Source organism: Polypterus senegalus, chromosome 9, assembly GCF_016835505.1.
Source record: "Polypterus senegalus isolate Bchr_013 chromosome 9, ASM1683550v1, whole genome shotgun sequence".
Lineage (NCBI taxonomy): Eukaryota > Metazoa > Chordata > Cladistia > Polypteriformes > Polypteridae > Polypterus > Polypterus senegalus.
In genome coordinates, this window is record NC_053162.1 from 37,354,863 (window position 1) to 37,426,951 (window position 72,089).

Genomic DNA, 72,089 nt, shown 5'->3' on the forward strand with positions numbered 1-72,089 from the left:
ATGCCAGCTCTCTTCACTCCTTTCTATCATCAGGATCCCAAGTAGACCTGTTTTGGCACAGCCAGAGTTGTTGCCCTGGCTTGAGTTTCCTTTTATATATGTTCTTTTATACTATGCTATTAATTTTGGTTGGTCTTGGTGCTTTTGTAATATCACAGCATTGCACCATTGCTTGCCTGTACCAAGTGCCAATAAATTCGTAAGCCCTATTTGGACAGATTTAGCATTACACTATTAGTTGGGGTAAAGTAGTTATGACTAGGAGGACTGTTGTAATTTTTAAGCCCTATTCAGAAGAGATTAGTTTCACACCAGGAGGTGAGTAAAGTAAGTGCTTGAAGTGAGCCATTACATACTAGTGCTCTGGGCTAGCATTGCCTTATGAGTACCAGTAGTTAATGTAAGAGTATCAGTGCATACGGTCAATTCAGACCACATAGCTACCCTTATTTATAAGAACAATATATCTGTTCACACTTCCACACCCAGGCCCTCACGTTTCTGTATAAAATGTGCATATCAACACGCTCTTAGCCATATGAGAGGATGCCCTTTTTCCCACTATTTTGCACCCACAACAAGGAGTACCAGCAATTCTCTTTTTCCACTTTAAGCGTTGGGTGAAGCAATTATTATGGGAGGACCTCTATAATTTTAGTCTCGTCTGAATCCCTCAAATGATTTTTTTACTGACATGTCAATTTGCATGGAACTAGTGCAACCTGAGATTATTCTTTACTTACTTTTTTACTTACTTTTTTACAGTGGCAGATTTAGGTATGGGCAACATGGGCAGCATAAAATAGATAATCGTGATTTCAGCCTGAGTTGGTCAATCCATTAGGGGTACGGTTTATAAAAGTTAAAGAGTACACACTCCGGACACCAAGTGGCTCCATAATGTCCACGTTATATACACAGAGGGGCGCACCCTTTGGACACAGAGAGGGGGACCAATTGTGTTGCCCTCGCCCCTCAGCTGTTTAAGTCTAGGAATATAGTTCAAGGGGTGCCACAAAAGATAGGAACACAGTGAGGCACTGTTTATGCAACTGAAGAGCCGTTTGCTTTGAACACAGAGGGGGGACACTCCCTTGGTCATTGGAGTCTATTACTTACTACTTGCTATGGACACTGAGGACTATCGCCAGCCCTCACCTAGGGCTCCAAACGTGCTTTGACTGACACTCCATAATCTTTACCAAGATGTGAATGTGCAGTCAGTAAAGAGTTACTGACATGACAAATTTGAAAGAGACTAAAATGATCATATTTCTCTGCTAATATTTATTACCTGTAAAGATAAGGCTTTGCTCTTTACATTGCTCTTTTAGGTAGCTCATTGTCTTTGCAGGTACCATTCATTGTTGCTGCACTAGTTGGAATTCAATATTACTTTGGCAGGCTTGCCATTTTTATTGGCTCTGAAGATACTCATTTGCATGATGGAATGCAATCTCATTCTGTTGGTGACCCATCCCCAGGCTAATTCTCAGCCCAGTTACAATTTTATCATTTTATGTAATATTGCGTTTACTTTTCCACTTTGTATCTTGTTTTAAGTTTCTATGTAGTTTTTTTTTTGTTATTTGCTCTGTATAGAGCCTAGTAGCCTAGAGCCTTCAAGTTGAGCTTAAGAAGGTAGGGCCCCTGAAGATGATACTGCAAGTCTACCTCTGTAAGTTTTTAAAAAGAAGCTAATGTTCTCACCCCTGATTTGTCATTGCTTCATTTTAATTACTTCATTTCATTTGGGATTTTTGATTATTGGATTTTTCCATTGACTCTTGGATATGGTACTGTTTTTGTATTTTGTCTGGATTTGTTCACCTTGCTCTGTTGTCCTGCTTTTTCTGTCTTGAAACTGTGCTATTTTTTGACTAATACATTTTTAGTTTTTTGCATTTGTAGTTTCACGATTTTCCTTTACTCTGTTCTTGTCAACAATTGGACTTTTAACAGCCTCAGCCTTATTCTTAGCCTGCCTTTTGAGTAAGGGGTAGGCTTCCAAGTGGCCCCTGGCAAATTGATAAGTAGCTGGTCCTACCAATTCTGTAAGTGCTCAGTGTGCCAGCCTTTTGCATTGACCTTTGTAGGTTGCTGGTCCCATTTAACCTGCAAGTGCTTGGGTATGTCAGTTGCTACAATATGTATAAAACAAGTCTCATTCGAAAGTCACTTTGGATTACTGCATCCCATATAAATCTTGCTGTCCATTCATAGCTGTTGAAATCATTTATTATTTCCAAACCATGCTGTAGCAATACATTTGTCAAATAAGTATTTCCTTAGGTATGTGTATTCAAGTGATTGTATCAAGTTGAAGATATCAACTTCGGAAATTTAAATTTGAAAGTTCATTTTTCAATGCCTGGTCAGTCATTTTAGGTTTTGGTGCAACCATTGCTTTTTACAGTGCTCAGATTTGCAAAACTCTTTATAATTGTGTTTCATTCTCACACTCTTTACTAAACTCACTGCCATAAATGCAAGCTTTACTCTTTCAGTCTCAGCAGAATAAACGCACTGCTGATCCAAAAGGATATAAAAAAAGAACGCAAATAGCCAACAATGTCCCATGTGGCTCTTGAGTCCAAATGTTTAAGATACTCTGCATTTCCGTTCTCCTCCAAAGTACCAGCCTGAACTTATCTGTCACCATGTCATCCAAAATCACCCTCTCAGCAACTCCATGATTAAACACCATTACCAGCCCCTTCCCCCTTCACAACATTACAGTGGACAATCAATAGAAGCTTACATTTTATGAGACAAGGAGTTAACTTGTTCAATTACACCACAGACAGCTCTGTTCTTTTGTAACAAGTAATCCGGGTAGTGAAATCGATCCTGACAAGCCCAATGCACGCCAGCTAATTTTATATTACCTGCAGCCAATGGGAAGGCTCCCAGTAATAGAGTTGCTGCTACAGTTCATTATGATGGAAGGCAGTGGGGGGTGTGGGGAGGAATCAATATTGGTACAATAAAAGTGCTGGCTGCATAAGTAACCCTGAAGAGAAGGAGGCTCCCCAGCGCCACAGGCAACTCTGATTTACATATCCTCTCAAAACAAAATGCTTTAAAGGTCTCGCCTTCCTGACCTACAATTAAAGATGAAAATAGCAGAGGAATGAAAGCTCTGCAAAACAAATCCGGCTCTCCTGATAGCGCTTCAAACGCTCAGGGCTGAAGGTCAAGGAAATTTTAATGAAATGATTTTTGCACTCAGTGCAGTGTAAACAAAAAAAAAGAGAAAGGCAGCGCCAGAGCCCCAGAGCGAACTGATCTTCTATGTATCGTATTCAAAAGAGGCAAAAATATCTCAAAGCCCACACTTACTCTGGTTTCCTGTAGCTGACAAGGCAGCAAATAAACAGAGATAAACGCATCAACTGGTTGATATGTGACTAAAGAATGGGTTTTCTAATGCACCCATGTGCACAATCGACGAGGGCCTACAATCAACCAGTCATTGTCTGCATCCTAAGCAGCGCATAAAGGAGGAGCATGGGGACTGCAAACAGCAAATAATTCTTTTGCCTTGTTTTATTTAACTTACAGTCAAATTATCATTGTATTATTGTTTTTAATTATCTGTTTTGGGGGTTCAAGTGTTTAAAACATGATCTGTTACAATTAAAATGGAACCACGTTAAATAATGGAGATTGAGCCAATGGGGGATCATTTTACTTCGACATTAGATATTTTCTTTGTTTAAACTGAATTTAAAAACATTCATAGGTGGGTATGACTGTGGCATTATAATGTTAATATGCCAGGATGAAATATTTGACACTTAGAATATGGTTCAAATGATGGTCTGATCTTGCAAAGGGTGAGGCTGGCAACATTGAAAATATGGGTCTCTGAATGATTGGGATGTCTTAAAAGGGGCATGGCTAAACCTGATGTGGTGCTTTCAAAAAGAATGGAGCTTTAAAAAATTATTATTGAGGAAGGAGATTAAACAGAGTCAGAGTAGGCTGGCACTACAACAGGTAACTTCATGAGAATGAAAGTTAAGCAGATTGGGCATTAGCAGTGAAAGCACATTCTCAAAATGTAAGCAATAGCACATTCTCAAAATGTGTGAAGTAAAAAATAAAATATTTTCAAGAACATCCAAAGACCTAAAAAACAGGTTTTCTTAAAGTAGGAGGGGCTTAGGAAAAGTAGACATATTCTCAACAGCTGAAGCAGAAACATACAAAGTGCAGCCAAAGGGTGAGGTTAAGCAAGACTGGACATTTGCATAAAAGGCAAGCTAAAAACAAGGCTTTTTGGGGATGGGCTAAGTAAAAATTAATTTTTTAAAGGGTATGAAGCTGTAAAATGTATTCTTCAAATGGGCAAAACCAGAAATGACTGGATATTTTAAAAAGGATGACAGCTATGTTAATCTACATAAAAAATGTTAGGTCTGAATACACAATAGGAGGTCTGAAAATTGAAAGTACACTTTATGAGAAGGATTTAGGAATCATAGTGGACTCTAAGCTATCGACTTCCCAACAGTGTTCAGAAGCCATTAAGAAGGGTAACAGAATGTTAGGATATATAGCACCTTGATGTGTGGATTACAAGTCCATGGAGGTCATGCTGAAGCTTTATAACACACTGGTAAAGCCTCATCTGGAGTACCGGGGCCGTTTTGGTCTCCAGGCTACAGAAGGTACATAGCAGCACTAGAAAAAGTCTAGAGAAGAGCGACCAGGCTGATTCTGGGACTACAGGGGATGAATTATGAAGAAAGATTAAAAGAGCTGAGCCTTTTCAAGTTAAACAAAAGAAGATTAAGAGAAGACCTGACTAAAGTATTTAAAATAATGAAGGGAATTAGTACAGTGGATCGAGACTGTGACTTTAACATAAATTCATCAAGAACACGGGGACACAGTTGGAAACTTGTTTTAGGGTAAGTTCTGCATAAACATTAGGGAGTTTTTCACAGAGAACCATAGACACTTGGAATAAGTTATCAATTAGTGTGGCAGACAGGAGAACCTTAGGGCCTTTCAAAACTCAACCTAATGTTATTTTGGAAAAGTTAAGTGGATAGGACTGGTGAGCTTTGTTGTCTTGAGTGGCCTGTTTTCATCTATATTGTTCTATAACATACACAAAAACCTCAGAAGTAGTGGTGCTGAGCAAGGCTAGACATTTTCTTCAATATCTTAACTAATGATAATGTATAATGTAAAATATACAGTGAAGTTTATTTCCCAGAAGGGGCATAGCAAGACTGAAAATGGTCAGGAAGAGTTGGTCCAGCATGTGCTGCAGAATTGTTGATAATCTTTAATTAAGAGGCTGTAGTGATCAGTGCTTTAAATTGCTTTACAATGTAATAACGAGACAAACAGAAATTATAAATCTTTGAGGCACCACTAAGTGCAGACCCGTATATTCAAAAAAAATGTGTGGTATAAAATGTTAGGAAAGAAAAAAAAAATGCAGATCTCCATAAGACTGATTCAAGATGGCATTGCTTCTGGAGATAAAGGTCATGGGCAGAAAGAGGCAGGTCCAGGCAGGGGGAAACCAGAAGTGATGTCAGAGGTGTTATGGTTGTCAGTTTTCTGGTCTGCAGAGAGACGAAGAGAAAAGTCGATAGCACCCTCTGGCTTTATGTAGGAAAAGTATGATTATATGAGCCCTTGTGACAACAGATATAACAAATCTTACGCAAATATCTCCTCTGCAATAATTTTACTTTAAAAATATTTTTTGTGCCATTGCTTTTGGTAAAAAAAAATCATTGGAAGTAAAAAAATTAAATGTTATTTTTGGGAATAATTTTATAAATTAAAAAAAAACATTTTTTAATTTTTGAAGTCCTGTTTTGCCATAATTACAGCTTTGGAGGTTGGTATGTGACCCAACATTTGTGCGATAGACATATGAACGCCGACAAAATAGACCTGATTAAAACGCGGCGTCAAAATTGCGCAGACAAAATCGCACCGACATAATCGTGAAAGTTTCATTAAATAGTGTGAACGCTGGCCCCGGCACAGACAGACGGACAACATTTTTGCACCCAACACACTGTTTATTTAGACTATATACAAATATAAAAGTCCAGTGCACACTCACAAACCCCAGTGCCTCTTGCACCGATTTCCGCAAAGTCCAGGGCCCACAGTCTTTGTGCCTTCCTGGCCACCTCCCGTCCTCTCTCTCCAGTTCAGTCCTGCTACCTCCCGACATCCACCGCTGACTGGAGGGAGGCGGCCCCTTTTATGGGGAGCCGGATGGTCTCCGGCTGTTTCCGGGCACTTAACGGTGGCCTCACCCCTGTGTGGCGGAGGTGCCGGCTGCGCACCCGGAAGCCGTCCGTGTCTCCCGGTCGTCTTCCCCGGCACTTCCTGGTGTGGCGGAAGTGCCGGGCTCCCGGGACAATTAGGCACTGGGGCGCCGCCTGGCGGTGGCCACGGGTCCCTACAGGGCTGGGCTTCCAAGCCCTCTACCCGAGGCCCCCAACAGAACCAGGACGGACGCCCCCTCACGGTCTGGAGGAGGCACAAGCCCTCCTCACGTCCTCCTGGGCGTCACGGCCAGGCTCCAGCCCCGGCCGGGGACCACAATAGGAATTACTAGTTTAAATCATATATAATAATGTTTATTTTAGAAGTCAATATTATGAGACGCCGCATGCCATCAGCACGGCACGCAGATAGTCCATAAGATCACGCCCTGCATACTGTATGTAGGAAGAATTGCAGCAAAACGTCTTGATAGTTGAGCGTATTTAGACTTGCTGGCTGCCTGACTGCTGGTAATTCCGCTTTGTGTACGACGCGTTATGCCAACCCTCGACTGAGTTATTTGTTCGCGGCATGCCATCAGCAGTTATAACCTAGCACATCATGTGTACATAATGCACACGTACTCGTCCCTCTCTCTTGGCCTCTCTCGCGATTTTGTCGTGGTGATTTTGTTGGCGCGCATTTGGCGAAAACCAGTTAGCAGCTTTGTCTGCGCTCATATGTCTATCGCGCTTTTGTCGGTGAACCGGTTGGTATGTATATGACGCACCAGCATAAGAATAACAAAAAGGCTTTTCACTTACATACTACTAGCAATTATATGTTGATTCCTTTATCCAAAGAGAGTTTCAATATTTGAGGCACAACTGATCACATTTCTTTATTTTTTTTCAAATACGGTGACTTGCTCATGGTGACACAGCATCAGTAATGTGAAACATCTGAAATATTGTGAAGGTATCTCAAATCGAGCTGAACATGGAAATGGAGGTCAGGAAATTAGTATAAAAAATTTTTAAAAAGTATTTTTGACTTTACAAATTTGGGTTAGAGTAAAGATGTCTCGAAATGTGTCTTTACATATCTTCATTATATTTTCATATACTGTATCTTAAAATATCAATCAGACATTTTTGAGAAACCTCAAATGCTTTTCCAGACATCTTAAATAACTTGCAGTGCATTATAAGATACAATGCATCACTTATGTTTTGAAATATCTTGAAATAACTTTCTGTGTGTTTTGAAATATCTAAAACACATTTTAAATTATCTTTAAAATAACTTGCAGCGCATTTTCAGATACCATATTTCATATATATTTTGAGATATTATAAACTAACTTTCTGCTGGATTTTGTAATATGTGAAATATATTTTAAGACATATTTGAAATACCTTGCTCTGGGTTTTGAGATAAAATATCTCATGTACATTTTGAGATACTATTAACTCATTTTCTGTGGATTTTGTAATATATGAAATACTTTTTATACCTTGCTGAGCATTTTTAGACACAGTATATCACATCATTTTGTGATACTGTAAAGTAACTTTTTGTGGATTTTGTAATACATGAAATGCATTTTAAGATATCTTTAAAATTACTTACTGAGCATTTTGAGACAAAGTATATCATTTACATTTTTAAATATCTTAAAAAAACTTTCTGTTGGTTTTGAAATATTTAAAATTTATTTTATGATATCTTTAAAATATCTTGCAGCACATTTTGAGAAACAGTATCTCACATACATTTTGAGATACCATAAAATAACTTTCTGTGGGTTTTGTAACATCAGAAATGTATTTTAAGATATCATTAAAATACTGTAATTCAGAGTGCATTTTAGACACATCGAAAACAATTCAATATATCTTATCATTCGCTGAAATTCGATACATCTCAAATGCATTTCAGTGTAAGACATTTGGCAGAATGTCATTTTGAGATATGTCAGAATGCACAGGGGGCAGTTCAAGATAGCAGAACTGCATTTGTGATATCTCAAAATGGAAATGAAATTGTTTCAAGATATCTCAAAATGCTCTTGTACTAAATGCTTTTGAGATAGAGTATCTTGAAATGCATTTCAGATATTTCAAAGTGACCAGGATTATTTTAAAAAGCACATATACTAATTCTTTAATTGATTTAAAGATATCTAAAAATTAATTTTGAGATAGCTGTAAATGTTAATTTAGCTTTCCATACTATAGCAAATCCAAATATTATTTAGAGATGTCTCAAAATGGATTTCAAGTATCCTAAAAAAGACTTCAGAGTAACTGTTACCTGAAACAGCATAAAATCCTAAGATATCTGCAGTACATTTTGCAATACCGCAAATTCCTTTAAAGGTATCTCAAAATAACCTCTTCTGTACATGAAAATGGGGTGGTAGTGTATTACGGGGTATGTACCCAAAAAAGATATAAATCGTTTGCAACGAGTGCAGAATGCAGCTGCTAGAATCCTAACTAGGAAAAGAAAATCCGAACACATTTCTCCAGTTTTAATGTCACTACACTGGTTACCTGTGTCATTCAGGATTGACTTTAAAATTCTGCTTATGGTTTATAAAGCCTTAAATAATCTCGCCCCATCTTATATATCGGAGTGTCTGACACCTTATATTCCAAATCGTAATCTCAGATCCTCAAATGAGTGTCTCCTTAGAATTCCAAGAACAAAACTTAAAAGAAGTGGTGAGGCGGCCTTCTGCTGCTATGCACCTAAAATCTGGAATAGCCTGCCAATAGGAATTCGCCAGGCTGATACAGTGGAGTACTTTAAAACACTGCTGAAAACACATTACTTTAACATGGCCTTTTTATAACTTTATTTTAATCTTAATTTAACTTAATCCTGATACTCTGTATGTTCAATCTCCTCAAAATAACTATTCATGGTGGCTCTAAAATCGGTACTGACCCCTACTCTCTTTTCTGTTTCTTTTTCTGGTTTCTACTCAAAGCTTCATGATGCTCCAACAATGATGGATGGATTAAAAGGCAGAAGTCTACGTGACCATCATCATCAAGCCCTTCCGTGAGAATCCTAAATCCAAAGAGGACTGTTTCATTTATATTAGGTAGAATGCCCAGAGGGGACTGGGCGGTCTCATGGTCTGGAATCCCTACAGATTTTATTTTTTCTCCAGCCGTCTGGAGTTTTTTTTGTTTTTTCTGTCCCCCCTGGCCATTGAACCTTACTCTTATTCGATGTTAATGTTGATTTATTTTGTTTTATAATTGTGTCTTTCATTTTTCTATTCTTTAATATGTAAAACACTTTGAGCTACTGTTTGTATGAAAATGTGCTATATAAATAAATGTTGTTGTTGTTGTTGTTGTTGATGAGGTCATTCCATCCTGGTGAAGTCTGGGCAGTGCAAATAAAATATCTGAGGGGAAAGAGGGGTTGGGAGCTGGCAGAGGAGCTCTCAGACAAGCAGGAGCGGAATGGGTAAAGGTTTCTTCTGAACTAAAACAGCAGACAAACTAAATTCTAATTCGTGCATGACCCTGAACATGTTACTTAACCTGACAGAGAAATGAGAGAATAATCGTTTTATGCTGTACTGTTGAAAAGTCTTGTCTTCCTTGTAAAATGATTGCAGGACAGAGCAATGATGGAGTGGTCAGTACTACCTCTTTACAGCTCTTTGGACTTCAGTCCATTTCCCTGTGGAGTCGAGTCCTACATGTAGTTTTCACAAAGGTAAGATTAACTGGGAAATCTACAATTGTCTTGTATGAAGGCACAGAAGAAAATACAATGGTTTGTGGTCACCTTCTTGTGATTCTGTAATGAAAAATGTGGAGACAGTGTGGTAGAATTCAACATCTTAATTAAAGAAAGAAACTTATCCTCTAACAAATCTGATTTAAATAAAAACCCATTTGAGTCAGTAATCAGGCAGGAGAAAAGCTGCGCATTGTGCCATTTATTCTCTTGCAGCACCATGCTGAAGATGAAGCGTCCTTCCGACAAGTCTGTTAGAGAAAGATCACAGAATAAAACCAGGAGCTCATAGTTATGGATACCTGAATTCACATAACAGTGTTGATTAATACTTACATATCATACTCTGATTGGTTAAAAGACACGAGGAGTTCAGCATAGAGCACAGCCAACCTAAATAAACATCTTTCTCCATTATGTCCTTGTTCTTCAATATCTCTTAGCTTAGATATTACACTTGAAATCTCCATGTATGTGACAACTGTCCAGTTTTATTGTTTACAGGCCATTTTCTGATCTCCTAATCATACATTTGGTGTATTACATCAGCCTGTTCCTGATACATTCTTGTCTGTTTTGTTCACTTGACCTTTATCTGTTTTCCTGATGTTCCTGAAAAGGTTTCCAACAGTTATTAACCCTTTTACACTCCTAAGATGGATGCTATATTTTAATATGGAAAGCATATCAAAACACTTCATCCTAAATGACTATGTTATCCCAAACTCTAATTTTTCTTCAACAATAGAAAATGAATGGATTGATTAAATATTGTAGAGAAACAAGGCAACACACTGAGGATACAAAAGTGTAAGGGAGAGAAACAGACAAAGACAGACAGACCACTTGGCCCTGTTGATATGCAGTTCACATCATCAGCATTGGTTGTCAGTCATAATAGAAAAAGTTGTGACCTTAGATGGTCCAGGGGCAGGAGTGGATTTTCTTGTTTGAGCAAACAAGAAAAAGACCAGCAAAGGACAGTAGCATAAGCTTTGATACCGCAGCTTTTTCATCACATAACTTGCAAAATAAAAATAGATCCATTAGCCAAAATAATTAAAAACCTGTAAACGTCCCAAGAATAATCAAAGCGAATAAACAAAGAACTGTAATTAAATCCAATGCAGTATATTACACTTCATAATAGTTCATTCTCAAATTCAGACTTATTGTACTCATTAATATTATTTAGTCATCATATAGACCTATTTTGGCTGCAATAACATTTCTTAAGGCATGCTGTATCAAGACGACTGGCAATTCATAAAAAATAAATCATTTTGTGCTCAAAGCAAGGGCAATTACAGCTGAAAATGAGTTTCGCCGTATATCATTACCAAGAGGATCTTCTCCAAGTTCACGTCGTCTGCACTCTCAGGCGAGCCTGGGCTCCTCTGCTTTCTACAGTGCCAGGGGCTTTCATATTCTTCCTGACTGTCCGCTGTGATGACAAAGAAACAAGCTGCTTTGACCAGGTGGGACTTGTATTTGAGACAAAATGGAATAATAGATTATCACTGAAGTACAGCTCATGAGATAATTACATGTTCTATGCAGCCATCTGGTAAAAGATGAGCACTGAGTGCTAAGGCATACATGCATAAGCTTTCACCGAATATTCAAATACAAAACATTTTTGCTTTTTTTTTAACTTCAATAATTGAAGACTATGCACGTGTACTCTTAGATATCCTATTCACCAAGAAACACTAACAGGTCTTTAGAGCTATTATTTTCCTATCCGTTTGAGCTCATATGATTCAAGGTTAGGGTGTCACCCAGGATAAGGTTATTTAAAATGTGTGTCTTTTGTAGGCCTTATTTTTATTAAATCTTTAAAATATTTTTTCAGTATGACGTTTTGTACTTTACAGTCCCATCTAGATTAAATGTTGGGAGTGCATTTCTTATGCTGGTTCCTTGGTCATATAAACCTCATCACTTTAAATAAGCTGAGCCAATTAAAGGCCACCAGCATCATTTCTATAAATATATAAAATGAAATGCCTGTCTGTCTGTATGTCTGTCCGCTTTTCATGAGAGAATTACTTAACAGATTTAGATCGGGTTTTTGCGACTTCTCTCATTGCACTAAGTATCATAGTTCACTTGCAGTACCGATTTATTTGCATGAATACGAGAGAGAGGCAGCAGGCTGAGGGGCCTTCCTCACTCATGCTCCAGCCTTGGGATGTATCTTAGCTAGCGAATGAGACAACTAATTAACGGATTTAGATTGGGTTTTTTTCAAGAATTTGTTTGAACATTACGGTCGATTTTGCTACTTCTCTCATCGCACTAAGAATCATAGTTTGCATGCAGGAGTGATATATTCCCGCTAATCTGAGACAGAGGCTGCGGACCAAGGGGTGGGAGACTGTACCTTCCTCACTCATGCTCCAACCTTGGGATGTATCTTAGCTAGCGAATGAGAGAACTACTTAACGGATTTATATTGGGTTTTTTTTCTAGAATTTGCTTGAACATTCTAGTCGATTTTGCTACTTCTCTCACCAGGCTAAGAATCATAGTTCGCATGCAAGAGCAATATATTTGCGCTAATCCGAGGCAGAGACTGCGGGCCGAGGGGAGTGGGAAGCGTGATGTCAGGAGTGGGGAGTCGGTGTACCTCTGCATTTTGGAATGTAACTTGCCTCCGCTTAGCTAGTGATACCTTTTTGTTTACTGATTTTTTAAAGTTTGTCCTGTTTCACTATTACGTGGGTGGAGCCGAGGGGAACGGCTAATACTAAATATTACATATAGTGGTATAGAAGTGCTGTCATTTACTGTGTTTATGTGCATGTGCCTTACGATAGGCTGATCTTGTGTCTAAGGCTGGGTTTAACCTTTAACTCAGCACTGTCAGGATAAGCTTAAGCTTTAAGTGAACCTAAACAGGATAACTCAGGTTTGGAAAATAGATGGCTGGATGATTCATCCGTTGTAGTAGACATCAAACCTATAGTAATTCATTGTCAATTGTTTATCACTCTTTCACAAATACTGTATATGAATAGAAATTTCACTCCAGTCCACACACCCAACAATTTAGGAGATTACACAGGAGAGACTAATGACAAGGTGCTCTGCATTACTGGTCCAGGCTCAACCTTGCCACACATATTAGATCTATTATAGGGATTCTGTAAGATCTCTGGCTTCAGAATTGACATGAAGAAGAGCTTAGTTTCCCAAAATATTCACCCCCTCTGTGTTTGTCCTGTTTTGTCATTTTACAACCTGGAATTGAAATGAATATTTGTGGGATTAGCACCATTTGATTTACACAATATACCTATCACTTTGAAGGTGCAAAATATCTGTTATTGTGACACACACAATCATTAAGACAAAAAAAATCAGAAATCATGAGTGTGCATAGGTATTCACCTCACTTCAAAGTCAATACTTTTTACAGTCGCCTTTTGATGCAATTCTAGCTACAATTCTCTTTAAGAGTGTCTCTATTACCTTAGCAGATCTCACCACTCCATTCCTTAAGGCAAAACTGCTCCAGCCCCTTCAAGTTTGATGGGTTGCATTGGTGTACAGCTATCTTCAAGTCATGCCACAGATTCTCATTTGGATTGATTTCTGGGCTTTGATTAGGCCATTCCAAGACATTTAAATGTTTCTCTTCAAACCACTCCAGTGTAGCTTAAGCAGTAAGGTTTAGGGTCATTGTCCTGCTGGAATGTGAACCCTCATGCCAGCCTTAAGTCTCTAGTAGACTGAAACAGGTCTTCCTCAAGAATTGGTCTGTATTTAGTGCCATTCATCATTCCTTAAATTCTGACCAGTTTTCCTGTCACTGCTGATGAAAAACATCCCCACAGCATGATGTTGCCACCACCATGCTTAACTGCAGGAATGGTGTTCTCAACACCATTGGATGGAAGGTGATGGGTTTGTGCCACACATGGTGTTCCCCATGATAGCCAGAAAGTTCAATTTTAGTCTCATCTGACCAAAGAACCTTCTTCCATGTTTTTGGGGAGTCCACTACATGATGTTGGGCAAACTCCAAGCATGTCTTCCATAAAGCCCTGCTTTGTGGAGTGTACGGCTTAAAGTGGTCCTGTGGACAGACGCTACCATCTCTACTGTGGATCTCTGGAGCTCCTTCAGTGTTATCCTTGGCATCTTTATTGCATCACTGGTCAATGCCCTCCTTGCTGGGTCTATGAGTTTTTCTGAGCAGTCTTCTCTTGTCAGGTTTATAGTGGTGCCACATTTTTTCATTTTGTTATAACTGCTTTATATATACTAAGGGGAGCAAGCCCCCCGACGCTTTCAGCACCCAACCCCCAGTTGTGGACAGAATATTAGTAAAATCTGTAAATGTACAAAAGAAAAATGATTATTTATATGGGGTTCGCCCCCTGCTCACTTTGCATGCCAGCCACTTCATGTCTCTGCTGCTCACATTGTGAAGAGGGGGGCTGAACACACCCCATGGAGATACGGTCGCTCCTCCGAAACCCCCTCTTAAACAGTGATACAATGGGAAACAAATACAGTTTTTTTTTTACCTCCTCTTGGCTTGATCAGCTGCTGGCTTGCTGCTGCTGCTACTAATGCTGCCGTGCTGTGTGATCTGCATCTAAAGTGGCGTTTCGAAAATTTAAAAGCCTGTACAGCAGGTGTCTTTGTCATCTACACTTTGTCTTTTATTTCTGGTCCCGGGCATGGTTAAATCTCTTGGCACAAAGTCTCGTCTCGCAGGATGTGAGTTCTTGATATTCTTTAGTTTATAATTTAAAAATGGAATAAGAATCTGAAAATCTAACAACATCACATTAAAGTTCGATAAAGAATGATACCAAACATATATATGTAGGTGTTAAAATAAGCCCGATTTAAAGCGTGACAAAAAAGTCACATAAAATCGTTGCACAAAATCGTTGTACTTTTAGGCTTAGGATTTTATATATTGTGAGCTGGAGGGCTGATCGCACCCCAAATAGAGACAGAATGCTGGTGTTGGTTGATTATGCGACACGTTATCCAGAAATGATCGCGCTTAAAAAAGGCCAACTCTTCGGCTGTAGCAAAAGCACTATGTGAAACTTTTACTCGTATTGGTATCCCTAGAGAAATCTTAACTGATCAGGGCACACCTTTCACTTCTCGCGTGATGAAACAATTGTGTGACAGCTTTGCTATTAAGAAATTGAGTACTACTGTTTACCATCCTCAAACGAATGGTTTAACCGAGCGATTTAACAAAACATTGAAACAGATGATCAGGCGAGTTGCTCATAATGATCCCACAACATGGAACACTGTCCTACCGTTTGTTTTGTACGCGGTGCGAGAATCACCACAGGCGTCCACTGGCTTGAGTCCCTTCGAGTTGTTATTCGGCAGGCGGCCGCGAGGCATCCTGGATGTGGTACGTGAGGAATGGATAGGAAACGAGAGAGCAGCTAAGGGTCCAAGCTTTGCAGATCGACTAATTTCGTTGCAAGACAGAATTTCTATGCTTTCCTCTATTGCTGTGGAACACCAACAACGAGAACAGGAAACTCAGAAGCGTCTTTACGATAGGCGCAGCAAGCTCCGTGAGTTCAAACCTGGCGATCGTGTTTTGGTACTGGTTCCCTCGGATCCACACAAATTCTTAGCTAAATGGCAGGGCCCCGCCATTATTGAGGAGCGTATGAGTCCAGTAAATTACAAGGTTAGAATACCCGGCCGGCGCAAACCATTCCAGATTTTACACATTAACCTCTTGAAGGAATGGCACGACCGACAAGAGGTTAACACTTCCTTGGCTGCTGTTTCTCAGTCCGATGTTACCATTGGTAACGATCTTACTGACACGCAAAAGACAGAACTGTTATCTTTGATAGAACGGAACACTGATGTCTTTTCAGATTTACCAGGCAAGACTAACATTACAAAACATAAAATTACCACTGCACCTGATGTTCGCGTACAGATGCGGCCGTTCGGATACGGAAGCGCGAAATATTGTCTTGAAGAGGTAAAAAAGATGCTGACACTGGGTGTAATTCGTGAAAGTAAAAGTGACTGGTGCAGCCCAGTCGTATTAGTCCCAAAGCAAGACGGTTCGGTTCGGTTCTGTATCGATTTCAGATGCTTGAATAAGGTCTCTAAATTCGATGCTTATCCCATGCCCGTGTCGATGAACTGTTGGAAAAACTGGGTCAGGCGAGCTATATCTCCACGCTAGATCTCACGAAAGGCTATTGGCAGGTGCCTTTAGAGGCTAGCAGTTGTGAGAAAACGGCATTTGCGACTCCTGACGGACTCTATGAATTTACAAGACTCCCGTTTGGTCTTCACGGGGCACCTCTAACTTTTCAGCGTATGATGGATCAGATCCTACGTCCTCACTCTGAATATGCTGGGGCATACCTTGACGATGTCGTGATTTTTAGCAATGATTGGAAAACACACTTAGAGCGGCTTCAAGCCGTTCTTGAAAGCTTGAGACAGGCTGGCCTTACTGCTAACCCTAAGAAATGTAAACTAGGCATGTCCGAGACTCATTACTTAGGCTATTCTATGGGCAAGGGTTTACTTAGGCCACAATTAAGGAAAATAGAAGAAATGCTTGTTTACCGAGACCTGAGACACAGAAACAAGTACGCCTTTCTGGGACTCGCTGGTTACTACAGAAAATTCATTCCAAATTTTGCACATAGAGCTGCTCCTCTTACAGAACTTACTAGAGGCAGAAAAAACCGACCTGTCCTGTGGACAGAAAATTGCGAACGTTCTTTCAACGATTTAAAAAAAGCATTGTCTTCTTACCCGGTTCTAAGGAACCCGGATTTCACAAAAGATTTTATCTTGCAAACAGGCGCAAGTGCATTTGGTGTGGGCGCAGTCCTGTCACAAATTTTTGATGGAGAAGAACATCCAATCACATATTTGAGTAGGAAATTACTTCCTAGGGAACGCAATTATTCTACAATTGAGAAAGAATGCTTGGCAATTAAGTGGGCTGTGGAAGCGCTTCGCTATTACTTGTGGGGACGAAACTTCACTTTGGTAACTGATCATGCTCCACTCCAGTGGTTGTACCGACAGAAAGATACAAACTCTCGTCTAATGAGATGGTTTCTGGGTTTACAACCTTACAGTTTCACAGTAAAGCACCGACCAGGTTCTGAACACGTCAACGCAGATGTATTATCACGACTAAATGAACCTAGTACAGAGAGTCGCTTGATTCACAGGAATGTGAATAAAGCTGAGGGGGAGGGTGTGAGCTGGAGGGCTGATCGCACCCCAAATAGAGACAGACGCCCCTGGGAAAACCACAAACCCTGAAACACTGACTACACATTGCTCCTTATCCTTGCACTATAACGCGTAATACAAGCCTCGCGGTACTCCGCCGACTTATAAGCCTTGCGCAGCGCCTGTCGGTTTGGGAATTGATTGTTTGCTTTTATCTCTCTCTGCTCCTAGCGGAACTGTTATATCTGACTTGTCATGGAGCACGTTTAAGCTCATGTGTTTGCGGTGTCTGAATAAAAATCCTTCTTTTTTTCTACGACCTTCTGTGTCTCTGTGCAAATCTGTGACCCAAGCGTGACAAGATATATATATATATATATATATACTGTGGCGAGTGGCTGGGGGTAGTACCCAGCCGGGACACCCAGGAGGACCAGAGGAGGTCTTACACCTCCTCCAGACCATGAGGGGGCGACCGCCCTGGTGGCTTTGTGGACCACTGGAACAGAGCTTAGAAGCTCAACCCTATAAGGGCTCGTGGTCACTACCAGGGGGTACCCCAATGCCAATTGAGCCCTGGCCATCAGCACTTTCACCACACCCAGAAGTGGTGGGGGAAAGAAGACCAGGGACACCCAGAGTGCTTCCGTGTGTGCAGCCGGTACTTCCGTTGCACCAGGAAGGGGTGGAGGAAGCTCATAGGGAGACACCTGGAGCACGTCCGGGTGTGTATAAAAGGGACCGCCTCCCTCCATTCAACGGCTGGAGTCGGGAGGAAGAAGGCAAGAGCTCGGTGGAGAGGAGTGGAGGCGGCGGCGCAAAGAGAGGCATTATGTAAAGAGGCCTGGACTTTCTGGGTGAAGTGGGTTGTGTGTGCACTTTGTAAATAGTCATGTAAATAAATGTTGTGGTGCTTAAAACGATGTTTGCCTGTCTGTGTCCGGGCTGCTTCCCACAATATATATATTTATTTTATTTATATCAGGGCAACATGCTGGCACATTGGTAGTGCTTCTGTTTTGCAGTAAGGAGACTCCAGGTCCTCCCTGTGTAGTCTGCATGTTCTCCCCATGTCTGTGGGTTTCTTGCGGGTGCTCTGGTTTTCTCCCACTTTTCAAAGACATCCATGTTATGCAATTTGGCCATGCTAAATTAGTCTGTGTGTGTTTGTTCACCTGGAATGATGGAGTGGTGTCCTGTCCAGAGTTTGTTCCTGCCTTGTGCCCTGTGGCGGCTGGGATTGGCATTTCAAGTGTCCCTGGTCTGCATTAAGCGGGTTAGAAAAAATACATGACATATTTATTATCACATATAATAAGACAGTTATACAAAGACCTTAAAGGGGGGCACAACACTAACTAATTTTCAGTTTTATTGCTTGGTTGTGAATGTATGTACTTTAAGATGATGGAAGAAAGAAGAAAGTAATGAATGACTTTGGATGGCATTGGAAGGAAATCTTGTTCGTACTCTTCACTATGTGCTTTTATACTCAATCATTATCATCAATTTACTAATAAACTTGTTAGGGTAGCATTTGCTCAATATATTCAACCAATGTAAGAGATGCTTCTGTCATTTCCATGCAAGATAATCATTTATTCCAGCCATCCCTACCCTATGCGTTGTTTAATTCATGGCAGTTACTTGGTATCCAAACCTTTGGGGAATTTTGTATTGACAACATGTTTGCATCTATTGAACACTTACACTGCAAATACTAACTTCCTTCTTTCACTATGCATAGGTTTAAAGCTTTGTTAAAAGAAACTTTCCTAACTATTCATCAATAATCATGGCTGAAAACATACTATGTAGTTGTGATACAGAGATATAATCATCATTTCCGGACATTACCAAATTAACAGAATGAGAGCATCTGTAGACAATGTAAGGTAGCAAAGGGAAAGGGACCATTTAATTAGACTCTCATCTCAGATAATGAATAGAATTTTTTCTTAGACAAGATACACACTTGATCCATTTTTGCAAAGCATGGCATAAATCTGTACATTGTATGCACTTATTTCAAATATTATCCAAGCTAAATTCAAGACATAATTCAATGTAATCAAGCCCCCTGCCTTGCTAAATGATATGTTTTGGAAATGTTGTATATTCAAATCATCATAGGGAAGAAAAATACCACTTTCATCAAGAATCAAAAAGAAATTGTAGTAAAAAAAAGAAGCAAGGGATCATAGCCAGAAATATTAATAGAGATATGCATATTGTTTTAGAGGTCTGAATCCAAATCACAGAAGATGAATAAAGCGTTGCTTCTCTATTTAAAATGTCACATGACTGACACTGTATGAGGCCATGCCATACTGACGTTAGGAACAGTGTCCTGACAATACAGTTGACAAAATGGTTAAGTATATTACGATGAGCAATTGGTTTTTTATGACAGTGTTGTCCCATTTTGTTTTGCTCTGGATAGTGATATTATAGTATTAGGATTAATTGTTGCTATGAGTGACGATCATCATTTTTCTGTGTTATCCTAAATTTTTGTGAGGTTGGAGTACTGAATACAATTGTTTTGGGTCTCATGGAACATTTCTTGCCTGATTTATTCATTTTTAAATGTTCTGGTAAAAAGTAGACCTTATCTAATATACAATAAAACACTAAGGTCTGTGTGTGTCTAGTCCCTCTGAGCAGTCTAATTGGTCAGTTTGGCTTGTGTGTGATTGGTCAGTTTTGCTTAGGTGATGGGATCAAAAAGGAGGAGTAAAGGAGTAGGAGGCACACTGAGAGTCGCTTTCAAACATGAAAGTATTAAAGTGAACAGCAGCCAAGCAATTAGACTCATAATGACAGAGTCTAAGAAGCAGACTTTGTGGTGACGTACTTGAGAGAGTACGTACGTGCTTTAGACACATAAGGGTATTAAAGAAATACACTGAAGGTACATATAGAGAAGGAGAGATCAAATATTTTGAAAGTTATTTTATTATCTGACTTTGACAGTAACACGATAGCTATTTATGTATCACTAATATTCCTTTTTTTTTTTTTTATGAGTGCTGTGGGAAGAATCCTATGTCATCCTCTGTAACTTGATGGGAAAATGTCCTTATTTTATTTAAGATTAGTGTAAGATCAGATTTCCTAGGTGAAGAGCATTCTAAAATCGTTTTCAAAAATTGTTCTCGATTCATCAATGCTGTGTTAAAGAAGTTGGGCCACTGTCAAGACTTTTGATGTCTCGTCATACAGGAGGGACTGCTGTATATATTGGGCTTTTTGTTCACACAACTCTGTGACAAGGGTAGGGTGGTCTGAGATTGATTTGATTAGATGAAAAACATAAATGTATGTCAACTGGGAAAAAAATGAACATAGGCATAGATGAGTCTACTACCTGGGTAGTATATTGTTGCTTAATAGCTCTAGGAGCTTGGGCTTGATCCCATCACGCTAAAATGACAAAGGGTGGTTTGACAACTGGACAGATCATTTTAGCATGCTAAACTGTACAGCTCATTGAGCTTCACTTGAGAATCTTCAAAGACACATAAAACATATGGGAAAAGAAGCATCTCTTTCATAAATAGAAACCCAGGACATTCCCAAATATAACCATCAGAGGAACATAATGAGATTCAGTAGCTCACTCTTGACATATTGGCCGACTAATTCTTTGGATCTGTAGAGCTCACAAATGTGGCTGCAGGGGATCAATGGTACTCATGATAAATCTGACTTTACAAAAACAGTGCTGACAAATTGTCCAACTTAGAACAGTGGGTCTCAGCCTCAGGGTTCATGTCCCTCTGATTGATCCCATTTAATTAGCTGGCCTTTTTTCTCCTCTCTTTTACTGCATTCTGAAAAGCATAGTAAGGTGATTTTTTACATTTATAAAACATTTACAAAGATTTGTATTTTTACTATAGCATTAAATGCTTAACTCTCTTTTTTGTTGTTTTCTTGATTAATTTGCATTTTCTGTGTAATTTACCCACTAATTGTATCCCAATAATGGCAATTAAAGGAGGTGACTGTGTGCAGAGGGTGCAGACCTATAAATACATGGGAGTGCAGCTGGATGATAAATTGGACTGGACTGCCAATACTGATGCTCTGTGTAACAGAGGTCAGAGCCGACTATACTTCCTTAAAAGGCTGGCGTCTTTCAACATCTGCAATAAGATGCTGCAGATGTTCTACCAGACGGTTGTGGCAAGCGCCTCTTCTATGCAGTGGTGTGCTGGGGAGGCAGCATAAAGGAGAGGGACGCCTCACACCTGGACAAACTGGTGAGGAAGGCAGGCTCTATTGTAGGCAGGTAGCTGGACAGTTTGATATCTTTGGCAGAGCAACGGGCGCTTAGCAGGCTCCTGTCAATCATGAAGAATCCACTGCATCCACTGAACAGGATCATCTCCAGACAGAGGAGCAGCTTCAGCAAAAGACTGCTGTCACTGTAACTGCTCCACTGACAGACTGAGGAGATCGTTCCTCCACCACACTATGCAACTCTTCATTTCCACCCGGGGGGTAAACGTTAACATTATACAAAGTTATTGTCTGTTTTACCTGCATTTTTATCACTCTTTAATTTAATATTGTTTTTTGTATCAGTATGCTGCTGCTGGAGTATGTGAATTTCCCCTTTGGATTAATAAAGTATCTATCTATCTATCTATCTATCTATCTATCTATCTATCTATCTATCTATCTATCTATCTATCTATCTATAAGAGCAGAGCTGACATTCCATGTGCTCAACACAGTGACTTGAATAACTGGAACACCTGAAAAAGTGAAATGAAAATAATGATGATGAAAATCCTGAAAACCAAGTTGAAAACAACACTAAATTATTCCAATGTAACCTTCACAAACTCTTGCTGTATTTCAATAGTAGAAGAGCGAATCCATTTTTGTCATTTCTGTGTTAACATCAACATGGATAATGGGAAATAGCAGCCTGATTAATTGAAGTAAGAATCCAATCCAAGCAGATACGGGTTCAGACAAATATCTGCAGCCACAGTGATCCCCTAAGATTGAACTTCAGAACCCCTTTACTCGAGTGCTCAGAAGAAAACCTACATGGAAAATGTTGAGAATGTGAAAACTCCATGAATAAATCATTTGGCCAAAGCATTTGAACCTGGAATGTTGGATCTGTGAAGCAGCAGCGCTTACCACAAAAACATCAAAACAAGTGCACTTGTATGTTGAACTACAATGTTATCAAAATGTAGCGATGTGAGGCTGTAAACATGCAATCATCCATTTATCAATTTTCTGAACCCTCAGTTGGGGAACTGCCTCCACTATAAATCCCATACTTCTCAAAAACGGCTCTACTGATATATCAAGTTTAATTACTTCTTTTTGGAGACCAGGTTGAATTGAAGTTGTGATAACTATAATTGCTAAACTTTACAAAATAGTTGTCCATGTTTAACACTTCTACAGAGTTCAGTTGGAGCTCTGTATTTACTTGAAGTAGTAAGGTGTCCAAGAAGCTGAGCCTTACTGTCCGATTTAAACACGTTGTTTGTTTAAGTGAGGCAGCACAGTGATGTCACCTGATTGTTGTACCCAGTCATTGTCTGTGTAGAATTGCCATGCTTTTCTCTTGTCTGTAAAAAACAAACTCACTTAGAATAACATGAAAGGAACTGGACATAATTACTGGATACAAGCAATCCAGGACTCAGATGCTAGAAGGAAATATGGATAAAGCTAACACGCTGAACCATTTCTGCTGTGGAAAAAATGTTGTATTGTTCAAGTTCCAAAGAAGATAGACACGCCTGTTCACATAATGACTACATCCCAGTGCCCTCTATGTGCCATATGATGAAGACATTTGAAAGGATGGTACTATAATATATGAGTACTTTTGTGAAAAACCACTTGGACCCACTTCAGTTTGCCTGTCAGATAAAGACTGGAGTTGAAGATGCCATTTTCTGTCTGCTCTGCATGGCTTATTCCCATCGGGCTGGAGTATCATAGGGATGAGGTTTTCTAAATTTTTCTGTGGCCTTCTGAACCATCCAGCTATTTCTGTTAAGGGGTACAATCAAAGGTATGGAAGTGGAAGAGCCTATGGTGTCCTGGATAAAGAATTATCTTTCTAGAAGACAGTTTGTGAGGCTCAAGACCCTGTGTCTCTAATTTGGATGTGACCAACAACTGGAACACCCCAAGGAGCAATGTTGTCTCCTTTTCTCTTCACCCTGTACACCTCAGGCTATAAATGTATCACCAGGCCTTGATGATAACTTTGCAGTAGTGGAGTGTATTGATAAGGGAGTTAACACAGAGGATAGGAGTCAGGTAGAGAACGTTAGAACATAAGAAATTTGACAAACAAGAGGAGCTTGTCTATTTAGCTAAAGCTAAGGTGTCCCAGTATCTCATCCAGATACTTCTTAAAGTTTGTCAAGAGTTCTGCTTCTACTGCATAGTTTGTTCCAGACTCCCACAGTTCTTTGCCTAAAGTGCTTCCTGGTTTTAATCCTACATGATAATTTCTGCTGGTGTCATTCATTATGTGATTTAGTTGAAAGAATTCCACTGGATTTATTTATCAGTGAATTTGGGAATTTTAAAAGACCTGGATTAGGTCCCCACACAGTCTCCTCTGTTTGAGATGGTCACAGAAGGACATGCCCTTATGTCCTGGGATACACTTGGTTTCTCTCCTCTGCACATCTACAAGTGCTGCTATATCTTTTCTGTAGTGTGGTGACCAGAACTGTACACAATACTCCAGATGCAGTCTCACTAATGCACTGTCAGAGCATAAGGCCCCTCAATTTCTATTCAACAGTTTTTACTATATAATCCAATAGGTGTTTCATTGTGTAAAAAAGAAGTGTATGCAATATAACATCAGCAAAACCAAGAAACCGTCAATTGAGTTTCCTCACACCAAAGAGCCTCTATGCCCAGTCACCATTCATTATTTGGCTTGCATGACTGTAAGCAGTGACCAGGCCTGTAAATGAACCCAGGTCCTTTAATGCATGGCCTCTGCGCCAACCTCCATTCCATATTATACCAGCAGGAAAAAGCATTGTGAGGTGTGATTTCTTTTTTAATGCGGGCACACAAGAAAGACTCCTTTGAAGAACTCGTCTCCTAATCTCTTGCATCTCTTGTGCTTTTATTTTAATTTTTAGGATTCACGTTATTTGCATGGAAATCTTATCTTTACACTGAGCATGCTGAAGGGAATCATGGCTTAATTATCTGGTACTTCTGGGTAATCAGTGCCTCTTATATGCTGTAATATTCTGTAAAATCATTTGGATTCAGGTAAAGGTGATAACTGATAGTCCCCCCCAACAACATATAATGGTTGATGCTGATGCTCTACTTGCATTTTATTTTTACTTTTCTTTTCTTAGAAAATATACCAGTAGCTCTTAGTAGGAATTATAAAAGTAAATCTGCCAGAGACAATTGTTTAAAAACAAAAATCAAAATTTCATGTCCCCTCATTCTCCTTTTCAGCTCCCATTATCTAATTACCTTCACATTTCTTTTCCATCAGCCTCATGACCTGAATTTCTTCACAAAACCCAGAAAGGGGCGGACCACTAGCAGGGCGGCCACGGAGTACAACGCGGCCGTAAATCTACCTTCCCATTAGGACCGAGAGGCTCATCGCGGCAGCTCTAAATCCAGGATTTATAAAGATGTCTGGGCCATACAGCACACTTGTGGACACCATAATAAATTCATGAGCACATTGCCAAGGCAAAGCACTTCATTATGTGGAGGGACGCTGGCCATTAATCTCACACAGCCTCGACCGGGAGCGCTCAGGAAATTTACTCAGGCTTAGACTTACCCATTTCATTATGGATTCAATCTGCTTTTTCTCTGCTGTCACTTTAAAGAAAAAAAAAGAGATCGGGAGACCTTGGTGTGTTAATAATCAGATTCCTCTGGTGATTTGTGCTGGACAGTTCATTCATTTCTAACTCAAGTACACTTTGCACATGCCTTGGGTGTGTTCACAGACTTGGGGAGGTGGCATGGGGGGGATGCAGCAACAGGAAATTAATTAGCTTGTATAATTTGGTGAGAAGGGCACTGAAGGCTGGCTGACATGTCTAAATGGCGCAGTAGGGCTCTAACTTGGGCTGCACCAGTGGGGGCGCTATTCTTTACTCCTAACCACATTCAGGCCATTTTCGTTCAGTTAGATAGATAGATAGATAGATAGATAGATAGATAGATAGATAGATAGATAGATAGATAGATAGATAGATAGATAGATAGATAGATAGATAGATAGATAGATAGATAGATAGATAGATAGATAGATACTGGGCCTTGTTGGCTTTCAGTCCAACTGAGTACTCAAGCAGAATTCAACTTCCAAATCGAGCTGAATTCAATTTACTTGCTGCTTACTTGATGCAGTGCAGGTTCCTGCTTTAACTGGGTAGGACATTTTAAACTTTATTTTCTGTGGCTCCTAGTTTCCATTCCAAATGAAATCTCAATAACAACCCGAATTAAGCAAATCATTTAATATATTCTTTTGTTGTAAAATGTAATAGAGTTATCTAGGGTCTCCCTTACTCTGCCTTGCGTGGCATCCTCTTTTCATTTCAATAGATTTTCCATCTGACATTGCCCTGATATTAAAAGGTAATGTGGAAAAGCTCAAAATACATTTCCTATTACTCCCATCAGTTAATGATTATGCATATATCCTGGGGCAGTGATATCCAATGGAAAACCCACAAGAATATGTGGAGGACATCCAAAATGCACAAAAAGAGTGACCTGAACATAAATCCAACCTAAGTCCATAAGAATGTGAGGTAAAAGTAACCTATCCGTCTTAATAAAATGAGTCTTTGTCTGTGTATCTGTGCACCCTTCCAGTGCTATGTCTCTGTCATTCCAACAGATGCTGCATTATAAAACATTTGTAACAATAAAATGCACTGAATTTGTCATTCTAGCACAAGGCACATCACAAATATTAACACTGTTTTTACGAATCCCATAGCAAATGGCAAATAACAGAGATATATGCATTGCATTTGTCACTCTAATTTTATTTATTTTTTATTACTTCAAATCTATTAGAGTAACAAAACAATGTATTTTATTACTACATGCATTACAAAATACATTCCAATAGATGGTGCACTGCAAAAATTTTACGTTAAGGTCTAATTTGATCAACCCATCATAGATGAGTAGCACAACTAGTGGTACCAGATTTCAGAAATGAATGAATGAATTAGAAAGCTATAAAATCATTACAGTGTCCATCACCAGACAATGTATTCTACCTTCATCATAAGTGCTTAAGCTTCACTGCAAGTTTGGTACTCTGTGAGTCAAGCAGCCCTGTAATCTTGAACTCAGCTTATTTGGTTAGTAACACAAATCAGGCTTGCATTCATTCTGCCATGATTTATTTTGCCATATGTGTGTTTGTGATTTATTTGGAGTTTTAAATAATGTGGGTTCAGTTCCCATTGTTTATTATTGAATACAATAAGAATTAAGATAGTTATTGTTAGTCAAAATTTAGTTTTGTTTAACTATGTTAATGTGTCGGTCAGGGTCATTACATTAAAGGATGTCAAGTATAAATAGGACCACACACTCATTTCCCTTTGTTCATGTAGGTAGTAGTAGGATATTGTACCATATTAGCCATTATTCTTGATTCTCATTGCTTCATTCATGTAATAATTTCTCTCAGTAGCAGTTAGATTTTGTCTCAATTAGGCTCAAGCAGCAGGTTTATTATTTTGGTTTTGACTCCCTTCTGACCATGACTCTTGAAGAACGTCTTGCTTCTCGCTTACCTGGTTACCTATTTGTTTGATTTTGATCTCATGGTTTTGCTCCTTACCTATCTTAAATTATGTCTCTGTTTTCATTTATCATTTACTGGTATTTAAGTGCTCACTATAATTGGTGGGTTTCCTTAACATGTTCATAAACAAATGAATAGCTCACCAAATGAAAGTTGTGCTCCAAAAAAAAGCGGAGTTAGTATGTCCCAGTGAGTTAGTCAAGTGAAGATCCATGAAAATCAATAGACTCCAGGATGAATGAACCAGAGTCTTAAAAGCCAGTAGCTGTTTGTTATGAATGGTCTCTAATAAGAAGGCCAAACCATAAAGAAACCTCTCAACACTTCAAAAACGTTTATGTTTATAATTGCTATTTTTGCTGTTTTTTAATTATTATTTTTCATATTTTTATAAGGAAGGATAGGATTAGAAATGAGTATATTAGAGGGTCAGTTCAAGTTGGAAGGTTGGGAGACAAAGCCAGAGAGGCGAGATTGTGCTGGTTTGGACATGTGCAGAGGAGAGATGCTGGGTATACTGGAAGAACGATGCTAAGGATAGAGCTGCCAGGAAAGAGGAAAAGAGAAGGGCCTAAGAGAAGATTTATGGATGTGGTGAAAGAGGACATGCAGGTGATGGGTGTAACATAGCAAGATGCAGAGGACAGAAAGATATGGAAGAAGATGATCCGCTGTGGTAACCCCTAACGGGAACAACTGAAAGAAGAAGAAGAAGATGTATCTTCTGTGATGTTTGTAATTATGTACCTGTCATTTAAATGTCCTGATATTCATGGAGCCCCAGGGGCCGGGGCCATTCTACCATCATCACTCCTGAGCCCACTGCATCCAGTACCTTCCACTCCCTTCCAGTCCTCACTTCAATGCTAGCTATGGAGAGTTGAGTTTAGGGCCACTAGACTCTATATATTGCAGCATCTTTCCAGAATGGAAAGGAAAGAAAGAAAGAAAGAAAGAAAGAAAGAAAGAAAGAAAGAAAGAAAGAAAGAAAGAAAGAAAGAAAGAAAGAAAGAAAGAAATGTAATATTCCATCTCCGGGCTCTGCTTTGAGATAAGAGCCTCCATAAATATCATATCATTGTTCTTTTCTTATTCTCCAGTAAATGCTGTCTGGGCAGCAAACTGCAGACGGAATGCTAAAAAGAGCAATTCCAGGAAAATAGTTTGGATAAGCCTGCGACTCTTCATTGAGACGGAGACGGTTCGAGTGCATGTAATTCATAATTAAAGCCATGGCAGCTACTTAATTTGTACGCTAATAAAATCTTTCCACATAGCAAGATTATTGTCCCCTTAGAAGAGCGTAACTCTAAGCGGCAGACTCTTCCAAGAACATTTCGAGACGCCTTTCATAAAATCTAAGCTGCTTGTGGACGCCTCCTAATTTGGTATTTATACTTTTCATGGAATAAAATCTGTGACTAATTATAAAAGATTAATGAAAATACACAAGTTTTAGGTTATGGTCCCATTGTGCAAAAACAAAAATAAAATAGTTGGATTAATTTAGAAACAGAAATGTATAAAATTAGAGAATAATTAGAGGCAGTCTGCTACACTCTCCATCCCACCTGCACATATGATCCTTGTTGTCTATTTAATTTTACTTGCAAACACATTGTCTCTAATAGGTATCCAATGACAACAGTTTTCATCTGTCCTTCCATCTGACCATTCATTTGTTTTGGTATCGTTTTTGTTCCAAACAGGCACATTGAGAGGAAAAGCACATTAAATCATGCAGTTATATAGGGATTAATAATAATCTTTTACAAGAACAATTTCTTCAATCGGCAATAAATGTGGTGAAGTGGTATTTCATATATAAGCTGATGAATATTGTGTATGTCTTTATTTGTGACACAGACCAAGCAAACATGATATTATTGTATCTGGAGAAATGTCTTATTTCATTGATGAGAACTGCAGTACCTTGATGTCTGTCTAACCGAACCCTGAGTCTTTAGGACTGACTCAGGATGTTATTGCAGACTTGGAGGAGGTGCCTCAAACCAGTTTGGCAAGTGATACTCTGCAGGACATACTCTTAACCAACCCCTGCAGGGAGGCTGCTCTGCCTAGCTGCTAGTGGTCTTGGGGGCAGGTGTGAATAGGCAGTGTGTGTACCCATTAGCCTGAAGTATGGCTGTTTGGGATTGGTTTTGAGTCAGAGGCCATTCTGTACTATGATGCCCTACTGGCCTAAGGATTTGGACAGAGAATGCATAAATTTGGTCGCTTTCCCCCCTCCCTCTCCCTCGCTCACACCATGGCCATGAAGAGAAGACCATAATGACAAGCACAACTCAGCAGCCATACTGAGACAGGCACGTGGCCTGTCCTGAAGAAAGCTGACTAGAAATGATGATTCGATCTGAGACAACTACACATCTAGCATTTATCATGCTGCATCATTGTCAATATTCACATTTACTCTGCTTCCTTACTATTATTATTGTTATTATTTTATGAATATTATCAATAATAAATTATTAAGCTGTAACGTAACTCCTGCTCCTCCTTTCACTCTATATAATTTTCTAAAGTTACAAAAAATGTGGAAGGGAAGGTGAAGAGAAGTTATAATTACAATACAATACATTAGTACAATAAACAGTGGTAAGTCTAGGGGATTTGAGGCATTCTGATAAAGTCTGCCCAGTAAAGAATACAAAAGGCAAAAGTAGAGTCAAATAGGACTCCAACAAGACAAAACAGGCAATCAATTACTGGTTATCCGAGTGAACAGTCGGGGTTCTCTTGAGCCATTACTGAGCCAAAACAATGAACATGAAGACAAGAATATAAAGCCAGAACAGGTTTCATTTCATGAAAAATGTACCATTGGAGAACACAAAATGCAAGAACAGGATAAACAATAATAACCCCATGCCTCCAACCAAAGTAACATTTTCTGGAGCCAAGGACTTTTTATAAATTCAGGAACTCTTCTAGCATTCCCACTGGAACTTAGGCCATTTGGATTCACCAGTAAGCAGATCCTGGTACTTTTTTTACCTCCTACTTCAGCGTATGTACTTTTCGTTCAACCAGGAACTATTGTGGGTGTGGCTCAGGCAATTAAGTGTACTGATTGGCTTACCACAAGCACTGGTACGCTCTTATAAATTTGTTAGTAATTTGGACATTAAAGAGTTATCAGTGAAGATGGAGTGCTACAGTTTCCACCACATCACTCATCATATTCGCCTCCCTGGTGTACCGAACCATACACCGCAACAAAGCAATAAGGGGAAGAGGTCCCTTGTCAAGTCATGATCTCTTCGAATTAATCAGGCAGGTGACCCCCATGAGTTCCCAATCATGCTGCACTCTGCATCTCATAACTCTGCTTTGCACGTCACATATTTTGCATAAAGGTTACCATTCCTGTTGAAAGTGGAAAAGGTGGCCCAGACACTACATCGGACAACAAATAGTTGGGTCCTGAAAGCAAACTTCCTGTGGTGGGAAAGCCTATAGTTGCCACAAACTACCATAGTGTGTGGTTTGTCCACTCACCTACAATTAATATGAATAATAATAACAATTAATTACATTTATAATATATAACACTTTTCTAACTACTCAGTGTTGTTTACATAGATGGTGGGGGGTCCAATGTGCAGCATCCACCTTGATGATGTGACAGCAGTCATTTTATACCAGTATTGTCACTACACACTAGCTATTAATTGGTTAAAAGGTGAGTGAGATAATTGTTCAGTAAGGGACAAGGGATAATCAAAGGGCCAGAAAGACCAGGCTGTTGTTGGCAATTTAGCCAGGATACCTGGAAACACCCTACAGTTTTTTAAAGATGTCCAGGGTTCTTATATGATCACAGTGACTCAGCGAAAGATGGCGATAATTTTTACAGCACGTTGTCTAGTCACTGCACTGGGACTTTGGGAAACCACACATTGACCACAGGGTAAGTGACCCTGCTTGTCTCACCAACACCACTTCCAGCACCAACAAAATCATTTCCTAGATGATCTCAAATCTAAGTATTGGGTGAACCCAAACATGCTTGTGGGTTACCTGTTCTGAAGTACCAGTGGTATTCTTACTAATAGCCCTTTCTTCCTTCTTACAGCTGTACCCTTTCCAATGTTTCATTTTCAAACTCCAAACTTTCATATGGCTGTTAGGGGCTGTTTAACTCCAGGCCACTAACTACTTTTCAAAACACCCTGCAAATCACCCCGATGAATCTGGGTACTGTGGAAAAAAAACCCCTGCAGTTTCTTTGCCTAGAATCCTCTATGATGCCTCCAGATATTCCTGCATTTCAATCCCCTCACCACCACAGAGAGAATCAGGTGGATCACCAGATAGGCAGTCCACCAGACAGTGCACAACTTGAACAGGAATCTTGCTTCCCTTTAGCAAGTTGGGGGAGTCTCCATATATTAGTGGTCATTCTCACTGTCTTCCTTTAATTAGTTTAATAAAATAAACCTCTCATTTCATCTGGTATTGCCCTCTGCTGGGAAAAACCTAGGTAGCTACTTAAATCACATTGTCCTTTATAAAATCACATCCTCTCAAAGTAACATTCAACTATGCCAGTTGTCAAATGATTCCAGCTACATTATGTAAAACCTACTGTAAAAATAAGTGCTTTCTAGGTTTGAACATGCTTTTAATCATCTCAAAGAACAAGCTTGGAAACCTCTGAAGTGCAGTAACAAACCAGAGCTCAAATGGGAGGGTAGCAGCATCAAGAATCTACTCCATCTAAATAGATGTATATGTTAAGAGGGTCATCATTGTCAACATCAGACATAAGACAGCAAACAACAAAGAATGGGATGCTGGGGGCTCATTCAGTCACACACCCATCCTCACCCACCCTGACATTTAACCTAAACGCCATGTCTGCAGGATGTAAGCCCGAGTAACTGAAGAAATCCCACACAAACATCAGGAGAACATGCAGACTCCACAGAGATAGGAACTAGCCACATAAGTCAAAGCCAGGAGTCTCAACCTGCAAGGGAGTAGGTATTAACCACTTGCTAGTTCACCTTATCCATTTACATGTTTTATTTAATACTAGCTGTCCCCCATGGCTCCACCCACCTAGTAGTGAAACAGGACAGCGAGGAGGGTCCTGCCCAGCTCCCCACTCTTGACGTCACGCTTCCCCTTCCACTTGGCCCACAGCCTCTGTCTCGGATTAGCGAGAATACGTATATCGCTCCTGAAAGTGAACTATGATTCTTAGCACGATGAGAGAAGTCACAGAATAAACTGAAATGTTCAAGCAAATTATAGAAAAAAACCTGATCTAAATCTGTTAAGTAGTTCTCTTGTTTTCTAGCTCAGCGGAGGTAATGTACATGCCCTGAGGCTGGCATGTGAGTGAGGAGGGCCCCACTCACCTCGGCCCGCTGCATGCCTCTCGGATTCACGCAAATAAATCAGTACTGCAAGTGAACAGAAATCAACCGTATGTTGAAGCAAATTTTACAAAAAAAAAACCACCTAAATCCGTTAAGTACTTCTCTTGTGAAAAGCAGACAGACAGACAGACAGAGAGACATTGTATTTTATATAGAGAGATGTACTGTAGCATTGTGCTCTAAAAGGAAGCTTTACAAATTAAAAAACATTGCTATTTTTTACAGCCTGGCAACAGTTAAAATTTTTAATCGCAATTAATCACATGATTGTGATTAATCACAATTAATCGTAGACAATCTTAACAATCACATTGTTATGCACAAAACTCAATAATGAACTCAAAATTAGAATATTGTGTGTATTTGGTTTGCAAACACTTTAAACAAATAAGGTGATTTTTAATACCATTATTCCCTTTACATAGTAGCAGTTAAAGTATTTCTTGTATTTCTTGTAAATCTTGTAAAGCCAAAGATATTTGCCACTGCCAGGGCATTGACGTTTTATCTAGTTTGTTATAGAAAAACAAGTTACCCTTGGAGTCCAGAGTCACAATCATGACGTTATAACAGGCAACTTTTGAGCAACAGCAAGCTAACATTTCTAAATCTGTTTTCTTTCATATCTGAACAGATACCAGTAGAAACATTTTCTTTCATCAGAGAGCAGCATAAACAGTCGATGTTCAGCAGCAACTCTTTGAGGGCTAATATTTTTTCACAAAAACTCACTTTTCTGGAAAGCACATAAAGCAATGGTTTTACATATAAATTAACACAAAACGTATGTTGCTGCCTGTTCCGCCTGCTGTCGGCGCCTGTTTGCAGTTCGCGGCAGCAGCGGCTGTGCATGGGGCGGCTTGACGGCCAGCAGGAATGCATGGTGGCTGTCTTTGTGAGTCAGGTGCGCGTGGGTGGCCTCTGCAGTGAGACACAATATGGTTTGTACCTCCTGTCATAGTAAGTGCCTGTCCTCCCAGACTTATATACTTGCATCAGCTACACGAACATGTTCAGCACCACAATCAGCTGGGGACTGAACAGCTAATGCCGGTACCTCAATTTCATTTTCAATCTTCATCTCCAGATCATTTGCATCAAAATTGTAGTCAGACAAATCAGAGTTCAATTCAGCGATAATACAAAAAAAGTAATCCATGGATTATTCTGCTTTGAGCATTCACTTTGGTATCTCTCCACATGCCATTTTAGAAGCTTTTTGCTCTTCGCTACTAATGCACGCACAGGGAATCGAGGTCAAATTAACAAAGCTAACTTTCCTTCTAGCAAAAGTGTATCAAAAAGAAGATCACTGATCTCTTTCGATCACTAGCGAGACTGAGGCTTTCAAAATAATAATAAGAATAAACACTGCGTTAATGTGTGATAAAATAATTGTCGGCGTTAATTAATTGATGTGTTAACATGATTATAACACGTTAACATTCTCAGCCCTGCTATTTTTACAACCCTTCAATTCTTAGGAATTTTTAGAGTTTATAGATTTGATGGCATTTGACAACAAAAACAACATTTATTTATATAGCACATTTTCATACAAAAAGTAGCTCAAAGTGCTTTACATAATGAAGAACAAAAAAAGAAAAGACACAGTAAGAAAATAAAATAAGTCAACATTAATTAACATAGAATAAGAGTAAGGTCCGATGGCCAGGGAGGAGAAAAAAATAAAATCTGTAGGGATTCCAGACCATTAGACCGCCCAGTCCCCTCTGGGTATTCTACCTCACATAAATGAAACAGTCCTCTTTGGATTTAGGGTTCTCACAGAAGGACTTGATGATGATGATGGTCTCATAGACTTCTGGCTTTTAATCCATCCATCATTGTTGGAGCATCATGATGCTTTGAGTAGGTAGGAGGTGGTGGCGCAGGCCGCCACCACAAAGAAACCGGAAAAAGAAACAGAAGAGAGAGTAGGTAAGTATGGTCCCACCTGCCGACATTTACAGTATATTAAATTGTACCCGTCTTCACATTGTCTGTAATTCAGTGTGACTTTGATTCTGTCCACAACTATGGGAGTGCTTGTGGTCAAATTACTGGTGGAAACATCACACAAGTAAGAATTTACTGTATTGCATTAAATTTACCTCTGCCACTAAAATCCAGAATGTAATCTCTCTTCAGCAGTGAATTTCTGCTCACATTACATATTTTTGATATTCTGCAGCTATATCAAAGCTATTAAACCATCATCTCCTAATGTTTTATCCTATTCATGGTGACAGTGGTCAGAGCCTACCCCAACAGCATTTAATGCAGTACAGTACAACTAGTCATGGATGTTGTCAGTCCATTAAAACTAGCCAACTAGCCACCCACAGTTGTTCAATTGGTCTTCCTAGTTCCTTGTTTCACTCCTATTACTCCTCCGCTTTCGTGTCTTCACAGGTTTCCTGTTGCTGCAAGGATCCAGTTCACAACTATTGTCATGACCTACGATTCTCCTCAGCATCACCAACCTTTGGTCTCTCCATATGTTTCCTTCATGAAGTCTCAGAACTGCTTCTGCTTGTCTGCTGCTTATACCTCCTTTTCTCAGATGTGCCAAGACTGGTAAATGTTTTTACATTCTTCCTCCAAAACTGTGGAATATATTCAAATTTAGCCAGCTTTTGCAAATGCACCTTTTTATTAAATGTTTTGGAACTGCTTAGAGTGGATTGCTGCTGTTGCATTTACTGATTTGTATTTACTATTTAAGTACTTATTTGGCTGATTCCTTTACCAACGTGACTTACACCATTTGTGATTCAATTGGTTACATTTCTTTTGGTTTCCCAGTTAGAGCACAGACAGGTCAAGTGACTTGCTCATGGTCACACAGTGCTAGTAGCGGGATTTGAATCTACAACCTCAGGGCGTGAAGTTCAAAGCCTTACCCACTACACCATACTGCCTGTTATGTCATGGCTGAGCTGCTGGTATAATTAGAGTATGTAGGAGTAGTACGGCTCCCTCTTGCTCAGTTTATATTTTGTTCTTTGCTACTTTTGATGCTTGCACCTTCTAATAGTTCTTGTATGTATTATAACTTTCTTTGCAAAGCATGTTAGGTCAGCTTAAATATTAGCTAAACAAATGGGCATGATGGACTGAATTGTCTCCCCTTGTTTGTCAGCTTTCTTATGTTTCTTAGGTAGATCACCTTGGATTAATGTGTCTTCTAAATAAATGAAAATTAAAACTAATAATTTCAACCAGTAAGGCATGATGAAGGTCAATTTCCTGCTCTTCCTATAATTTTATAAAAGGGTGATTCTTAGGACAATTCTCCTTCTTTTTATCAATCACTCTTCTGCTTCTAATCCTATGTGAAATTTATAAATGATAATATGGAGATGCAGCCTCCAGATGAAGCAGTTTATGTTTTTTCTGCATTTCTGTGTACAACTCAAAGGCTTGCTCTACGCACATTAGTTGATGCTTTTATCAAGTTTACAGCACACTGAGGGATGAATTTGGAAAAATTACCAGGATTACGATAAATAAGGAGCACTCTCTCCCTATGGACTCATCCTGGTTAAACACTTTACAAATAAATAAATAATTAAAGTGGCTTACTCAGTGTTCCAAGAAAATCCACTGCCCTGAAGTCCCAGTGCAACCTGAGTCCTTAAACTGAATAATTTGCCTCAGCTTGTGCTCCGCAAAAGCCATTCAGCAAAAGATTATGGGCCTTTAAGTGCCATCCAGGCCTGAAATATGGCTCTGGGGCTTTGGTATGTCAGAATTGAGAATTACTCAAGAGTACCTCCGCCAAGAAGCTGCATAACCGCCATGTTGCTAATAAGAGAGCAAGTGCCAAATGCTTTAAGGAGCTAAAGAGAGAAATTCCTTGAATGAACACAGTGGGTTTGGGTAGGCGGTGTGATGAAGAAATGTCATATACATTGCGACATTCTATAGCCGTCTGCCAGGCCGATTAAGAGAGAAAAGTCTATTATCCATTTTCTAAACACCCTAGAAGAGAACAAGCCTGGCAACATCAATGAATTATATAAATTAAACTTGGATGCAACAACCATCCATCATTAAGATACACTGATTAAGGCTAAACTGAATTAAATCCTATTAGCCTATTCTGCCCACATTTGAGCTGTGATAGAAAATTGGAGTATACATAGAAAAAACACACACACCAACAGTGACCAAGGTTGAAACTGCACCCAGTTTTCTAAAGCTATGATGTTAGGTGTGCTAAATGTAGATCCATCATACTGCCCAGAAATATAAAATAATCTTCATTGTGATATTTGCTGTGAGAAGATAGATAAGCTCAAATAAAATTATTTACAGTGCATGATCATCCCATGAAACTATGCAGGATAGAGATTTAGTGCAGCTCTTATAACACAGACATGTTACATCATTTTCTCAGTGTTACTGTGTAGACAGAACCAGCAGCTTTTGGACTTATGGTCCAGCACCTTAAACAATAAACTACGGTGCCAAATTAAGTCTGTTGTGTAGCATTCTTAATCTGATGGTGGCTTTGCTTCTGATAATCTGCTCCAATGAATTCAGTTAAACATGCTGGATATTCTGAAGCAGCACAGCAGTTCATGCTATTGAAACCTTGCTAGACTTCTCTACATTTATTTTTTTGCGTGCTTATTTATTATTACTATTGTTCTTTTCAGTTATTAATAAAAACAATTGTGCTATTTCTATCTCATTTTTTTATTTTTTTTACTGGGTTCCACCATATTGAGTTGCTTTTGTTACAACATAGTGTCACTTGCTATGTCACTTGCAATGATATAAAAAGCTTATAAAAAAAATTATCATTATCCAACAATTATTTTTATTAACTTGGGTGCTTTGCCCCCTGCTTGCTTAACTCGCCAACCCCCCTGCCTGCACTACACGCCAACAACTTCATGTCTCTGCCGCTCACGTATGTGGATTTCACTTTCACCAAACAACAAAACTTTTAATTCTCGCAGATAGGCCTCTTCATTGGGGAGAAACACTACTTTTCCTTGATGGAAACACGAAATAGATGATCTACAAGTCTTCAACTAAAAGTTTAAAGCCAAACAATATCTACATACTTCTGTCATATCACCTATGTCCATATTTTCAATCTCTTTTCACTTTTACGTTTTCGTCATTATCACATTGAATTTTGATTCCGTGTTTGGAATTACATCGTGACAACGCAACGTTTAACTGCCTGTGCGTGAATATCATTTTTTTCTCTCTACACAAACTGTGTCTGACAATAGCATTCACGCAAATGAGAAATGATTGGACCGTGTGCGTAGTTGTAAATGTTTTAGATGTTGGCAGGACTTTTCAAAATCTCTTTGCATAAAGTCTTTTTTCGCAGTGCTTGAAAGTTTCTCTCGCTGGATTTCACTTTCACCAAACAACAAATCTTTTAATTCTCACAGATACGCCTATTCATTGGGAATAACCACTACTTTTCCCTGATGGCAACACGAATTAGATGACCTACAAGTCTCCAACTTACAGTTTAAATCTGTACAATATATTTGATCTCTTTTCATTGTTCCATTATTTCACAGAGTAATAATTTCCGTTTGTTTGCGCTAATGTGATCTTTACTATAATTTTTTTGAGACTTTCGAATTTTCGTACTTCCATTATCTCTACCCTGATCTGTATGTGTATCGTGCCAAAGTTTTTCTTTACGACATTCTACTTCTGTCATCTACTCTTTGTCTTTTATTTCCGGCCTCAGGCGTGGCTAAATCTCTTCGCGCAAAGTCTTGTCTCGCGGGATGTGAAAGTGTCTCTCTGAAAAGTCACGTCTCGTCTCTCTTCCCAAGAGAAAACAACAATAATAATAATACATACCTCGAATTATAACACTCTATACATGTTGTTGTTTAAAATGTGAATTGGGATGGTTTCCCCACTTTCCCACTTCTCAGACATAACAAAATACTGAATGTTCTTACTGTCATCACTATTCTTTAACATGTCTTGGCCTCTCCAACTTCAACTAGACCCATACCTAACTCACCTTGTGATTTTAGTCAGGAGCAGCCTTTAAATTCTATGCTTGGGCATCATATGGGCCATTTACAGAAATGCTTCATGCGTTATTGAGACTTAACATATTTCCTGAACCTGTAGGAAAGTGTGCTCCCTGGAGGAGGTTAACATAGTATCTACACTTGGTTCTCTTGTACCATGTAGAGCAGTAGTATCATGCTGAACTCGAGAACCTCACCAATTTGTTACCAGAAGCTTTTGTCTTCCTGTCTGGGCGCTGTTAGTACAGATGTACAGATTCTGGAGTATGGAAGAAGTCCAATTCTCACTTCTGTGAGCTTGGAGTCAGGGGTGTAGCTGATGTCAGGGGCTCATTTGGCGGAGGAAAGAGTGGTCAGTGTGGGTTTGAGGAGAAAGAAAGGACATGGAAGGGAGTACTTTTGTGATGCTATTTATGGTGGGATGTGAATAAGTGTAATATCGATGAATATCAACATTTCGATAAATGTTAGTAATGTCATTTACGATAGTTTAAACAAAAACAGACTTCTGAAAGGAATTTTCTTGTAATGTTGTTAAAAAAAACTTTTTATATTACTTGTCTACTGAAAATTTACCTTGTTCACCAATACTTTGGTGTTTGCTTAGGAATTACCTGACTGTTTTGATAATCAGTTTAAGTACAAAGTGTAATTAGTGCTGTTATATGTTAGTCTAAGGTGTTGCTGGCTATGAACACTGTAACTGTGTAGACAGACTGAGGGAGGCACTAATCTGTGTCTTGTTGTATCACTGTGATATTTTTTTTCTGTTCTTATTTGTGTCTTCATTGTCTAGTTTTTATTAAAAAATATACCCTTTACTCAGGCTTCTTATGTATTTCTGGTTTTGGGAAGAGCTCAAGAGCGCCCCCAAAGGATCACAACGTACTATTATATCCTAAGTATCACTGGTGTTTTGTGAGTCATATTAAGGACACACAATGTGAGTTTTAAGGTCTTTTTACTAAGCAGTAACTGACTAATACAGTAGATGCACCAAGGTATCCCCACTCTTAAAGTGCTATTAATTGTTTATTTTGTCCATGTTCAGGTTGCTCAGAAATGATTAATATGCATAAAGAGCACATTTATGAGCATATGAAATATTACGAAAGAGAAGTGTTGAAGTTAATTTAACTGATAAAAAAAATTAATTGCACCAGCACTAGAACACACTTCAGTCTCAGAAGCGAAACATGCCTTTTATCTGCTAATTTGCTGATCTTTCCCTCCTAAAATCAATGGCCATTAATCCAGAGTTCAACGAGTAAAGCCGCATTTCACCTTTTTACTATGTTTTATTGGAGGCTGCTAAAATAAATAGCTTGTTTAAGGATGAATGTGACATTTCAGGTGGGGTCACATGTAAAAACCTTTTACACATGGCCTGCCTCTTGGCCACATCATCTCCAGCCACCGGGTTCAAAGGTGCTATTGATTCACTTACTGAGTGCTTCACTGACCTTTTAGGGAAAGAGGTTGACTTTACTTGTCAGTTTGTAGCTAGCCGACATTATGTAAAGGACAAGAAGGCTTACAAAAATGTCAAATCCTTCCGTTGTCCTTGATCTGATCATAATATGTGTGGCTAGTGGATGCATCTGTGAACATGCAGTAAAATTGTTTGGCAGTTGCGGGCTTCTTTCTTCTTGTACATTTTTACATCAATGAAAAGCTGGAAATGATGTGCATGTCTGGTTTGACACAGCTACTTTTTTAAGGGGTATACCTTTAGCGGAAATGCAGCAGCCTGACCTAAACATGCATGAAAAAGTGATTGAGATGTTTATGAAGAATAAACAAATCGAGAGGTAGTTTCAAAATTATTGGGTTCAAAAAACACAAAATACTGCTTTATCATAAAGCTGACTCACCACATTACTAATCTGGAGATATGTCCAGATGTCAATTTGTACACAATAAAATCACAAGTGTTAAACTAACATTAAGTGTTTAGATGGGTCCAGCTTTTAAAACACAGGTCCATGTAAACACCTAAAATATTAGTTTATTACAATTTAATTGTGTGCACACTTGGCATCCACATGAGGCACATACTGTATTTAAATATATGTTTGGCTATTTGATTAAATTGAATGTGGAGGTGTTGAAATAAAGTCAGGCAGTACAGTGTGTGCTCCATGGGTAAAGACCAACATGACATGAGTATTGTGCTTCTTTACTTGTTAACAAACCAAATTAAAGAATTGGTATTTGGATTTCCAGGTTTTGAGGCCCGTTGATTACTTGTCAAATGCTGTTCTGTCACTCTGTGTCCTTTCGAATGCACTGAGAGGTGTGATGTGTTCTTCATTTGCATGCTTCTGCCAATCTGATCCCATCTTCCAAATCTTCCACCCATTTCACCAAGTTAATGTCTGTCTTCACATCCATTAGCCCAGTTCATTTCCCAAAAGCTATAACTCACTTCCACACCAGTGTTTTCCCTTAACTTGCCACTTATGTTTCTCTTCATCTTCAAAGCACTGCACATCAACCCCACCAGTCTTCTTTCAGTCTTTTCCAACTGTTTTATCATGAAAAAGTGTCCACAAAGACACTTTAAACTCTAAGACTCTTTTTACATTGGTGGACAAATTAATACAGGAAATACCTAAATTATTGGCCTTAATTTACATAAGTAATTATCCGTCTGACATTCACTAATCATTCAATCCTCAAACCTACACAGTGCACTTTATGTCCAATAGCACTTTATTCTCACCAGGATGTCTGCAACATTTTAACAAAGGCCTTCAATACCTAATAGAGTGGTCTTTTAGCAGAGTCCAGAAGCCACTCCTCTCAGAAGATCCACTCTTGCCAAGATGCCAATATCCTTCAGAACCTAAATCATTACCCATGAAAGGCCTACACTTTAAACTACCTTAGCAAAAGCCAAGAGCCATTTCAAGAGCAGCACTCCTGCAGATAGTTAAACCAACGTTTCTTAACCTTTAAGTATTTGCGACCCGCGTTTTCATAACAGTTTTAATCGTGCCCCCCCCTAATGTTTTTTGAACCCCTAATAAAATGTATTCCTATAATTTTTGCTGCCGATACATCACTACAAGTTTTATTATACCTACTTAACTTTTATCGACATTTATCTAACTATATATTTATTTTTCTAGTATCAGAATGTAGTTTAAGTTAATTTGTTTTGGTTTCAATAGAAGTATTTTTCATATTTTTGATTCTTGTTTTCTTTTTTTCACATCACAACAACCAAGGCTAGGAGAGCCTCCCACAAGGAGGCCATATTCTTCAACTTTAATTTATTCAATATTTTATTATATTTGCAGAGAAGCCATGCATACTAGATACTAGAAGTCAGAAGTAAAATAAAACATTCGACCCGAACAATTCAAATCAAAGTCCATATAGCCATGAGAAAGATTTTAGTGTAGACTGAAGAACCTGTTATTCTTAAGGTCTTCTTTAAACATTGTGCAGCCTTTTTCTGTCTTCTCTTCTCTGTTGGGGAAACATTTTCATTTTGTAGGTGGCACTGTACTTTTGTCCTCTGGCGGCATGATGTTTCAGGTCGTCTTCAAAACTGCCTACGCTGTCTCTCTCTCTCTCTCATAATAATACATCTCTCATATCAAAAGCCAAATGTCACCGGTCTCTATCAAAAGCTGTATAGCGTCTGAGTCAGGTCAATAGAGGTGCCTTCTCTTATACCGTGGCTCAAGGGCTACTTTTAGTGGTATCACTCACAAATCAGACAACTAAGAATTTCCCTTGGTCTTGCTATCTATCAACCTAAAGTTATTTTAAGCTATTTATGAGATACAAGTTCTTACAAGCATATACACACAGGTTAGTTTATCTGACCTTAAACATAAATGGATGTTTAATACGTGCTTTTAACATTTGTTTTACATTTCCATATTTTTCCCAGAATTCTATTGTTTTGTCATTAATTTGTTTAGATGCTGGTTTAAAAGATAAATGGATATAATGGCAACCTTTTTTTAAAGTGGACTCAGCCTTACCTCTGCTGTTGACCCTACATCAGAGCAGTATCTGTAGCTTCTCACTCACAAATTCAGTGTCAACTCTTAGCAGCTTGATGCTCTATCATTAACCATTAGTCCTGTGCCCACATTTTGCTTTTCCCAACCTTCTGGTAAACTCTTCATTAAATACACACAAGTAAAAGCAATGATAGTTTTTCCCTTATGACGTCTATAATATAATTCTGTTCTTGGTCCCACAGTTTATTCATGTAAAAGCTACATCTTATCTTAATAATCCTAAAAACACACACAAACTAAATATTATAAGCCTTATTTAAGGAACTGAAAAAAACCTGTCATCCACATTATACCAACTTAATTTTTTTTGTCAAATTAGCCGCATAGCCCAAAGATTTCAGGTTCTTTTTAATGTTATCTTTGAAGGGTTAAAGTTGATAAAGATTTAAAATAGTTCCAGACTAAAAACTCCACTGCCATCTCTCCTAAACACCTCCACGCTTCCACAGGTATATCATCTGGACCAACAGCCTTTCCATTCTTCATCCTCTTCATAGCTGTCCTTACTTCCTCCTTGTTAATTTGTTGCACTTCCTGATTCACTATCTCCACATCATCCAACATCTTCTCTCTCTCATTCTCTTCATTCATCAGCCTCTCAAAGTACTCTTTCCATCTGCTCAACACACTCTCCTCGCTTATGAGTACGTTTCCATCTTTATCCTTTATCACCCTAACCTGCTGCACATCTTTCCCAGCTCAGTCCCTCTGTCTAGCCCACTGGTCCTTCTCTCCCTCTTTAGTGTCCAACCTCTCATACAACTCATTATACGCCTTTTCTTTAGCCTTCGCCACCTCTCTGTTCATCTTGCTCCTTATCTCCTTGTATACTTGTCTACTTTCTGCATCTCTCTGACTATCCCACTTCTTTTTTGCCATCCTCTTCCTCTGTATACTCTCCTATATTTGCTCATTTCCTCATAACCCAGCCACTGGGGATACACAAACCAGTGTGTTTCTTCGTGCCGATCCCAAGCCTGGATAAATGGGGAGGGTTACGTCAGGAAGGGCATCTGGTGTAAAATTTTGCCAAATCAACATGCGGACAATAATACTTACAGTACTTACCTCTGCGCCCAGAGGGAACTGGGTGGTCTCATGGTCTGGAATCACTACAGATTTTTTTTTTTTTTGTTTGTTCTGTCCACCCTGGCCATTGGACCTTACTTATTCTATGTTAATTAATGTTGACTTATTTTTATTTTTTATTGTGTCTTCTATTTTTCTATTCTCCACTTTGTAAAGCACTTTGAGCTACATTTTTTTTGTATGAAAATGTGCTATATAAATAAATGTTGTAGTTGTTGTTGTTACAATCTTCCTGTTTATTTTGAGGTTTTCACTTTATCTAATAGAAGTGCTGAAACAGGTTTCCCTCGTCATACTACGGTACATACAAAGAGCAAGAAGTTCCCAGATAAAATAACCTCTGCTAGATAAAAGTAATTATACTGTATTTTGATTTCTAAGATAATGATAATGCAGAGCCCTGGGCCAAAATCACAACTCAGTCTCTGTCTTTATGAGGTGTGCCCATCCTCCAGGTTCAGTGGGTTTACCACAAAGTCTAGATGGCTTGATTGATAACTCTCCATTTAAACAGTGTGAGTGAGCATATCCTGCTGTGGACAAGTATCCCATCCAGAGTTTCATTTATTTCCTATCTCATGGCCAGAATCAACCCTCTATGAGTATTTAATGAAATAGAAATAAATGAAACATAGATTCATTATATAATTAAAATTTAACCATAACAATTCCAAAATGTTACGTTTTTAGCCACATGGTAAGTAGGTAAGTGGCACAGTGGTAGCACTGCTAGCTCATAGTAAGGAGACCAGAGTTCATGTACCATATTCTCCCTGCGTGGAGCTTGCATGTGCTCTCCATGTCTGTGTGGGTTTGCTCCAGGTGCTCCAGTTTCTTCCCACAGTCCAAAGACCTGCAGTTTAGGTAGATTGGTGTTACTAAATTGGATCTGGTGTGAGTGTCTGTCCAAGAGATTGATCCTGCTGAACACCCTTCTCAGGATTAAGCAGGCTTAGAAAATGGTATGGTCTGAAAAGCAGTTTTGAAACATTTTTCTGTCCTTCTTGTCGTAACAGGTAGCATATCTTGAACCAATAATAATAATAATCAATAATTCAGTCTAAGAAGGAGGACATGTCTTTTTCTGCTTCATCCTCCAAAATAAGATACAAGATCAAAAGAGATATTCTGCTTTACTTCACTTGCATTAACAGATGGCATCTACTGGAATACTGGACCTGTCTTTTTTGCCAGAGGTTCCAGAAAATGTATTGCCATATTCTGGTCAATCATTTTTGTCTGCCTTCTTTATGGTCTTAGGTGGGGCAAAGTTATTCTCATGGATTTCATTTAATGAGAACCCATTAAGGCCCAAGTGTCTTTTTCAGCTTCTACCATAAAAGTAATACATTTTGATCAATTAATTTTAGTTAAAACATAGATCTGCACTTATTGATATTTGATAGATTTATCCTCAGTAAGTGGACCGTCAACTTGATCAATACAGCATGAATCAGACAAATTTTCAAAATATAGAGAGATGTCAAACACATCAAGATTTGTGAGGAGATCAATAGCATCAGAAATAGAGGAGATGGCAGCGGTCACAACTCTCTGTGCATTTAGCAATGGCTTAATATCTTCATCCTCCAGGTCTGTGGTCAGCACTGTTGGACTCAGGGTAGGCATTTTGATGCTAAACATATGAATAAGCCTTCTCATTGCTACATGATGGGCCTAGGTGTGGAAAATGGGAAAAAATGTTTAGAAGCTTCTTGCAAATGTAAAAAATAAAGAAAATGGTGTAGGTGAAGTGATTTTGGATTACACTGATGTCATGTTAGCTACTGTCTCCTCAGGTAGACAAGAAGAAATGAAACTCTCAAAGATGAATGACAACAATAAATGTGCTTTATGAGCTATACACTTCTTTTTATTATCATATCATATTCATTTTCAAAGGTGCCTTATCAAATAAAAACTGACAGATTATGTAGCTTTTCTGACTTGCACGTCTAAATAAATAATACTAGAAAACAAAAAGCTATCCATGCTTTGCACCGTTACTTTTCCATGGGTGAAGTTTCAATAAAAAATCATGTTTTGGCTATTATGAGCTATCAATAATGTTCCACTTCAAAGCTCATTACTAAAAGCTCCTCAAATGAAAACATGTCAATTTTGAAAATTATAAATAAGAAAAATATTTATTATGGCATCTCAGTCATTAAGAGGGAGAGCATAATTCTTTTAAAATACTGTTGCACAGAGAGAAGGAAGTCAGGGCATGGAGTTCACATTTGTGTAACGCAGAATAATTTGGCTTTATTGCAGCAATTTCTCTTAATTTGCAGTCTAGGAGTAGAATTAAATACAGTAAATCGCTTTGGTTTTGTGAATAAATAAAGAATTACTTGATAACAGGCTGTTGTCTGTTTAGCTTGATGGAAACCTCCTGTTCTTTCCCGAAGGTAAAACTTTTTAGTTTTAGATTTTCAAACGCACATTCCCTTAAGACCGTAATGAAATAGTTCAATAGAGACAGATGACAATTCACAAAGAGCAATAAACCATTTATTAAAAAGGCAGACAGGTGGCAGAACAAAAATCTGTCTGGAAGTTGCTTAACTGATGATATGTACATCATCAAGAGGAGATATGACTGCCTGAACAGTGTGTGGAAACTGCTCAGTCTTCGGTGCAAGAAAATAATGGACAGAATAAATTAGAATGGAGGAGAGAGGATGGCTCATTTTCAGTACCCATGAAAATGCTCACCCCCTTGGAAGTTTTCACACTTTATTTGATATAACATTGAATTACAGTGGATTTAAATTGCCTATTTTGACACTAATCAAAGGAAACAGACTCTTTGAGATCAAAGTGAAAGCAGATCTATGAAATTTTAACAACTTGATCATGACCCACTTTTGGGTTATGGGCTGCCATCAGTGAGTTGCGAGTTGCTATTGTTTATATTGGTAGTGAGAGTGGTGGTGGGTTATGAAATCAGGTCGCAAAATGTGACACAAAGTGAGTTGGGGTGGGTCGCCATCCTGAAGATTGTGCTTGATTCCCCCTCCTGCTCTAACGATCACACTCAATTTAATAAGGGGGACTACTTCCACCACAATAATGATTGTGCTTGATTTGCCCATGGGGGCTTTATGGGGAAAAATGGGTTGCAACAAAAAGGTTCAGAAACATTGATCTAAATAAATGACACAAATAAAACACAAAAACATTGATTGTTTAAGTATTTGCCTCCTTTTAATATAACACACCTAAATCAACACTGGAGTAACCAATTGGTTTCAGAAGTTACAAAATTACTTCATTGGAGATCACATGTTTGTAGTCAAGTGATTCCCATTGATTCTAGTATAAATGCCATGGGCCAAATTGTGGTGAGTCAGTATGGCGGCCTTAACCTATACAATGAAGACAAAAAAACACTCAAGCAATGCTATGGAAGGGGTTTGAAAAGTAATAGGATGTAGACAAGAAAATATCCAATCTAGTTAAGTCAGTTGTTAAGAAGTAAACTATAAATCAGCTATAAATCTGCCTAGAGTGGGCCATTCCCAAAAACCTGGTTTAAAGTTGACTCAAGAGCACCACCTACCATCTACAATAAAGAAGTTGGATGGGGGTACAAAGGAAATTGTAAACTGGTTTTGAGAAATGAGTTGAATTAAAATATGTCTCAGAACTGTTAACAAGAAAAAGATAAGGCAGGAAAGGAATGATAAATAATTGGGTTCAAACTGATCTATCTATCTATCTATCTATCTATCTATCTATCTATCTATCTATCTATCTATCTATCTATCTATCTATGCCATCTGAAAAACTGCAACTACAGTGACGTAGTGACTGCAGGTTTTTGTTCTAGCTTGAAATCAAGGCATGCCAATAACAAATCTTCACTTTTTTAAATTATAAATTCACTTGTATGGCTTCTTTATGTTTTCATTCTGCAATGTCGGGTCATTCTAGTATCATAGATTTTTGTTTTTTAACATCAGAAATTCCCTATGACGATGGGCTTTGGTTATAGTGCTGTTGGATAGTCAGATGTATCGTAAGTACTATGTAACTAACAGTGCTTTTCTGCATATGATATTTGTTATTTTTCATTCACTGGAACTCCTTAATCTTGAGTACGGTACAAACAATTGCTCATTGATAACACATTTGTGATGTACATAAATTCCTACTTTTTCTACTGACTGACTTTGTCTTTTGTTGATGGTCATTATTGGAAAACACAATTTTACAGAATAATTACATTCTTGTTCATTGCAATTGGTAATTAGTAGAAATAATGAAAATTTTGGGTATAAATATAATTTTACACTATAGCATATCCTGGAAAAGCGTTAGCTTAAATTATATTTAAATGTAACGCTTTGATCTCTAATTGTGCACCATTACAAAATTTTGGAGGGCTTAGGTTAAAAGCAATTATGCATTAAATGATCATTTTCTTATAGCTTATGAAATACAGCATTGCTGTTTATAGGCTGAACATGATCAATGCAATAAACTGAACATTTTAAGTATTGAACAAAAACAAACAGGTGAAAAGAAATAATATAGTGAACTATGGACAATGTCCACTTCCTCTAGTTTATGTCCATAGGGGACCTCTTTACTGAGTTGCACAAGTCTTTAAGCTCGTCGAGGCTTCCCCAGTTTGTATTGTACCCAGGGTTTGAAGTGGGCTGGTATGCTCTTCTGACTCTTCTCTGTTTCTGCTTTGTAAAATGGAGCGCAGTGGTACATCGTGGTCTGACCTCCAATGGTACTTCCCAGTTTTGCACAATACTGCATACATTTCACCACCAATTTCACGCCAATCCTGTTGTTCAAAGTATTTACATAAGTTTGCTCGACAATCCATGTAGTCAACTCCATTTGGTAACCATTTGATCATCCACTAAACAAAGGGAACTAGTAAATGAAACAAGGATTGTAATTTTCAGCACTAATGAACAAAAGCTATGATATGAGCCAGAATGACTACCTGATTAGCAAGCACCATGGGATATCTTAATATCCAATTTGTGTGACTGAGGCACCAAGTGGTGCTTATGGCTGCTTGTTAAAACACTAACTGACTATCCGAGATGAATGCATTACTTATTCTGTATTTAGTGTGCTTGTTCAACATGAAAGAGTGGCCTTATCAATAACACTGCACAACAATTTTTTTGAAAAGTCTTGCTTCCTGAAAAGTTTTTTCTGACATGTAACAGGTACCTACTGGGTATGCACAAATATAATTTTGGTTTTACTGCATCACGTAGGACTTTTGAGAAACAGACATTTATATGTTTACTGACAATAACGTATTTAGTCACATGTATGTTTCACATAAGCTATTAAATTCAACAGAATTGAAAGTGTTTTGATCCTGATTTTCTTTTGTATTCAATGTCTGGTGCATCACGTTGCAGTGTCCAACAGTAGTCAGCAAGCATTGATGGATTCCAGCTGCCCTGGTATCGTTTCTCCATCGTAGCAATATCCTGATGAAACCTTCCACCGTGTTTGTCACTGACAGCACAGAAGAACTCCAAGTGTGAGAAAAGGAAATGAATCTTGAGTGACATGTTGCACTTCATTGTCTTGTATGCTTCAAGAAGTTTGTCTACCAGCTGGATGAAGTTTGCTGCTCTTTAATTGCCCAGAAAATTGTCAACAATATCTTTGAAGGTTTTCCAGGCAATTTTTTCCATCCCAACTAACAGATCTTCAAACCGCTTGTCACTCATAACATGTCTGATCTGGGGGCCAACAAAAATACCCTCTTTGATCTTGGCAGCAGTTTTTCTTGGGAACATCTGTCTTAAATAACGAAAACCTTCACCTTCCTTGTTCAGTGCTTTCACAAAATTCTTCATGAGTCCCAGTTTTATGTGAAGAGGAGGCAAAAATATCTTTGCCGGGTCAACAAGCAATTCAGGTACCATATTTTTCTGTCCTGGAATTAACTTTTTATGGAGTGGTCAGTTCTGTCGAGAATAGTGCGACTCTTTGGCACGGCTGTCCCATTCACAGATGAAAGAACAGTACTTCGTATAGCCGAGCTGCAGTCCTAGTAACAGAGCAACGACTTTAAGATCTCCACAGATATTCCAGTTGTACCTGCAATAATGGACGTGCTTCAACAACAGTTCCATATTCTCATACGTTTCTTTCATGTGTGCTGCATAGCCAACAGGTACTGAAGGATAAACGTTGCCATTGTGTAGCAGAACAGCTTTCAGGCTTAACATTGATGAATCAATGAAGAGACGCCATTCTTCCGGGCTGTGATCACAACCCAAGCCCGAGAACAATCCTTCAATGTCACAACAGAAACAGAGACTGTTGACTTGTGCAAAAAATTTGGTTATATCATGATGTCGGCCTCTAAACACAGAAATTTTCGTACCTGGTGACAGCAAACACCATTCCTGCAGTCTCAAACCCAGCAGCTCAGCTTTTGCTTTTGACAGACCCAAATCTCTGACCAAATAGTTCAATTCAGACTGTGTTATCAGATGTGGATCGCCTGATGAGAACGATTCAAAATCCGGATCAATGTCACTGTCAGTACCCTGCGTTGCAGTTTCTTCATCTGGTTCGTCTAAGGTCCAATCCTCCGGTGGTTTCAGAATTGGAAGACTATCGTCATGTGGCACGGGTCTCATTGCTGAAGGTGGATTAGGATATTCAATTGACTTCTTGTTTTTGGCAGAGAAACCAAACACATTAGTCAAACAGAAGTAACAGTCCGTCACATGGTCTTTCTGTTCTCGCCATATCATCGGAACAGCAAACAGCATCGTCTTTCAAGTGCCTCTCAGCCAGTCTCTCAGACTGACAGCACATGTCTCACAGCAAATGTGAGGCGCCCATTTCTTGTCTTGATCACCAATTTTTCAGCCGAAATACAGATGATAAGCTTTCTTCACAAGAGCAGTCATCCAATGTCTCTGACGCGCAAGTGTATATTCGCCACAGATACAGCAGAATGTAATATAAACCAAATGAGCAGGATCGGTGTATACAAGCCACGTTTATAGCAGGCTGAGACAGCATCAGCCTCGTTCTGACCTGCCCAGGCATGCCCAGGATGTCAACTTCCGCAGAACAGCTTCCAACCCGGCCTGATTCCACGCCAGGACATGCCAAGGCTACACAAACCTTTGTTGAGAAGTCACTCACGGGAGCGAAAATGTTTGGATGCAAATATAAGAAAAAATGATGACAAAACTGAAACGGTATGTGATGGGTAAATTTTGATGTGATATTCACGATCAGCACCCAAAAATCTATAAGAAACACCCAAAAGTGATCAAGAAGCAAAAACTTTGTTGTGCAGTGTAATCTAACCTGCATGGCATTTAAAAAGCTTTAAGCAACTGATCTCGTAAGTAACCTGCTCTTCCTTGCAAGAAAACTCATTTAAGGCAGGTCACGTAAGAATAACAATTTTTGTGAAGCTGCACACAGGTTGCATCTCAGTGCTAGATTAGCAATAAGCAGGTGATGGGAATCTCAGGAGGAAGGTGTGGAGGACCAAGCCGTTTACAGGGTGGGATGTTAATCCTGTCTGGGAACTCAAAAAACAGGAATTGTTCCAAGTGTAACAAGAGTGTAGTTCACAAGTAGGCATTTACACTTTGTGGTAAATAAAGTGAAAGCTGAGGGGAGGCTACCTACAGGCCACCCAGAAAAATGTTTAGCAGCACAGTTGGCAATGAGAGCAGAACTCAAAGGCCTGGCATGACTCTCATCTTAATAAATACCTTCCGTTATAAGAGTAAGTGTTATTGGCAGCCAGGCTTGAGAACTGTTTATTATGATTGTGGAAACAGAATCAAAATCAATAGCAGGCTGCAATATAAAGATTACACCCATAATTATAATGTACGGTGTTTCATTGCAGTATGGATTTCTAAATACATCAGATGATGGCATCTGTTTTCATTTGGCAGTAATAAAAATGTATGCATATTTTCCATTTAAGCAAATAAAACTATTGATTCTGTGAAGTGTCTCACTATTGATTATTGAGTATTTCATGAAGAGAGAGAATGTTATTGAATTTGGGGTTGGAGTAAATAACTGCTAGGCTCCTGTGGGTCTATCCCTTCAGAAGCCTGGCCTGTTCTCAAAAGCATTCATTAAATCAGAAGGGAAGATTTCACATAATTTAAACATAAGAAATATTCAACATCTCAATTTGCTGACCAGTTTTCATGGCTTTAAATGTAAATCTGAAATATTAAAAATGTCTTTATTTACAGTAGTGAAGTATTTAGCTATATAATGCAGTGTATGTTCAAATTGTTTAATATCAATACACTAAAATATATATTACACTTCAAATGATTCTTATCATATACATAAATGTTGATTCTATGAATAATGTGAATTTCATGTTTGTACCCAATTAGTTAGCCAATAAAAGGTGTCATTTTGCTTGACTTCTCACTACATTCATAATGGCTAACACAGTACAACACCCTACTACGGGTATGTTTGTACCCTACATTTTTGTGTTGCCTAATTTCAGTTATTGTTAAGCCCCTTATATTTCCAGTCATAATTTTAGTTCCTCAAACACTGGTTGGCTTATTATTTTAAGGGCTATACATAAAAGAAGTGCTGAAGCAGCCTTCTATGCACCAAAAATCTGGAATGTCTTACCAATGGAGATAAGCCAGGCTCCTTTCATGGAAGTGTGATGTCCTAATGCCAGCCATGAGTGCCATCTTATGTTCTGGGACATCTGTAGCCATTAAATGAGATGCACCAGGATGAGTGTGGAGACAGGCAAGATGTTTTATTCAGAAAATGCGCCAAGGGTGGAGTCCATGTGATGCTCACTGGGGAATGGTCACACAATGGCAGCTTTCTGGTCCTCACCCTTTACTTCAGTGGTTCTCAACCTGTGGGACGGGCCTCCCTAGGGGGGCACGAAGTAACAAAAAGGGGGGCACGAAGATGTGAAAAAAAGAAAACAAGAATCAAAAATATGAAAAAAACATCTGTTGAAACCAAAACAAATTAACTTAAACTACATTCTGATACTAGAACAATAAATGTAGAGTTAGATAAATGTCGATAAAAGTTAAGTAGGTATAATAAAACTTGTAGCGATGTATCGGCAGCAAAAAATATAGGAATACATTTTATTAGGGGTTCAAAAAAATGTTAGGGGGGCACAATTAAAACTTTTATGAAAACTCGGGTCGCAAATACTTAAAGGTTGAGAAACACTGCCTTACATGATGGTTTCAGCCATTGAAAGCCTACCTCTATAGTACTATTATTACAAATAAACAGGAATTTAACTTTTACCATAATTTCTTTATTGAAGTATTTAATTGTTAAATTTGCTATTTGACTCATGATGTATTTGGCTTTTTTTCCACCTTTGTAGTGTGTTTAGAGTGTTGTAGATAAATACACATAAAAAATGTTTGTGTGGTGAAAAACATTGCAAATTTATTAATTAGCTTGTTGGGTGTTAGGATGTTGAAGTGTTCAGTCATTTTTTTTTTCTAGTACACACTACTGTAGTATTGCAGAACAATGGAGTATAAGGCAAGTAGCAAACAAAGCTGAAGACAATGGTGGTTATCACCACACCAGGAAAGTAAGAGTAGCACTGGTGGGTGCCAACACTGGTGACTGTGCCACAGTGTCACCTGGAAATCTTATACCATCCATTTGTTCATTTTGTGCACTCAGTTATTCCTTGGTGGGGATGTGAGGAGCTAGAGGCTATTCTAGGACCCTGATTGGCTGACAAGAGGGGATGTCAGTCCATATCAAAGTATAATGAGATATACAAAGTTAACTTATAATAACCAATACATCCAATATAATATCCTTGGAAATGTTTAGGGGGAACACACCAGGGCAAAAGGGAGTACATAAAAAGTCAATGCTGAAGGCAACAATGCTAGTAGGTGAAATGTGAAATGCTTATAATGCCATAATGTCATTTTGAAAACTTTATTAATTTATTTTGCAGTTCTTATATGATCAAAACCTAGAATTAAAATCAGGATCTTTAAGAAAACAGGTCTGTGACAACAGCTGACTGCACTTTAAGTGCAATTATTTCAGTATTACCTATTAGAAAATCACAACTTTAATTCATTCAAACTAAAATTGTTTAAAACAAATAGTGTTGTTTTCTTTTTTCTTTTCTTGCAAAATTCTTGCAGTTAGATGTTGTACTACAGTAGACAGCATCAGCAAGACATTTCCTCATCTCTCAGTTTGCTGAAAAAGATGCCACCATTATTTAGTCAACAAAAAGGTTACAGGGCTGAGGAAGCAACTTGATGACACTGCACAAAAGTCCAATCTATCTTAATAAAAGGATAAGTGTCTTTTTGTCCATCCAGTTGCTATGTCTCTGTTATTCCAAAAGATGGCGCATCACATACCTTTAAAATGCGTTGCATTTATCATTCTAACAGACGCCGCATCACAAACATTTAACACTGCTTTTACAAATCCCACACCAAATGACCTATAATAGAGACATATGCATTGCTTTTGTCATTACAACTGATGGTGAATCACACACATTTGTAGTAATGCATTTATTTCTACAAATGGTCATGAGGCACCTTCTGTTGGAATGACAAATGCGATGAATTTTACAACTCAGCACTAATGATTACCTGATTAAATGGGCAGCACAGCTAGTATATATATATATATATATATATATATATATATATATATATATATATATATATATATATATATATATATATATATATATATACACTGCTCACAAAAATTAAAGGAACACTTTTTATTGGGCCTGGCATGAAATCAATTAAACCTGTCTGATAATTTTCTGGTTGGTTAAGCAGCTGAGGTCATTGTTAATCACTTTCAGCTGTATTGGTGTTCATGGACTTAACGACAGGTGCACTAAAGTGGCAACAATTAGAAAACCCTCAAAACAGGACTGGTTTTACATGTGGAGGTCATTTCAAGTTTCTCCCTCTTGATCTTTTTGGCTGGTTTTCCACTCGTGCTAGTTTTGGCTTGAGTAATTATCTCTACTGGCAGTATGAGGCGATTCCTTAACCCTACAGAAGTTGCACAGGTTGTCCAACTTCTCCAGGATGGCACATCCACACGTGCTGCAGCAAGAAGGTTTAATGTGTCTCCCAGCACAATCTCCAGAACATGGAGGAGATTTCAGGAGACTGGCTGTTATTCTCGGAGAGCTGGACAGGGCCGTAGAAGGTCCTCAACCCATCAGCAGGACCGATACCTGCTCCTTTGTGCAAGGCGGAACAGGCTGAGCACTGCTCGTGCCCTACAGAATGACCTCCAGAGGGCCACTGGTGTGAATGTCTCTACCCAAACAATCAGGAACAGACTTCATGAAGATGGCCTGAGGGCCCGACGTCCTGTAGTGGGCCCTGTGCTCACTGCCCAGCACCGTGGAGCTCGACTGGCATTTGCTCAAGAACACCAGAATTGGCAAGTCCACCACTGGCCCTGTACTTTTACAGACAGAGCAGGTTCACCCTGAGCAGCTGTGATAGGCGTGAAAGAGTCTGGAGAAGACAAGGAGAACGATATGCTGCCTGCAACGTCGTTCAACATGACAGGTTTGGTGGTGGGTCAGTGATGGTCTGGGGAGGCATATCCATGGAGGGACGCACAGACATCTACTGCGTAGGAAATGGTGCTCTGACTGCCATAAGGTATCGAGATGAAATCCTTGAACCCATTGTCAGACCCTACGCTGGTGCAGTAGGTCCTGGTTTCCTCCTAATGCACGACAATGCCCGGCCTCATGTGGCAAGAGTATGCAGGCAGTACCTGGAGGATGAAGGAATTGAAACAATTGAATGGCCTTCACGATCCCCTGACTTAAACCCAATAGAACATCTGTGGGACATTATGTTTCGGTCCATTAGGTGCCGCCAGGTTGCTCCTCAGACTGTACAACAGCTCAGGGATGCCCTCATACATATCTGGGAGGAAATGCCACAAGACACCATCCGTCGTCTCATTAGGAGCATGCCCCGACGTTGTCAAGCATGCATACAAGCTCGTGGGGCCACACAAGATACTGAAAAGCATTTTGAGTAGCAGAAATTAAGTTTTTGAAAAAATGGACTAGCCTGCCACATCTTCATTTCACTCTGATTTTAGGGTGTCTACACAATTGAGCCCTCTGTAGGCAGAAAACTTTTATTTCCATTAAAAGACTTGGCATCCTTTTGTTCCTCAGACATTGCCCTGTCGTTATTTGTTTAGATATCCAACTTTATATTGAGATCTGATGTATCTAATGTGTTTCTTTAAAGTGTTCCTTTAAATTTTGTATATATAATTATATATATATACATACAGTACACCCCAAAAATTTGCGGGGGTTACGTTCCTAGAACACCTGCGAATTGTGAAAAACCGTGACTTTTGGATGTGGTTAAAATGCCCTTTAAATGCCTATTTTTATACTTTAAACCCTAAATACAGCATGCCCCCAAAGCACTTTAATTACTCAGCTTAATACATTAATACATTACCTAAAAAATTACCTTAATACATTCCCTAAAAACAGGTAAACCTGTCTACTGCACAGTACAGTACTGTTATGTCTCCTGCAGTGCTAGAATGTAAAATACCGATGTTACCGTTATACATACTGTAATTCATGCAAGTGCGTTTTCTTTGTTATAAGTAGAGTAAATACATAATAATTTTGTTTAATTAAAGTACAGTAAAATGTATGGGTACTCACCAATGATGAATGATATTGATGATGATGATGATGAAGTAGGTGTGCAGTACGATGCACAGGATTTGCAGAGTATTTAAAACTCCTCGGGTGGCGCCTCTTCTTCAGGCACTTCAGGAGGAGTCGTATCTTTGGACGGGTCACCTTCTGGTGAGGCTTTGTGCTGGCTTTTCTTTATAGGTTTCAGGAACATTGTGATGGAAAGTTGCTACATTGTCTCCTATAGCAAACTGCTGGTACAATTTCCAGCTTTCTCATGGATGATGTTACTGTACAAGGGGATGTTCTTCTTCCTGCAGTCATGTGATCCACTATGCCAAGGCAGATTCCCTCCTGATGATATTTTTATTCCTTATGGTCACTACCTTTTTGGCACTATCACAGAAACTTACAGATACAGTGCTCCAGATCGCTGCTTCATTCTTCTTTATGTAGCGTAATTAATGCCATAGTGGTGCGCTACTGCAACATAACTTTTTAGTTCCCGGAGCAAATCCAGTAGTTCAACCTTCTCCTGGAGTGTTATTAAACTTCTTCTGGTGCTTAGGCTCAGTGCCAGAAGCCTTAGAAGGTGCAGGGCAATTTGGCAACATCTTGTGCATTTAAGAATAACAAGATGAATACAATAACAAAATGGAAAACACAAGGACACTCAACTGGAGTCGCGTCACAGGGCAGCAATCAATCAGCAGCAAGGAGAAATGAATAGCGCTCTCGGATTGGCTACTTTCACCATCCCAAACCGCGTTTCCCTCAGCAGTTGCTTCCTGTTCTTTCTACAGCACAGTATTGCCAATTTGCCACGAAAAAAGCCATAAAAAATTGCTGAGGATATTTGCGCTTTCCGCTAACAATTAATAGTTAGGTTCTAAGGAAAAATTTGCAAACCTTGAACCGCGACTTTGCGGGGGTCTACTGTATATATATGTATATACTTCATATTGTGAATAATCTGCATGTCCTGTACTTAACAATAAGAGACTTACCTAGTATTATTAGTTATTTACATAATTAGATATTTTCTTTTGAATGTTATAAGGAAAAGGTGTAGTTGGTACCAGATGGAGGTCTTTCAAAATGCCTTTTACACATAAGTGTACAGCAAAATAGGACCAGGAGACTTAATGCCAAGTCAACTGCTTTTTGTCAGTGGTCTCGAGAAAATCCATTTCCTTTGATTAAGAGATGATGCCCACCTGTCCTCCACTGAGCAGCATTACTCCCTCTGCCTGTGCAGGGAGTCTTAATGAGAGCAGGGCACTCCCCTTCACTTCTAATGGATAGCTATTCATGCAAAAAAATGGACAGAAACAATTATGACAAAACTAACTAATTCAGACCAATTTTCCTTTCAATTCTGATTCATTCCACCCTGACATTGTGAACTCCTCAACAAATGAGAGTATTTTTTACCACTTGAGTGTTCCTCATTCTCCCTACAATATCCTTTTGAACTGTTTTAAAAAAATCTGAAATGAAGTAACAAGTCAACTGATATCATCTTTTTTGGAAATTAAGGGAAAGGACACCACTTCCCACAAGTGCTGGTGTGTATGACCCCCTGCTTTAACATCTTATAAGAGCAAATTTGAAAAGAGATTACATTTCCAATTAAATGATTACAAAAAAAAGTGGAATAAAAATGCTAATCGTTGGCTGACATAATTTATGACATTAAAAGGCTTGAAGACAGGAAGAGGTTGATGTAGGGATAATATCAAAGTTGAACTGTGGGTTGTGTGAGCCGCTGTTAAACAGAGTCTCGATCAATAGCTGTTTTACTAGTAGCTGTAATCAATGTACAGTTGACAGACCAGGCCAATTAACATTATCGACTGGCTCCGAGCTGGCAGGAAGCGGCCTTTCCTCAGTTTTGTTTTTCTTTCTCGGGGTGAGAAACAAGGAGCAGGTTTTAATCACTGGATTCCCACAAACCTCCCAGCAAGGAGCCACTCGGAAGAGGACGTTGTGACACAAAACAGGCCTACACTATCTCCCTCTCCAGGAGGTCTCCCGGGGTCATGCAGTACGCATTGCATTGGCCTCTGAATGGAACGCTGTGCTTCCCTTTCAACAATGAAGTACTGTGTTAGACGACGACGGATTCTAAGTTGAGATGGTGACGCTATGAGGCATCACACGGTCAGAACATCCCTTGCAAATGAATTTCTGAGTCTCTTTATCTCATGTGACGCAAACTCCTTCCTCATCCCGATTTCCACATCATCTTTTCAGCACCCAACAGGATAAGCGGAATTTAATCAGGTTGGAAACAGAAGTGCACCCACCTCAAATTATCTGCTATTTGAACACAACGCTCTTGACCTGAAATGATTGTGACCACGGTGAAAAGTCTGATAAGACCAGCGTGTGAACAGGAGAGCAAACTCCAGTCTTTGATTTTCAATCCTTCCGTATCCCAACACAACCAAATCCCAGTTTGACATGGGTACTGGCAAGGGGATGTGAAAGTGGAGAGGCTTTATCGAGATTTCACTTCCACACTGCACAATATTCCCAGGCATCGGCGAGCCCAAACTCAGGATGTAGCTAATCCTGAAACTTTGTGAGTCTGGTCCAACTGGGACACCGTTTTTGCAATGGTTAAGCGGAAACGAGACAAGGTCTCGGCCTGGTAGGAAGTCCTTTTAAGAAGTTTACTTGGCCTCTTCCAACTCCCACTGGGGCCTTTTCAAATTATTATTCTCCAGCTATCAAGCCTGTACTCTGCTTTTCAATATGGGCTGCCTTGGAGTCTTGAACTGTACCTTATATTGTCATCGCTTCCAAAATATTTGAAGAAAAAAACTCTTGCAGAGTGCTGAGATGTCCAAATTCTTGTATTTACACATATCAAAATGCTCTTTTCCAGAAAGAGCTAGTTGTATTATGTCAGAGAATAAAGGCTCAAAAAATGATTGCTTCAAACATGCATCAAAATGTAAAGCAAGAAAAAAATGATTGCGTGGTGTAGAGTAACTTGCACCCACACTTCTCCTGACCAGATGAGTGACCCTCTGTGTAAAGTGACTGGAATGTTTCCCTTAAATCAGGCTGACAATTAGCTCAAGAGGCTAATTGTCTACTCCAGTCATTAGCTGCCCCACATCAGGCCTGAATGACCCACTAGAGCTTTCTGTTAACACACTTGGGGCCACTTACAAAACTGAGCAAATGGTGGTAAAATATGAAACACAAGCTCTTAATTAGACACTCGCGCACTTCACTGAACTAACCCACCAACTAGTCTTACGCCTTCAGGCCTGAGGCCATTCAGCTTCAGGTGATGAACTCTAATTGATTGGGATGAACAGACAGGCAGTAAAAAGCTGACCTTAAAAAGCATGTACTAGCACTAGATGAGGAGACATAAGCATAAGCTTAAGACATAAATAACAAGTTCCAGCTCACCAGACCTTCCTCCTAATATCTTCACACCATTTACAGTTTAGAATACCTACAAAATAGCTGCTTTGACATTTAAAGAGCTACAGAAAATATAATCAAGGTCCAATGCCATGAAATAGCCCTCCAGATATGGAGAAATACAGGTATTCATCGATTTATCTACCAGTGTTTCTGGCTGTGAAGTGCCAAAGCTTACCCTAATTGCGATGAACTCACAAAACAAACTAACTCTAGATATTGTGTCAGTCCATTACAATGCACATGGACACGCACACACACACGTTTGATGTTTAATTATTTTATTCATTTGGCTATGCATATAAAAGTATTCCACCTGCTATAGATATAAAAATCTCAATCCAAACATTTCCTAGGGTACGGGCATGATGGGATGTTAAACAACACAGTAAGTGCAGATTTCTAAAGAAAATGCAGCAGTTTGATTTTTTTCTGTTGTTGGTGGTTGTTAACATCATGAAAGAAATTCTGGGCACTTTTCTATTTGTAAACTATATAAAATAAACCATATAGCTTTATAATTTATTTTAAAAAATGCATTCTTACCTCACTGAACAGACTTAAAAACTGCTGTGGTCAAGCCAGTGTTCCTCCTCTGAGTCTTGTTTAAAGTGCTTCTTTTTGTCCCTTTTATTACGTGTTATTGTTTTTCATTAATTTTTCTAGTATTTATGTATGTATTATTTGTCTAATAATACTTTTTCTGTTACTTTTTTATACTTAGATCCTATGTATTTTGTGGGCGGATCTCCGAAAGGCAAACCCAAACTTTCACCACCATTCGGGGAAGCCAATAAAGGCAGGCCTGAAAAGTAAAGTCCCTTTGCAGTTTGTTTGAATGTGCATGGATTTCAGTGGGTCTTAGTATTATGCATTCCTGGATTTTTGCTCTGATTTTTGACATATTTTGTTCTATTTCCTGGTGAATTTCAGTTTAGGACTCATTTTCTTTGGCTTTTATGCTTTTTTTTGTACTTTTGCTCTATATTTCCTGTCCTGTCAATAAATCCCACTTTATAAAGTTTTCCTGTGCAACTTCCTCTGTACAAGTCAGGGTTTTGAGGATTATCCTCTCCGCTTTTGGGATATTTTGAGTGAGTTACGGAAAATATTTTGTTTGAACTTTGACAGTAAAGAGCGTTTTAGCCTAGTGTAGTCTAAATCAAGCCACTCATACCCTAGAAGCTAGACTGCCTTTTGGTTCTCTCCTCTAGGCAGGGTGGTAGAATTCAGGACTGCCTGCTCCGAATAGAATGTACCTGAATGTCAGAACTAAAATCTTGCTGTTTCATGGGTTTCCTTCTGCATTTTGGTTTGGTTGTATCTATCATATACTGCGGTGGGTTGGCATCCTGCCCAGGATTGGTTCCTGCCTTGTGCCCTGTGTTGGCTGGGATTGGCTCCGGCAGACCCCCGTGACCCTGTGTTCGGATTCAGCGGGTTAGAAAATGGATGGATGTATCTATCATATAATAAAACACTATGGTCTTTGACGGGTAATATAGATTGACTTCAATAAATTGCAAGTAAAGTGTTTAACCAGGATGAGTCCATGGGGAGAAAGTTCTCCTTACGAGTTTATCGGAATCCTGGTAAGTTTTTCAAGCTCATCCCTCAGTGTGTTTTTAACATGATAAAAGCATCCTTCATGTAGAGCTTTACTTTCTCAGTCTTAGTCTCTAAGATAGTGTGCTGGGTGGGATTTGGTGGGGTAGTATTTTTAACTTTCAATGAGCAAGAGAGAATCTCTCACTGTCTTAGATGACAACACACTCTGCATAAGTGTCACTATTAGCACCATTTCTGGGATGTGAACCAGAAACCTTTGGATTACACAGCAGCCTGCTTTACCGTTGCACTATAAAAGGTTCCCTTGTGCTTAAAGCATTAAAGATCTGCTTCAAAGTGTTTCTGTAACCTACTGAAGGCATCATTGGTTTCTGGATGGCCACCAGCAGTTGCCATAGTGCCAATGTCTGAACTAAAATGGACCAGGGTGTGCCCCACTCATTAACAACATTAAGCGGCACACGTATTATGTTGATAGCGTTGGTTTCCATTTATATTTAATCAGTTTCTACCTTGTTCTTTTGTGTCTTTTAACAAATCTGAATTTATATGGGTTGCAATTCTCTATTTAGTAACTAGTGTAATCCATACTGAGAATTGTTCCCAGCTGTTCCCTGGCTGTACTTAGTGAAGAGTGCTATACAAAAAATAACTTGATGTTATTATATGACAACAATTTTTTGTTTCTGATAAAAATGACAAATTATTTCATATTAACTACAAACTGTAAACCTCCATGATAGATATTGATGCACTGTATTTTGGAATAGTAATTTAATGAAATACGAGGTCTGACAATTAAGTTTGTGAACGCATCCTAGAAAAAGTGCTACATAACTCACTGCCGAATATCACTATGGTCACTCTGAAGTCCTCCCCTTGGGAAGCAATGCACCGACACCAGCACCTAGTCCACCCTTCAAAGCAATTTTGGAACTCTTTTTCTGCATTGGCCCTTTAGAGCTGTCATAGTATTGTCCTTGATCTCCTGAATATCATCAGAATGTCTTTCGTTCAATATTTTTCCTTTATTTTCGGGAAAAGAAGAAAGTAATTGGGGGCCAAATCAGATGAGTAGGGAGGGTGTTCCAATACAGTTATTTGTTTACTGGCTACAAACTCACTCACAAACAGTGTCATGTGAGCTGGTTTATTGTCATGATGCAAAAGCCAAGAGTTGTTGGCGAAAAGTTCAGGTCGTTTTTGTCTAAGTTTTTCACAAAGCCTTTTCAGCACTTCCAAATAGTAAACTTGGTCAACTGTTTGAATAATTCCTCTGATATCAAAAAAAGTTAGTAGCATTGTTTTGACTATTGATTTGGAGTGAGGGAACTTTTTTGGTCGTGGAGAATTAGCTGAGTTCCATTGTGCACTTTTGACGCTTTGTTTCAGGTTCGTATTGGTAGACCCATGTTTCATCAGCAGTGATAACACAGTCCAAAACATCGTCTTGCCTCTCCAAAAGGTCTTGGCAAAATTTGGCTTTCCTTTGCTTTTGTTCATCAAAGAGCTCATTCAGGACCATTTTTGCATACATCTTTCTCATGCCAAGATTCTCAGTTAAGATTTTCATGTTTCTCTGCAATGCTTCTCACCGTCAGCTGACTATTTTGACGCACACTTCTAAAAATTCTTGCAATATTTTCATCAGTTCTGCTTGTTACTGGCCTCCCTGACATCTCTTCATTAGTGACACTTTCTCTCCCCTCAGAAAAAAACATTTAATCCATTTATACGTTGCCATTTTCATCATGGCATTATCCCCATAAACTTGGACTAACATGTCCCTGATTTCACTTCCACTCTTGCCAAGTTTAACAAGAAATTTAATGTTTGTTCATTGTTCGCTCTAATGCAAGCTCCGACATTCTCATGATGGTACTCAAGAACAAGCAACAACAATAATGAACGGCACTCAGTAAGACACCTCCACACGTTGACATGAACACAGCTATGAGACACTGATATACCAAGGTTATGAAACCTTGTCGAGCTGTTTGTATGGTGCTGCCAACAAAAGTGCACAGTGGCAATTTTGCGAACATAATTGTCAGACCTCATATACATTTTTCAAATGCCACATCCACAATTGGTTTCTCTGTCCAATACTAGTGTATAAAGTTCTAGTCTCCACAAATCTGCACTCGACAAAGGGGGTGGCATCCCAACCACTCAGGGCAACACTAGAAACCATTATTCTTGGCAAGAGGTGCCTTTATTCTTGTAAACAGGAAGTCACGGTAAAGCAGAGGTCAGTAGACAGGAACAACAAATTGAAATATAATAGCTTTATTGTCCATAAGGCAAAAATGTGCTCAGAAACCGTGAGAAGATCCAAAAGACAGGCAATGTTAAAATCCAAGAGAGGTAAGACAAAGAAACAGGACACAAATGCAAACAAATCTTAAAATCCCAAAGATATTAACTAGAATATTAGCATTCTGTAAAATTGATGTACTGTAGATGGACGTTAAAACTGCCAATGTCATCATGTCCAGGCACATCAATAAGTTTTTATTTCCCTACCCTTCCTATGACTGACTGCTCTATTGCCAACCAAAATAATTTGATTGGCACAAACAGTGGCAGATATCATGGTCATTCTGTCAAATGCCTAAGAGGTTTTGATGGCATGACAACCTGCCTCATGATTTCCTTTCCAGCCCAGTAAAAAGTCAGTTGTAGTGACCACATCAGGCACAGATTTCTGAGTCGCAGCACCCATAATGTATTACTACTCAAGAGTGGCCTTTAAATAAACAGTGCCATGCATCAGAATTCAATACACTGGTAACATCCTCTTTCCTGAGTGTTGTTTCTGTACTTTGTCAGTGGTGAATTAATGAATACATGCATGGCAGGACTCAAACTGTTGCCAAAAAGTGTGGCGTGGCTTTCCAGACAAGCTGTACATTTTTATTATTTAGATATGTAAACCCATGAAAAAGATACAGATCAGAAAAATAATGTCACATTTAATGAGTGGGAGTGATGTGCACAAGAGACATGTGGTCTTGGTTTAGCAAGTGGCACTCAGCACCTTCATTTAGAGTTTAGTGGTTGGCAACTAAATGTAACAGAAACCCACAACACAGGAAATAAATACCATAAAGATTAATAATCAAAAGCTGGGAAAAGGAAAAAAATATATAAACGTGTGATTAATAAAAATAAATGTGAATGTTTTTGTAAATAATGGCATGTCTAACAGGAGTGAGACAAGATTTTAATAAAGAATATCTGACAATGCAGCTGAGAAGAGAAAGAATGTGATAGGAAAAAACTAAAATATTTTAGAATAGATCAAAGGGATAAAATTGTTTGCACATGTCAAATTTCCCATATATTCATAGATTTCTGGTGGTGAGAGCTCATGAGCAGAGGAAATTACCTGTGATATAATGATAAATTAAAAAATCAGCCAGCAGTTTGACATGTAGGCAATCAATCATTTGAAGGCAACCAAGAATATCTTGTCAAGTCCATCCAACTATCCATCTGTGGCACCTGGTCCCGAGTTACTTCCTGCCTCAGACCTGACTTTGCCAGGATGGTCTTCAGCCCTTTACAATCTTGAATTGGAACAACTGGGTTTCAAAAAGTGTAAGTGTGCCCTGAATCTGATCCACGACTGGAAGCTTCCTTCAGCCCTGTGTTGCTGAGACAAGTTCCAGCTCCTCTGTCCCTATGAAATGCTGAGCTTCTGCTTTGAATGGCAGATGTTCTGGTATCAGAATTACAGCACATGGGAGCTGATGGCACAAAGAATTGACAAAGACTGCAGCGATATGGTGGAGACAAAAGAGTAATTTATAGAAGGACAAAATTAGGATAGGAAATCTACACTACAAGTCAGAAACTACAAGTTCTTAGGTAAAATCTGGATGCCAATGGATTTCATGCTCTGTCTGTTAGGTGGATCAGCCCGTTATATTTGGTCTTTTTTTTTTCTTAGATCCAATCCTACCAGGATGAACTCCAGCTACTCCCCACCTCGTGATGAATTAAGCAAATTTGGACAGTTGTGTTATGTTATCTAGAAAACCCAGCAAACCAAGTAATAGCAAGTAAACTCAAGGTATAGCATTAGTGTGAAATATACAGTATATCAAATATTATCAAGAGATCATTATTGGCTGCACATAACGTGTCTGTTATCAGGATGTTGTTGATAATAGCAGACCTACAGTATATACACTTATACCTTTTATATCTAAAGTACTTGAAGAAGGAGTCACTGCACAAATTCAGTCTTAGCTGGTTCAGGTTCAGGTTGTTACCTTCTACCTTACAGTTTAATTGTGAAGCTGCCGTCTGGCATTTCACACCAATCAAAATGCAGAAACTGCATTCATTTGTGTTGTAAATGACTTTTTAATATTTTCCGATGAAGGAAATTCTACATTTATTATGTTTTTAGACTGAAGCACATCCTTTGACCACTCCATTCCGTTAAACAGGCTTGAAAATTACTTTCTGCCCTCACGCGCCATCCTTGTATAGTTTGGTTTCAATTTATTCAATTAATTTCACTATTCACAGAAGTGTGATTATAGTACTCCATCATTATGTTCTGAAGTTACTGTAGATCTGGTGCCCTGCTGGGCTCACTATTTCAACCTTTCCTGTTTTAATTTTAATTGCTGTTACTTGGAGATATCATTAGAAAACATAATATACACATTAATTTGGTTGCAGATAATATTCATCTATACCTATTTTTCTGAAAAAATACTGTATCTCCTATAGTTTTCTTAATTAATTGTATCAGTAAATTAAAAATTAAAAGAGCCAATGAATGCCAACTAGTGGTCTTTGAACACAGAAAAAAAAACAGAAAGAAAAAGACGTTTTCATTGGTATGAGCTTTGATGTTCAATTTTCTGGTACCAAAATTTCTTGCTTTGTTTTCAGAATTTGATTTTTGAGTACAATTCTTGGTTTTGTTTAAAGATAGGATGTGCTTTTATCTGAATCAGAAGGATACTGAGAAATTATTTAACTAATTAACTACTGCAAAGTTTGATAGAGGTGTTTTTAAAAACATTTACTTTGCAGCTTTTGGTCAATTAAAAATACTGATGTAAGAATCATTGCTAGAACTAGATAGTACCACCACATACCTCATACTTGTCAGTCTTTGTAGTGGCTTAGGGATAATTTTAAAATCCTGTGTATTACATCGTAGACTTTAAATGGCATAGGCCCTATTATCTGAACTGTAAAAACTGGTGTGTGCATCATGTACTCAAGATTCTAGTCTGCTAAAGATTCCAAGAATTAATAAAATTATATTTGATCAATATTTGATAAATGAGTTTTAGGCCCCCAAACTGTCGTCTATCTTGTGTATCAGATGTCCCATTGGTTTCATGTTTAAAAAACAGGCTGAAGACTCACTATTCTAGACTAGAATGACCAAATTAAAGTTGATGATTAGCATTGCCTATTGCAATACTCTTTGTCTACATCCACACTACTACCTTTTCATTTAAAAATGCAAACAGTAGTCTGCATTTCAGCATTTCATCCACACTACCCTGGCTTTTTTAACCCAAAAAATATTGACTTTTAAAAACACTCAGCAGAGCCATATACTTCAAAAAATGCCAGTTTGTCGTAGAAATTTGGATGGATGAACCTGTAGACTTTTTAAAATGTCTTCATGTTCATTACTTAGCCCTTCCTTGATTGGATCTTGCTCATTACATTGTCACATCCCCCCGAAAAAAAAAACATATTCTCACATAGAGGACATACCTGTAGAAGAGTTGCTTTCCTTCTCGTTTGTTATGTTGCTTACCTGTATGCATCTACCTGCATGCATCTGCATAAATACGAATAAAAATTAAATAATTTGCCTGTCACTATAGTTTTGTCATAAATCCCCTAGCCATTGGTATTACCATCCCTTCAAGAATTTTTTCTCCAACATGTGTATACCCAGTGAAGACAAATGTCCAAATCATATCTGATTTTTGTTGTTTTAGTGCGGACAGAGATACTTTTGCAAACAATGTGAAAATACTAGTATGGATTTCAAAACACCATTTATAAGTTAAAACACAGTGGTGTGGAGGTGGCGTTTGTTAGACATTTGCACAAAATTATCAGCTCTATGTAAATTATAAACTTTTACTGACCCTTCTGTATTCTGTTCCTCTTCTTAATATCCTGTTGTGGCACTTGGTTCAACAGCCATATTGCCAAGCTGTTATCCTTTCCATGGGAAAGGTACCAGAGATATGGTGACCAGGATTAAGGGATTCAGTTTACTTATTCAACTTCACAGCACAAACATTTATAATACTGTAGAATACCCAGGAGGGGTTGGGCAGCTAGTTGGGACTTTCTGTCATAACCAGGGTCAGCTCTAGTTTTTCGTTGCTGTGAAAACTGGTGAAAACTTCATGCCTAAACCACAAAGTCATCAAGAAAATTGCCTTACCTTTACAGATTGTAAGAGCTTCTGTTGCCCCGTGCAATGCCAGTGTTGCACAGTTTCAGGCACCTGGAGCTATAACCGAAAGACCAGGGGATCGGAGAATTGAGACACAGACAAAACTGACTGCTTCAAAAAAAGAATTCTGGTCTATTCCTACAGTGCGAATACTATTTGCAGTAATGTCTTGCAAATATATACAGTTCAATGCAGAAACATTAACAAAAACAAGAAAAATAAGAGTAGGTGCTATATACAATAATTATATTGACTCCAAAAAAAGTGATGAGAAAAAAATTAAACAGCCTTTGCTTCCTCCTTCTTCTTCAGAAAGGAATGGAAAGAAAATTAATCAAAAACAAAAAATGAAATAAATACGCACAAAGACAATGATGAAAAAGTGCAAGTCTACAAACACCCAAAAATATATACAAATCGGAAGTAAACTGTCCTCACTAATATATACAGACTTAAACTCTGTTCTCTCTGCTATACCTGCTCAGAAGTAAAGAAGTGTCTGCAACTCCACAGATCAGTCAAAAAGACGACCCCTGGCAGTCTGAACGTCAGTCTTATACCAGTAGCGCTTTTACCTAGCCAATCATTATTTACGTCTTCTGGGGTCCCCCGATATCAAACAACGTCAAATCATGCACCCCATGTCCTCTTCTAATCAGGTGCAGTGCCACTATTTACAACCTTCCTTTCCCAGTATGCACATTCATGTTTGCAACCATGTTTTGCCAACTGCTTGTTTACCTCTACAGGTACGGTAAGCTACATGGTGAATTTTTACCTACTTTCTTTATCTGCGCACATATTGTCTCCACCGGCAGTCACCTAACTGCAGTGCTCTTTTCTTCCCGCAGCAGCTTTGGGTACGCACTTTGCTGTCAGGCCACTTCAATTTGAAAGCAAACCTGTGGATAATACAGCGGCATTGGACTTGTGCCTCAGAGTAGTGCCGGTTCAAAAGTGGAGAAGCCCTCTGACTTACAGGCCTTCGAGTCATTGGACGACTCAGATGGGGCACTTAACACCAGTGTGGCATTGCCCCACCACTACGTTTTCACTTGCTGGAGCAATAAAAATGATAAATAGCTATAATAACCACTACTTTTCGATTGTCTGCAGACCTGATTTATCACAGAGCTGTCCTTATTGTGCTTCAAGTGCGATGTAACACAGATATTTTAATAAAGAGCAGGGGAGGGAGTCTCTCTTTGAGATTTGAGCACGAAGTTACTCAGGTGTAAAAGTTCAAAGTGACTTGAAGACTTCTTAGTGTAAACCTTTGCTACCTTTGAACACCCGATAGTTTTACTTTCTCTAAGGATGCTGTTGCTGGAAGTTTTTACTCTCCCCCATGTTCAACCAGCCATATCTCAACTCTACTAGTAATGGACTTATGTTGTCAAGATATGTTTATGCTATCTGTTTCTACTGTACATAACCTAACATGTATTTGTGTGCATGTACATCATGTAAAATTTGTAATTTGCATTGAAGCCATACAGTCCTCAGAGCCTGAAGAGCACTATACAAAAATGATCTGAATTGAATATTACCTGAAAATGTAATTCACATGCATGTAGGCATTCATTTTAGATAAAAGGCAGGCTTACAGAACTGTTCATCTCTTCCAAATTGCCATAGGAAGGCATTGGCACGCAGCTTGATTCACTAATAAAATCCACTGGTTTGCATAAAAGTGATTGGCATGTAAAGTAAATGCTTCATTAGGTGATTTAAGAGGTAGGACCAGGATTGTTGCCAAAGGGAAAAGCGGCTTCCCTTTAAATCACAAGCATAAATAACACTTCTGTTATCAGGTAGAAAAAATCTTGTCCTAGCAAATAGGTACAGATTCAGTCCATTAGTGCAGGACACTGAAGTAACTTAAAAGTTTCATCAAAACATAGCAATAAAATATCATTAAATAGCTCAGCTTGACAAGAGTGACAGAAGGTTTGAGTTGAGCGCCAGGCAAAGTGTTTGAAAGCAGACGAAATGTACAAAGGATACGCTCAAGTACATCTGGCTTACATTTGCAGTAAGGTCATCCCAGAACCCTTAGTGTCTGCGCAGAAAATCAATACCAGAGGTCCCAACGATTTAACTGTCATCAGAATAAATGCTTTAACCGGTAGAGTAATGTAAGGCTCTGGGTCTTTTGGAAAATTTGCATAAACTCCTGTTCTGAATTACACTCGGCAAGCAAGCTAACCTGGAGATAAAAGCAGCCAGGTCAATTTACTCTGCCGGGCCGGACTGCCACCGCTGAGCAATGATGAGCAGCAATTGGTTGCTTTAATTTACAGTTTTTGGTTTGGAAAAGGAGAAAAACAGCAACATATGTGCAGAATTCTTAGATCAGTCGGATTGTTTTCTTTATTTTTTTCTAATTTTTGTCTTAATTCATGTTCTGCGGTTCCGCTCTCTCATTCAAACACAGGCCAGATTGTCCAATGCCGCTAATGAGAGAAGGCGAAAGCAAGACAGACACCAAAGCCACGACCCCACCAGGCGGCACTGGCAAGTGACCACTGAGCCTCATTTATATATTGCCTGAAAATGGAAAGCACATTGCCAACATTTTATCAAGCTGTCAGTTGTTGCCTCTAAAATTCTTTGAAATATAATCGCTTCTGTTTAACGAGAAATGAGGCCATTATGAGGCAACAGTAAAAACTGCCCTTCTTGCACCTCTTTCATGCTTACATATGATGTGATACCTGCAACAACTAAATAAATTTTATTCATTTTTCATGGATTGACGATGGTTTTAAATGTGATTAGTGCTCACTCCACCAAAAGCAGAGCAGAGAACCATCAAAAGTGCTGCATGAAGAGTTCATGGCCACGTTTCAGCTTGGTTAAAGGGCAGCCTTTGACAATGAGAGCCTGTTAACGTTTGGCACGATGCTGATTACAATGAAATAGCCAGGAGATGAAAAAGATCAAAAGAAAACGTCAGAATCGTGGCCAGCAGATAGTTAGGAGATCAGTACATGGAAAATAAAAAAAAGAAAATCATCAAAGCTAAAAGTGCAAAAAAAAGAGAAATCTGTTATGGAAGGACTGTCTTGATTATTTTTTGCTGCTCTTCTGTGGCAAATATCTATAATCAGACACTCTCTTCCTGGATTTTTAAAGTCAGTTTTTGTGTCTAGTTTACATTTTGCAATTTTATTTTGAACTGTTTCTGGTATCATTTTGTTTATTGTGGGTATCACTATTTTGTCTTTTTGTTGCTGGAGATGCCTGTGGTTGGTAGCTAGAGTTATGAAGGCCATGACTCAAAAATGAATTTGTGGCAGGTTAAGAGACTGTCTGATGCAGTGCTTTGTTATCTACGTAAATACACAGATCAACTCTAAATCTGCCTTTGTGCTAAGAAATGTGTTCTGTTTGTGCACTTTTCATTACGACCTTGTTCCTAACGTTAATCTGTATCCAGCCCTGCAAGCAGGTCCTCCAACTTGCAGGAAAAATGTGGGGTTGGTGGCATGAGTGGCACTCCGGTGTTGCATTTGTGTTGCAAATGTACTGCATTTGTCTTACAGTATTTTTCTTTTTGCTGTGTCCTGAGCATTTTTTCCCCTGATCAGACTCATTTAAAAACTCTCTGCTCACTAAAAGAAGAATAGAATCAAAGTAAAAAAATGTAAAGCAAAATCTCAAACCCCACAGTATCGTACTTTTACTGTAATGCTGCTCGGCAAATGAATGTCATAATAAAGTTTATCAACATGGGGACCATTTTTGTATACTGGGTATATTTCTTTTTCTGTTAGGCAAAAAAACATGTAAATAGTAAGTGTAAAAGCCAAGAGATGAAGGGGCAATAGGTTCTCCTCGTTGAGACCAGGGTGATAAGTGAAAAGGCAAATTTCCTGAACAATTCTGTTACAGGTTACTGTTGATGTCAGTCTACATGACATAGATATTTACCCGTCTTGCAAAAGAGTCACCTGCTTTGAAGATTAGACTAGCGGGGTGATAAGTGAAAATGCAAATTTCCTAAATAATTCTGTTACAGGATATTGCTGGTGACTGCTTACAGGACATACATATTTACCTGTCTTGCAAAAGAATCACCTGCTTTAAATATTGGAGTGCTTTGTTTGGTATCTCATCAACATACAATATTGTGATACAGAGCTGCCTGCTTCCTTTGAAAATTAACGGCATACAGCCGTATATGTACTTCTTGACAGCTGACAACAATACTATTGTTTAACCAATGAAAATGTGTTTATATTACTGCTATG